Below are 72,089 nucleotides of genomic sequence, written 5' to 3'. Positions count from 1 at the left end.
TCCTTTATCTGAAAATTAGTGAAATCATAGGGGTTTTATTTGAAGTTTACCCAAAATAATAATAATAATAATACAGAAATTAAATTTTAAAAGATGCAACGATTACGGAAATAATTTTAGACCTAAAAAAAATCGCAACACACATCTAGATACAAAAAGGACCTTAAAATAATTTTTGTATTAAAAAAATTAACGAAATTAAAATCTCAAAAGATGTACCAACAATACCAATAATAATTATAAATCTCTAGGTGTAAACAATCACACCATAATTTTATGACTGTATTCTTATAATAATTAATTATAATTCCTAGATCTAATAATTTTCTTAATGTAATATTTTGAGATCATCAACTGTCAAACTGAAAAAGTGTTTGATAATCGTGATGATCTCAGTTCTTTTTTTGCAAAAAAAAAATTAAAATAAATAAATAAAATTACGCACACTCATCTAAAAATCGACAAAACCACATGATTATATTTGAAATCTGTAAATTTCAATATTTAGTCCCTTATTCTATATAGATAGTTGTTGATACATATAATATTGGTAAAATAGTATATTTGAGCCCTAATTAATTAAGCCCTTAATTTTTCAAATTGATACATTAAGCTCTAATCAATTATTTTAATGCGTTAAAAAATAATTTATCATGATTTAATGTATCCATTTAAAGAATCAAGGACTTAAATCAATAAAAATTAAATTGATTAGGAGCTTAAATATGTATTTTTACTATAATATTTACAGTGATGGATCCAACATTGATTGACACGCTACAAGAAAAACGCGTTTTACCCACCAATTTCCGTCGTAATGGTCATTTTTGACAGATTACTAAGGATTAGATTCCACTGGTAAAAGAGTCGTTGGTACCGCATACCGACCACATATTTCTTTCTGTCAGAGATTTATTCCCACCCAAATTGGGTCGAAGAATTCCGTGATAAATTACGAATACCTACCATTTATTTGCGACGATTTTTTATTGGTGAAAATATTTTCACGCCGCCTTCTAAAAAATTAAATTTCCATACACAACTTTAATAAAGTTTTCGACAACAAGTGAGTGCTCATGGGGTGTTTGGTTACCTACTTTTCACCTCTTGTTTGCCTTTTCATTTTAAAAGGCAGAGTTTTAGGTGTTTGGTTAGACATCTCCTGTTTGTCTTTTACACCCGAAAAGTAGCTTTTTACAAAAGCACAAAAACCCTACTTATTGGATAGACAGTTTTTTCCAAAGACAAACAGCAAACAGGAACAGCAAACAGCAAGTAGCCAAACGGGCTCCCTTTCCCGACCCCTGGATCCGACTCTAAAAAAGGGTATTTTTTACATTGTAGCATGTATTTAAGAGGTGGGAGAAAAAGAAATTACCTTGATTTCTTTGGTAGCATCAATATCAGAAGAAACAGAATCAGTTTCAAAATCTTTATTCTTGCTTGGATCTAATTCTTTTTCAACATCAGCAGCAGGAAATGCAGATGATTCTGTCTCTGTTGCCATTTCTACAAACTATATTAATTATATTCAAACACTTTTTTTTTTTCTAATTATTTATCTGTTTGTTTGTTTATTTAATCTAATAAGAAACCTCAAGAAAAACAAATTAAAGGAGCTCTCTTTTGTTTAAGTAAATAAGTTAGTTATTCTTTTAAGGTTCTCAGTTAATGTGGATTAACTGTTTTTTCGGTGTTTTTATGGCCTAAATAATGCTTCATTTTAATTTAAAAAAATTGATTTAAACTCAGATCTGGTGATAAATAATTTAACTATAATTTTTTATTTATTTTTAAATTCAAAATAGGTGATTTTTATATTAATCAATCTAATATTATGATCATCAGCAGTGTTTACATGGATCTTAATGGCCAAATAAATTTAGTCAATCACCGTTAAATTTAGACTTATTAAATCTTCACCATAAGATTATAATAAACCTAACTCTAATGGTGAATCAGTAAATATCTTGAATCTTCATTCTAGATATATTTAGAAAAAATAGATATGCGGGCCTTTATATTTTTTTTTATTATAAATTACATCAACAATCAAATTTAAATTTTATTTTACAATTAACTAATTCATCTATCAATATTTATCATCCTATCATAATTTCATAGTTTTATTTTTTATTTTGTCAAATTCAGTAACTTATTTTGCAAAAAAAATAAAAAAAAAATTCCATCGTTCTTGGCTAGACAATTTTCAACTGTAAACATTTGACATAACTAGAAATTTTCTTTTTAGTCACTCAAGTTATTTTGGAAGGGGATTCGAAGCAGCTAATCGATTCGCTCAACTACAGAATCAATGAAAAACCAAGCTCTATCTTAACTTTGGTCGAGGATATTGAGCGTTTATCTGCCGTTATTCCTAGCTGTACCTTTGTTCTAGTTAGGAGGAATTGTAACTGGGCAGCTCACTTAGTAGCTAAACAAGCCCTTGTTTTTGATTCAGTGTGTTTAGATGATTTTCTTTGTACCAATTGGCTTCGAGCCAAAGCAGTTTTGTAAGCAGAGATTTTCCCTCTGTCGGCTTTCTTTCGTTTAATGAATATCACTTTCTAGGAAAAAAAAGTACTTGAGACTTGTGTAAATATTTAATTCATACATGATTAAACTGTAACTAACTCTATTTTTTTTTTACTAGGAGCCTGTAACAACCGATTTTAACAAGCCCTTTGTCCACCTGCTTTGTCAAATCCCTACTTCCTTCCATCAATCTCTTACGGGGCAATGCACTTTTTTTCGGTTACTTGCAGGTTGGACGAGAAAGCGAAATGGATCTTCCCGGTGAGCCTTGAGCAGATGGTAAGGTTTTCCGCTATTTTCTTTAAGAAAGGCCGACACCATCAGCATGTTTGATGTTAAGAAGAGATTTTTGCAGGAAGGTTGACTAGAGATTTCTTGTAAAAACACTAGCACCGCTCAGTTCATAATGAGAATCTAGTGGTACTTTTATGGGGATTCTATCTATCGTCGTAGGATTCCTATTCAAGATCATTGCAGTTCCTTTTGTGGTCGTCTCAAAATAGAAAGAGGTGCAGACATTCCAACATGAGGTACATGAGGTGTTCAAACTCCGATAAGAACATAGTCTTGCTGCATCCCCTGAAGGAGGGGGATGCCGAAGGCAGGGTTAGTGAAGTTTGTATAAGCCTTATAGTTTCCCTCGGGTTCTTCTTCTGGTGTAAGAGATTTAGGCCGGTTACGGAGTTATCCTACTGTTCTAAGCCCTATAGTACCCCTCTGTCTGGTTACTACGCTATGGGTTCCAGAATTTCGATCAAATCACACATCGCAGTATACTAGGCCATGGGAACGAATCTATAGGGCTATGGTCATTAAGGTCCTCTCCCAATTAAAACTTTTTAGGTACGCTAGTATTCGAACTCAAAATCTAACTTAAACGACTCGAGGCCCTTAACAGATGAATATTACTGGTCTACATAAATATAAAAGCACATGTTCATTTCTTGGGAAAAAATATATTAATAATGAACAGAAAGCATATACATCATCTAAATTCATGCTATATCAATAGAGAAATCGAATACAAACTTCATGCTATATATTAGTAAAGTTTCAAAGCTAAATATTATCCAAAAGGGGATTTTATGGGGGGTCTCATTGGGGCATTCACCAAGTTTTATATAGCGAAGTATCTGGAGTTCTCAACTAATCATTAGAGAAGGAATCAGATGGAAAATTGGAAACGGTCAATCAATAAATGTGTGGAGTGAGAGATGGTTGCGTAATGAGGATGGTGGTGTTGGTCCCTGATAATTAGTTCCAAGGGGGGGGGGGGGGTTAGCAACTAGTATAACTTTTTCTTGTTTTAATTGACCTGACCAGAAGTTATTTTGAGAGTTTATTAACTCAGCCTTTGGTCAGCTTGGTGAGATATATCACAGGACAGCTTTAGTCAGATGTTGACCAAAGTTGTTTCCTTGAGAGTTAGGAATTGACACTCTTGGAGGTCAGCTTCTAACTCAGCACCACTTACTTACTCAGGATCAGCTTAGGCAATTTATATGCTGAGTAAATAAAGCAAACAACAAATGCAGTTATAAGAGAGAGTTTAGAGATTACTCAGTATCACTTATCCTGGTTCGGCCTCTCTGCATACGTCCAGTCCCTAGAGTCCTCCGGGCTTTTTGAATCCAATACTGAGCTCTTTAATGGTAGAGCACAAACCAATTACAAGGCAGTTGAATATGGAAGAGTACCTTCCTCTATTCGTCTACTCAACTCCTACTAAGTGCTACAACCCAGCACCTAGATTTCTCTACTGCTGAAATGCTTACAACCAAGCACTCAGCTTTACACTCTCAATATTCCTATTGATCACTGACTTGTTCTTTTTTTTGAACTAAAGAACACTTTAGATGATTACAACTCAATCTAGCTTTTACACATAGAATAGAAACGTCGGTGTAAGATTCCTTTTTGTATTTGAGTGCTTTTGAAACTTTCTCTCTTGTATTTTTCTTTTGATACCTCAGTGTTCTCTATATTTTTTGGTTCTTCGATTGTCCTTATATAGGCTAAATCCTGTGGATTTGATCGTTTAAAATGTCTTGACCGTTGCTACCAAAACGGCTCTTTTGGGGAACATTTTCTGGAAATCTTCAGACTGCACACCATTCCCTGCTTCTGTTTTACTTCAGGCGTCAGGTTGTCTTTTAGCCTCTGTTTTATTTGTTTGTGACAGTTGTCTGTTTCCAATAATCCAACGTCCCATGACTCTCGGAATCAGTCTTCTTAGGTATCTTCGAGGTACCAATTATTGGTGCAGATGATTGGCAGACTTTGTCTTTTAGTAGAACGGATCCTTCATGCTGTCCTGATGAATACTCAGCTTCGTTTGTTCATGGTTCATGCTGAGTTCCTCCAAGGTCAGCTCCGTTTTGTTTAAACGCTCCTGACGAGGTCTTTAGCTTTAGTCAGCTTTGTTTTGTTTCTGAACTTTAACTCCGCTCAGCTTCCATACTGTCATGCTGAGTTCTTATCTACTCAGCTTCGCTTGTGCTGACTTTTGTCCTGTCTTTTACCTTATATATTTTTGCACTCAAGATTCAACAAACATATTAGTACAATTAAATCAAAGCATCTAAATTTAATTGCCTCTTAATCATGGATGATTTTGTCAAATCAAAATCTTGTGGAAAGGTGTTTCAACAAACTCCCCCATTTTGATGTTGGCAAAATACATAATTACGGAACTCAGTTTTAAGTTGCCCCATGATTGATATTTCTGAATTGACTCCCCCGTAAGGGTTGCATTCATTTTGTCTTAAGCCCGCCAAGGTCTAATTTTATTAGGTTTGTTATATTTGTGTATACTGGCTTTACTTTTTGGAAAGATGTTGTCTCTTTTTGAATTGTTTGTTCAAACTTGACTGGAAGAGAAAAGAAACTGATATTGGATTTAAATAACAGTCAACAACAAAACAACACTGGACAACAAAACATATTATCCTAAGCAGTGGATAACGGAAATAAAAACAGACAACAGGATATGGTTTGATATGGTGCCAAATTTCTAGACACAAACTCTAGAGACAAAACTGGCTAGATTCACTTCTTCTTTCTTTGAGCTGAGGGGTCATCATGAGCAATGCCTTTTCCTTTGCTCCCAGAGGCAGACGCAGTTCCTAAGGTCAGAGGCTGAGTTCCTCTTTTACTAGTCTCCCCCGTTTTTCCATCATCGGGTTGATAAAGGAAGGTTTTATTCCTGGCGGCAGAGGAGAGGTAGTTGGAATAGCGCTGAAGCCGTTTTGTGCTTTCTCCCAAACTGTCAATGACAGGAACGCTATCGTCCTGGACATGCCTGGGGACTCAAAGGGAGCTGCTTATCATGCTAAGAAGACATTCATGGGCTTTGCTGAGACAGGCAATGGAGTTGGTGACCTGACCAAAAAATTGATGAAATAGTTTCAGCAGAGCAGAGTCATAGAACATGCGTTGTGCATTATTGATCCTCATGGCTTTCATGATGGCTTGCGAGAAGCTCATTAGCTCTGTGTTGGATACTGGATCAACGTCCATCTGGGCCCGATCAATGTTCAAGAGTCTTACTGCCTCACTCAGTTGATCAATCGTGCATTGAGAGGAAGAGGATACAAGGTCACGGGTACTTGTCAGCTCTGCTTGAATCTTAGTGAAGCATTATTGGAGTTCGGTGGAGGTGACAAACTCAGTATTGCTGGGTGGACTGGATTTAGTTAGCTCAGCATATAACTTGGTGAAGCAATCTTGCAACTCAGCAGATGTTGCAGACTCAGTATGGGCAGTTGCTCTAGAGGGGGTCAGTTCTGCTGCTAGCTTAACAAAACAGTTTTAAAGCTTAGTGGAAGTGACGTACCCTGGATTGGCTTCAGACAGTTGTTGAATTTTCCCTTCAAGAGAGTTCATATGAGTGGCCATTGTAAGCACTAGTTCAGTCAGTTTGGCCATTTGCTCTTGGGTTGGTTGCTTAGTTTGGACTGCAGTGATAATACTGACCAGATCTTTTAGACTACGTAGTTCATGCAGAAGCTGAGTGATACCTGTCAGGTGAGAGGACTCAGTTTGAGTGGATGGGCAACCTTCAGCTTGAGTAGGATGAAAATCTTGAAGCAATGATTGAGCAGAAGCAATGACCCGACGGCCAGACTCAGTTGCATTCAGGTATGCAAACTTAGCAGCATTGGACTCAGAGGATGGTGCAGGATTTTCTGATAGTGGAGGTGTTGGTTCCTTGCCAGACTGAGTACCTGGACTCTTATGAAGTTGTTAAGCTGAGTTATCAACATTTTGTGATGGAGGTGGAGTTGAGGTATGAGTTGGCTCAATTGGTGCAGCTTGACTTGGATTTGTAGGGTTCTTGACATGTTCCTCATGTTGAGTAATAGGGGCTTGCTTTTCCGCTAGATCTTCTGGTGGAGATTCAGTGGCAGTTGAGAAATACTTGAACTGAATTTTAGACAGGTCAGTTTCTGGCTCGTCAAGGGGAAAGTCGTTCATGAGATCAAGGTGTTTTTGCGCTTTCTTCTTTAATCTCCGCCGGGTCTCAGTTTTTGGTGGAGAATGGTTAATTTGAAGACCTTCACTTGACTCATCAGCAACAATTCCTTCCCTTACTGGTTGCTCAATATTACCTTCTTCCCTTGTTTGCTCAGCATCATCACGGGGGCATGCTTCCTCCTCAGTATTACCTTTTTGTTGCTCAACTTGTTCCACATCTTCCTTTTCTAGGTCAATCCCATGACCTTCAGGTTGAGGAGAGGATAGTGGTACGGCTTCCACTATCTTCAAAGAGTGACTTCTTTTCTTTTTCTTTAACGGTGTTTCAGGAGTTTCTTCGTTCTCGTCCTCAGGCACTTCTGTCCTCTTTCTTTTCCCAACGTGCTCATCAACCTTGTTAGTTTTGGCTTTCTGTCTTGATGAAAGCCTTATTTTCTTTGGAACAGAATGGATATCTTTGGAGCTAACTTCTGCAGCCTTCCTCTTCTTCCCTTTTTCAGGCTCAACTGTCGTAGGTGACTCAGTATGAGCCTCACCTTCTTGTGCAGGCTCAGCTTCAGGTTCCATTTCTGCTTGCTCTTCTTCCTCGTTCTCCTCGGCTTCTCCAGTTCCTTCATACCCCTTCAAGGGTTGATTATACAATAGTCCATCTAGTAGGACTGCATTGATTTCACTTCCCAACGAGCTTGTCTCGTCTACTGTCTCTATTTGCTTGTCTTGTATAATTTTCGTAATCAGTGACCCCAAACGTAGTTTCCTACCGCTTCGTTGAAAGGCTCCAACTAGAAACACATGGAGATTGAACGGAGTTGAAGTCAACATGTTCCATATAAAGCACTGTTCGAAGTTAGATGCGGAGGAGGCAGAGCTGAGTTTGGGAAAGATAAAGTTAGTCAGCATGAAATGAACCATCTTTTGATCCTTACCCATACAAGTACTGGGTATTTCCCCTTTATGATCTTTGGGTTTACAGAACCCCTTTAACTTCTCAGACGTGGCTTTAGGTATCTTCTCTTTTGTTGTTCGAAATTGGATTCCTTCGTTCGGTATCTCTAATAGTGTGGCTAAATAGGCAGGGGTACGATTTTCTGACCTTTCACGTTTGTCTCCAAGTAATCTGAGTCATCTGCATCAACCCGTAAATTTGAGTAGAACTCTCGAACTAACCTTGGGTAGGTTGTTCCTGGAAGGGAGAAGAGACCTGTTCAGTTGTTTTTCGCAATCCATTCACAGAATGGTGTTTCAGTCGACACGAAGCTCGGAGAGAACCACCGGCATTTTAATACCTCCATATTGTTAACCTTCGAGTGTACTTTCAGCATTATCCTCTCATTTTCTATTGAAGGACTAGCGTGATCAGTGAGTGTGTGTTGTGCTTCTGGGGTTTTCTTTTTGCTGGGAGACATTTTTGACGATTTTGAGATTTTTGGAACGGAAGAAGTTTGAGTTTTTAGGGATTGCAAGAATGAGGAAGGACGAGTGGGGATTCTACTATTTTATAAATTAATGAGGATCCTAAATCATTATCTTGCCGTCTTTTTCCTAGGGACGTTCAATCGTCAGATACTCTGTTAATTATGACATCTTCGGCGCATGAGTTTTTTCCATTAATGTGCGTCTTCCCAATATGTCAGAATTTACACGTGTAGATTTGCTTTATGTGAATGGGTTTTTACTGAAATTCGAAGCGTCAATGATATTGAGTGCCTATCGTTTGTTAAGACAATTTTTCCATCTCCTATTAACTCAGCATAAGTTACGTACTTAGCGTATGTTTTTACTCAGCATGGAGACTTGTTCATCTACTCAGCATGGGATGTTTACTTGACTTATATGCCTACTTAGTATCGTTGCTTGCTAAGTGTATGCAGGGAGGCTATTTTAACTTAAGCTTAGTAGGGAATAAATATTTCACTCAACATGGCATTTGTACAGTCATTCAACATTCTGCGCATAATTATTCAATACAGATTTAGTTAGAGTGGATTTGACATACCAATTGCTTCCCTTAGTATGTTGAATTGCTCTCGTGCCAAGGGCTTTGTGAAGATATCTGCAAGCTGATCGTTTGTTGGCACATAGGTCAGCTTGATCTCATCTTTTAGTACGTGATCTCTGATGAAGTGATGCCTTATGCTGACATGCTTCATCCTGCTATGTTGAACTGGATTTTTAGATAGATCAATGGCACTTCTGTTGTCGCATTTGATCTCTATTGTCTTTGTTTTGACTCCGTAATCCTCAAGTTGTTGCTTTATCCATAGGACTTGTGCAACACAGCTTCCTGCAGCCACGTACTCAGCTTCAGTTGTAGATAGAGCTACGGATGATTGCTTCTTGCTAAACCAAGATACTAGACAGCTTCCAAGGAAGTGACATCCCCCTGAAGTACTTTTTCGTTCTAGCTTATCTCGTCCGTAGTCAGCATCAGTATATCCAATGAGTGTGAAGTCATTTGAGGTTGGATACCATAGACCTGCATCAACTGAGCTTTGCAAGTATCTAAAAATTCTTTTTACAGCGGTTAGATGAGATTCTCTGGGGTCAGCTTGATATCTAGCACAATAGCATACTGAGTATTGAATATCTGGTCTACTAGCAGTGAGATAGAGCAATGAACCTATCATACCTCGATAGAGTTTACTATCAACTGACTTACTCTTTTCATCCTTGCATAGGACAGTATCAGTGCCCATGGGGGTTGATATTGGTTTGCAATCTTCCATGCTGAATTTCTTTAACATTTCCTTGGTGTACTTAGACTGACTTATAAATATGCCATCCTTACCTTGCTTGATTTGAAGTCCAAGGAAGAAGTTGAGTTCACCCATCATGGACATTTCGAACTCAGTTTGCATCTGTTGGCTAAATTCTTTGCACAAAGATTCGTCAGTAGCACCAAAGATTATATCATCAACATATATCTGTGCAAGTAGGGTATGTTTACCCTTTTTCTTAATGAACAAGGTTGTGTCAGCTTTTCCCCTAACATAGTTCCTGGTCAGCAGGAAGTTGGTCAACCTCTCATACCAAGCTCTTGGAGCTTGCTTTAGACCGTACAGGGCCTTTTTGAGTTTATAAACGTGATTTGGAAATTTTGGATCTTCAAACCCGGGAGGTTGATTAACGTATACCTCTTCGTTTATAAGGCCATTAAGAAACACACTTTTTACATCCATTTGGTACAGTTTAAAATTCATGTAACTGGCATAGGCACACAATATACGTATAGCTTCTAATCTAGCAACGGGAGCAAATGTTTCTCCATAGTCTATACCTTCTTGCTGACTATAGCCTTGGGCTACAAGTCGGGCTTTGTTTCTAATCACATTTCCATGTTCATCTAGCTTATTTCTAAAGACCCACTTAGTTCCTATGGGCTTTTGATTCCTAGGTTTAGGTACTAAATCTCATACCTCATTTCTGGTGAATTGGTCAAGCTCTTCTTGCATAGCATTGATCCAATACTCATCTTGCTCAGCATCAGCAAAGTTCTTTGGCTCGTGTATTGATACGAATGCAACATTGCTGAGGTATCTTCTAAGTTGATCCCTGGTCATTAGTTTGTTGTTGGCGGCATCAAGAATGGCCTGTTCTGTATGTCCTCTTGGGATCTTTATTTCCTTTGGCAATGTTGAGTTGTTTGGAAGAGGTGTTTCTACAATCTCTACAGGAATAGATTGGTCAGCAAATGATATTTCAATTTCTTGCTTACCTTGGGTCAGCTCCTGTATGTCTGACACTGTGGCTTGTGGTTGATCAGCGGAAGCTGAGCCTGGTTCATCTTCTTCAGGCTGAGCTGACTTACCTGTAGGGTTAGTTTCATCGAACTCAACATGTACAGACTCTTCTACAATCTGGGTTCTTTTATTAAATACTCTATATGCTTTACTGTTTGTTGAGTACCCTAAAAATATCGCCTCATCAGCTTTAGCATCAAATTTAGCAAGATTGTCTTTTGTATTGAGTATAAAACATTTACACCCAAAGGCACGAAAGTATCCAATGTTGGGCTTTCGACCTTTCCAAAGTTCATATGGGGTTTTCTTGAATATAGGTCTGACTAGAGCCCTATTCAGTATATAACATGCCGTGTGAACAGCTTCACCCCAGAAGTACTTTGGAAGCCTATTTTCACTCAGCATTGTCCTAGCTATTTCGACAATGGTTCTATTTTTCCTTTCAACAACCCCATTTTGTTGAGGTGTTCTAGGAGCAGAGAAGTTGTGGTCAATACCACAGGTTTCACAGAATTCATCAAACTGTTGGTTTTTGAATTCTCCACCATTGTCGCTTCTAATGTGAGCTACTTTTAGGTCTTTGTCATTTTCAAGCCTTTTGATCAATGTGGTGAACATCTCAAAGGTTTCATCCTTGCTACTCAGCAAGATAATCCAAGTGTACCGAGAGAAATCATCTACAATAACCAAAGAAAATTTCTTACCTCCCAAGCTGAGTGGCTGGATAGGTCCGAAAAGATCCAGGTGTAGTAATTCCAACGGCCTTTTGGTTGAAACGATATTTTTGCTATGAAATGACTTTTTAGTTTGTTTACCCTGCTGACAGGCTTTACATAGTTGACCTTTTTCAAACTTTAATTTGGGTAATCCCTCAACTAATTGCTTTCTAGCTAATTTGGCAAGAAGGTTCATGCTGACATGCCCAAGTCTTCTATGCCATAGCCAGGAGTTGTCCTCTTTAGACACTAAGCATATATTTTTAGAAAACTGTTTTTCCAAGTTTAACATATATACATTTTCTACACGAGGGGCAGTTAAAATTAATTCATTTGTATTTCCCTCGAGTATTTGACACTTAGTATCATCAAATACAGCCCTTCTGCCGCTCTTGCAAAGCTGAGCTACACTCAGCAGATTGTATTTGAGACCTTTAACTAAGGAGACAGACTCAATGGTTGGGTTACCTCCGATAGTACCTGAGCCGACTATCTTACCCTTCTTGTTGTCTCCAAAGCTTACACTTCCACCTCGTTTAAGCTCTAGTGTGATGAACTGAGTTTCATCACCTGTCATATGCCTTGAGCATGCGCTGTCTATATACCATAGTTTTGACTTCTCCACGCATGTCAAGCTGACCTGCAGTTTAAACTATTCATTTTTAGGTACCCAATTCTTTTTGGGTCCTTTCTTGTTAGTATAGACAGGTGCAAAGTCACATTTTAACTTGTGACGGCATACTTTTATGGTGTGGTCTGGTTTACCGCAGAAGTCACAAAAAGATACCCTTTGCGGGTTGAACTGAGTATAGTCAGCATTATTGTGTTGGGCATGCCAACATACTTTTGTGGTATGCCATTTTCTTCCGCAGAAGTCACATTGGACAGTCCGCTTGTTATGCCAACACACCTCCTTTGTGTGTCCCCTTTTTCCACAACATTCACATTGAGTGACTTGCTTATACTGACTATTATTTGCGTACTCAGCATGGGCTTTATTTCTGTTTGAGCCCTTCCCTTGACTCTGTAATGTTGTGATATCCTTTCTAAGTTTCTTTGACTCAGATTGAACCTCCGTGACAAACTTATGTAAGATTTGCATGTTGGTATGCAAGTCAGAGTTGTCCTGGAGAAGATATCGGAGGTCACTCAGTTTGACCTCTTCAATCTCATCACAGCGCCTGCTGAGTGCCTTAATCTTTTTGTTACACTTCTTAGTTAGTGTATATAAGTCACTCAGGGCATTTACCATTTCATTTCTAAGCAAAAGCAAAGATGTTACCTCATTGTTGTGATTCTCTTGGTCGGTTTCATCAGAAAGGTCAGCATGCTCAGATTGGGATTGGTCAACTCCATCATCTGCCATAAAACATATGTTAGCTGTTTCATTTTGCTCAGCCTCAGATGATGTTGACTCATCACTGTCACTCCATGTGGCTACCATAGCCTTTTTGCTTCCTTTCTTCTCTTTCTTGAGGTTGGGACAGCTTGACTTGATGTGTCCGGTTTGATGACACTCAAAACATGTGACAGATTTCGAGCTGTCCTTCTTGTACTTGTCACTTGACTCAGCTTTGTACTTATCATTTCTTCTAAATGATCTTTTGCCATTTCTATCATTTCTCCTGAACAGCTTTTTCATTTTTCTGGTGAACATGGCCAATTCCTCATCATCAGTTGACTCCGCTTCAGTTGAGTCAGCTTTCATGACAAGGGATTTTTGTTTCTTATCTTCTGATTTTTCTTTCTCTTTGGCTTCAAAGTTTTTCATAGAGATTTCATGGGTCAGCAGGGATCCGATCAACTCATCATATTTGTAGGTAGTCAAGTCTTGAGCTTCTTCTACGGCTGTTTTCTTTGCTTGCCAGCTCTTGGGCAGACTTCTCAGAATTTTCTTTACCTGTTCTTCTTCAGTGAAGTTCTTTCCAAGCCTTTTTAGCTCATTTATAATGTTTGTGAACCTTGCGTTCATTTCTGAGATGTCTTCATTCTCCTTCATCTCAAACAGTTCATAGAGTCTCATATGTTGATTGACTTTAGACTCCTTAACTTTGCTTGTGCCTTCATAGGTTACTTCAAGCTTTTTCCAAATCTCCTGTGCTGACTCACAACCTGAAATCTTATTGTATGCTGCAGCATCTAAAGCACAGTGAAGCATGTTTATAGCCGAAGCATTATTTTGTAATTTTCTGAGGTCATCCTCTGTCCACTCATCCTCACTCTTAACAATTTTGTCATTGTTAATAGTTTTGTATGGCACATGTGGACCTTGAACAATTGCAAGCCATGCACTCATGTTTGTGGCTTGAATAAAGTTCTTCATCCTATTCTTCCAGAATGTATAATTTGATCCAAAGAATAGGGGTGGTCTAGTGATTGATAATCCCTCAGGAAGTATCTGTGTTGTTTGGTTTCCAGGAAGGAAACGAGTGCTATTCTCACCCATTTTTAGGGATCACCTCAAGATTGTTAAATCTCTGGGTAGTGAGCTTTTAGGCTCTGATACCACTTGTTGGTCCCTGATAATTAGTTCCAAGGGGGGGGTTAGGAACTAGTATAACTTTTTCTTGTTTTGATTGACCTGACCAGAAGTTATTTTGAGAGTTTATTAACTCAGCCTTTGGTCAGCTTGGTGAGATATATCACAGGACAGCTTTAGTCAGATGTTGACCAAAGTTGTTTCCTTGAGAGTTAGGAATTGACACTCTTGGAGGTCAGCTTCTAACTCAGCACCACTTACTTACTCAGGATCAGCTTAGGCAATTTATATGCTGAGTAAATAAAGCAAACAACAAATGCAGTTATAAGAGAGAGTTTAGAGATTACTCAGTATTACTTATCCTGGTTCGGCCTCTCTGCCTACGTCCAGTCCCCAGAGTCCTCCGGGCTTTTTGAATCCAATACTGAGCTCTTTAATGGTAGAGCACAAACCAATTATAAGGCAGTTGAATATGCAAGAGTACCTTCCTCTATTCGTCTACTCAACTCCTACTAAGTGCTACAACCCAGCACCTAGATTTCTCTACTGCTGAAATGCTTACAACCAAGCACTCAGCTTTACACTCTCAATATTCCTATTGATCACTGACTTGTTCTTTTTTTTTGAACTAAAGAACACTTTAGATGATTACAACTCAATCTAGCTTTTACACATAGAATAGAAACGTCGGTGTAAGATTCCTTTTTGTATTTGAGTGCTTTTGAAACTTTCTCTCTTGTATTTTTCTTTTGATACCTCAGTGTTCTCTATATTTTTTGGTTCTTCGATTGTCCTTATATAGGCTAAATCATGTGGATTTGATCGTTTAAAATGGTTTGACCGTTGCTACCAAAACGGCTCTTTTGGGGAACATTTTCTGGAAATCTTCAGACTGCACACCATTCCCTGCTTCTGTTTTACTTCAGGCGTCAGGTTGTCTTTTAGCCTCTGTTTTGTTTGTTTGTGACAGTTGTCTGTTTCCAATAATCCAACGTCCCATGACTCTCGGAATCAGTCTTCTTAGGTATCTTCGAGGTACCAATTATTGGTGCAGATGATTGGCAGACTTTGTCTTTTAGTAGAACGGATCCTTCATGCTGTCCTGATGAATACTCAGCTTCGTTTGTTCATGGTTCATGCTGAGTTCCTCCAAGGTCAGCTCCGTTTTGTTTAAACGCTCCTGACGAGGTCTTTAGCTTTAGTCAGCTTTGTTTTGTTTCTGAACTTTAACTCCGCTCAGCTTCCATACTGTCATGCTGAGTTCTTGTCTACTCAGCTTCGCTTGTGCTGACTTTTGTCCTGTCTTTTACCTTATATATTTTTGCACTCAATATTCAACAAACATATTAGTACAATTAAATCAAAGCATCTAAATTTAATTGCCTCTTAATCATGGATGATTTTGTCAAATCAAAATCTTGTGGAAAGGTGTTTCAACAGATGGCTATATACGAACCTCTATAGTGGAAGGGTTGGAGTATTTGAAAGTTAATGATTTGTTTATCCATAATTCCAGGGATTGGGATGAAGAGCTGTTGGAGGAAATTTTCGAGCATAGAGATATTACAGAAATTCATAAACTGGCCGTTGGTACTTTGAGTAGTGAGGATCGATTAATATGGAAATTCCATTCTTCGGGACATTACAAAGTGAAAAATGCTCACCGATTGGCTACAACGTTGGAAGCAGGTAAAAGATTTCATGTTCAGGGAGCCTGGAAAAAATTATGGTATGCTGAAATTCCACAAAAGGTCCGACATTTTGGTTGGCAATTAGCACGCAATTGTCTCCCAACGCGTGTGAATCTTCAATTTCGTGGGTTACAGGTATGTAGTACTTGTGTGATATGTAACGAACCTTGGGAGGATGAATGTCATCTTTTTATTGAATGTGTAGGAGCTATAAGAGTGTGGCAGAAGGCGGGATTTCTGGAACGAATTAATGCAGAGGCGACGGTAGCTGAGAACCTAACATCATGGTTTCATAATATGATTAGAGCAGCACCGGAACAAATTGTAAAAACATTTTTGATGCACCTCTGGAGTTTATGGCAGGCTAGAAATACTCGTTTTTGGCAGTATGAGATTCGCACAACAGATCAAATAGTGGCTCAAACTTGCACAGTACTTAATGATTGGCCAGAAGCAAATGCCTTGAAGAATCGGACTGGTACGGGAGAACATCGGATCGGGAATACAGTAGCAGAAAATATTTCATCTGCTGGTTGCACGGCTTGGCACCCGCCATCGGAAGAATTTCTCTCGTGTTGTGTTGATGTCGCATGCTTTAACGATGATGGTCGTGCAGGGATGGGAGCAGCAGTATAAGATGCAAATAGACAGTTTGTAATGGTGAGATGTGCGGGTTTGTTATGTTGTCCGACAACACGAGAATGTGAGACCGAAGCTCTATTACATGATATGCAATAGCTAAAAACTGATGGAATAAGGAATATGGTTTTCGAATCTGATGCTAAACAAGTGATTGACGCAATAAATTTTAGTTTTGTTAATGTGAGACCGAAGCTCTATTACATGATATGCAATAGCTAAAAACTGATGGAATAAGGAATATGGTTTTCGAATCTGATGCTAAACAAGTGATTGACGCAATAAATTTTAGTTTTGTTGATGATTCTGAATTTAGGGACAGAATTATTCAAATACGATCGATTCTAACATCATATGACTCTTACCCAGTCAAATGGATACGGCGACAAACGAATGGGATGTCACATGTGTTAACACAGTCTTCTCGTTTATCCACTTGCCCTTCTTTTTTTAATTTATTACCGAGTTATGTTTCTGATTCATTGTTACAATTTTACCATGATTTGGCTCATTAATTTATTGTTTTTTTCATTAAAAAAAAAGGGAAATTGACTCAACTTAGTTATGTTACAATTGAATACAACCCGGAGCATCTATTTCTTTCACGATGAATATTCATCTGCCAAAATTCATAGTTATGTTTCCCGTCACATTAAGCTCCTAGTTTGACCCGAAACCACGAGGATGTGGCCTCGATGATGAAGCCGAGTCTGCAAATTGTCTTCTGGAATCTGCTCTTCTCTTCCTTCTTGCAGTACCAGGAGGAGCCTAAAAAAAAGGTCAAATGGATTAGATGACAATAAATGTTGACCAATTAATCGATGCGATTTGTACACATTTATTTCTTAACACCAATCATCTCCCACAATGTGGTCTTTTATCCCTCTTTTAATTGGTAGGGTATATATTACTCCAGGAGTACATTAGAAATTCTCCCTTAATCATAGGAATCAGAGTTAATGAGATTGATTCTTTCCTAGTTTATTCCTTGATGAAATTATAAAAAGAAAGAACAAATTTTCACCTAGCATAATAACTCTAAAAAGAATCATAAAAAGAAAATGTTAAACGTGAAATTAATCTGGGAATCCCCGTGGGGGCATATCGGGGACAGGTATGGGGATCCCCACGGGGCGGATCCCCAATGAGGATGGGGAATCCCCGACCTGTTTACATCCCTAATAGATATATATGTGTGTGTAACCTTTCTCAATTCAATATAAACAAGTATTCTTCATTCTCTGTGCGACATGGTATCAGAGCCTTATAATCAACGTCGGGTTACTCCTGTGTGTTGTATCTCACATTGCTTGCTTATGGAGCTGTAAGACTCTTTATATATGCGACCCAATCCTCATTTAAATTAACTTTTCGGGTGAGTTAGGCCTTTGTTTACAGTTCTCATTTCGTTAGTCATGTTGTTGTATCTCATGTTAAGCAAGGAAGATTTTAAGAATTACCTTTTGCTCAGCTTTAAGTGCATCTTCAAGATTGCTCAGAGCAGGAATAGATCCTCCCTCCATAACGCCCATTAGATTCTTCATACGGACACGCATTTGGAAGAGTTGAGCAACAAGTTGACTCACCTAATAGTCATAGCAAAAATTATATTGCATAGCTAAGAATGGAGTTAATGTTTGTAAATTCAGTACAAAAACTCATATCGAGTATCAACCAAGCATACCTGCTGCTCAGTTTTTCCAGATTCCTGCGCAATTCTCTTTCTTCTGGTAGGAGATTCTGCCAACAGTTCTGGCTTCTCTCTCTCCTCTGTTAATACACACAATTAGAACTCTTTCCAATGAACAGATCTTTTCAATTATTGGACTTACAGAACTCTCCGAGATACAATAAGAATCAAGTATAATGAAGCATTATACTTGTTTCAGATGGGACTTGATTGACATAAACCTTGTAAAGAACAGGCAAAAGATGATGATGATTTTTCGTAATGTCTCACTATTACTTTATGTATCATTAAGCATGTTTCTAACTTGTCTAAATTACGTTTTATATATCAAATCTGGTTTTCGTAAAGAGTAGAAAGAAGATACCAGGTGTCATTGCTTCGATCATTCCTTCCATCATCTTTAAACTCTTCTCTGCGTCTCGAATTTGGGCGGGAGTAACCTGTTTACATAAAAATAGGAAAGTTACATGAGCTCAAAACGAATTTATACTTTCGAGTCAACCAATTGAACCGGAAAAATATGCACTGTGCACGAACACAGTAATCACTTCCAAAAGTATAGTGTAGACTAGGGCTATAACCGAGCCGAGCCGAGCTTTGGTCTGCTCAAGCTCAGCTCGCTATGAAATTAACAAGCTTGAACCCGAGCCGAGCTTTGGCTTGCTCAAGCTCAGCTCAGCTCATTAGAAAATAAACGAGCTCGAGCCGAGCTTCGAACTTGTTTCGAGCCCAAAATCCTCTTTGAACTTAGTTCATTAAGAAAATTATCTAATCATGAATTGTTTGTGAGTAAATTGTTAATTAAATTTATGAAATTTGCTCGCAAATAGCTCTTTAATTATGTATATAAACAAGCTCATAAGCAAAGTTTTGGAATAAATAAACAAGATGGTTACAAATAGTTCGTCTATTACTCATTTATTATGAACGATTTATTATGAACGAACTCATCTAATAGCAAATGAAATAATATTAAGTTTAGATATTTATTAACTAACACAAAACTAAAATTTCTTCATAAATGTTCTAATCGAGCCTGCTCGCAAGCTTTCGAGCCGAGTTTTGGCCTGCTTAAGCTCGGCTCGTTTACAAACTGAGCCAGTAAATCGTGCTCACGAGTGCTCGTTTACAAATCGAGCTGAGTCGAGCCAAGCTTTTATCGAGCCAACCGCCGAGCCGCTCATGAGCGGCTCGGCTCATTTACAACACTGGATCTACCTGCCAGTCAATAAAGAACACTGAAAAGCAGTTTTTTTTTTTTAAATGTTACCTTTCCCATTCCCGGGATCATCCCGAGGACGCGAGTCATGGAACCCATACGTGCAACTGCACGAGTTTGCTTAAGGAAATCATTGAAGTCAAACTTGGCACTCATTATCTTCTTTTGCAAATCTTCAGCATCTTCTTGGCGCATCTATATAAACAAATGAACACATGATTGCATAAAGATCCATTTCAAGGAAATATAAAATGGACAGTACAAAAACTTACAGCTTCTTGTGCTTTCTCTACAAAAGAGAGAACATCTCCCATTCCTAGAATGCGCCCAGCCATACGATCGGGGTAGAAAGGTTCAAGATCCTCCATCCGCTCACCCCGCCCGACAAGTTTAATTGGCTTCCCTGATACCTGTCACATTTCAACTATTAAATATACAATAGAACATTAGATCTCATTATAATTAGACTTTGTACAATAACATAGGAAATCCTTCATCACATGTAAAGATTTACCATCAGTCATTATCAGAAAAAAGGAATCCATTTTGTATGATCACTGTCATGGAACCGTTTTAGCTAAAAGCTCGAGCTTTTAGTTCAAACGGTTCCATGACATGGTATCAGAGCCAGTGTGATCAAGTGGTCCAAGATTCGATTCCTGGCAGCCCCATTTGTTGAGTTATTTGCGGGACATGGTAATTTGGGTCTATGTTGTGCACGCTTCAAGCCTAGTGGGCATTCGCGTGTGGGGGTGTGTCAGATATTAATATGAAATGGACCTTTAACTATCAGCTCGAGCTTTTAGTTCAAATGGTTCCATGACATGGTATCAGAGCCAGTTTGACCAAGTGGTCCAGAGTTCGATTCCTAGCTGATAGTTAAAGGTCCACTTCATATTAATATCTGACAATCACTAATGCATTAGAGTAGATAAAATTATGTAGAATTTGCAGTACTATCTGAGAATAAGTTGTTTCTTTCGAAAAGAAGCTCTAGAGCAAAAACAAATCTAGGGAAACCATAAGGCAGACCTCTTTAACGCTCAGAGCCGCACCACCTCTAGAATCTCCATCTAGCTTGGTCAAAATGGCACCCGTAATTCCAATTTCTAGATTGAAGGTCGTAACCAAAGCTGTGAATTTTAAAAAAAAAAAAATCCCTAATTAGGTAATTTTATAAAGTAATCATAAGTATTATCAGTTTAACCCCTTACTGAGAATTGTAATATCAGTTTAACTACTAAAAAGCAAGGAAACAACCTGCAGCTTCTTGCCCAGTCATTGCATCCACGACAAGCAGTACTTCTGTGGGATTAAGGACCCGTTTCACTTCTTTTAGCTCATCCATCATTCCCCTGTCTATCTGTTAAGAGTTAAGATCAAGATATGAGAACTATAACATCAGTTAGATTGTTAAAAGGCAACTGGAGTAGTTATCGTAAAACATGTTTAAGACGTATAATTTACCTGCAGTCTTCCAGCAGTGTCTACTATTACCACATCCATGTTTTTCTTTTTAGCCTCCTCCAAGCCTCTTTTAGCTATTTCGGAAGGTTTAACCTCTGTCCCTTCTGTATACACAGGCACGCCCACCTGTCACAAGCTATAACTCAAGATCAGAATAGTAATGTAGCCCAATTAAAAGAAAAGGAACAAATGATCCCTTATGCAAAGATAGATAACCAAACAGAGATCATTTTAGCTTGCTGTGGTGATTTTCATATTGTATTCTAAAGAATGGCAGCTAATTCGCATTCAGTTGATAAGAAACACAGTCTAAGGTTGTAAAAAACGCTAGGCTCTAGTCGGACGGACAGGACCCTCAAGGATTAATCAGGGATTAATTGGATTTGAATTTTTGTAGTTTTTATTTGTTAATCAACAAACTGTTATATAAATTCAATTAAAATGTGTTATACTATCTAAAAATAATAATATATATTATTTAATATAGAAAAACACGTATATTTGTAACATATATCTTTAAAAATATGCAAGCATCAACATTTCAACAACAATATCATTGAAACAAACTCAAAAGTGAATTATAATAAAGCAAAAAATAAATTCACAATAAAAAAATGTTTTTGTTCATCGTCGCTTAGGCGGTCTAGGCATCGTCAAGGCGGCCTAGGTGGAGCCGAGGCGGCTAAAAATCGCCTAGGGGCAAAAAAAAATGTCTAGAGGGATTAATCGGAGAAAATCGGGGCGGATTCTCGATTTCGAGCGCCTAGGCGGTCCAAGCGCCTTGTTTTTGAATAGTGAACACAGGTAAGGATATTAATTTCTCATCTTCAAGCATGAAACAAGAAGATATATTGCATCTAGCCGACGAGATTAGCATTTGTAGCCGGAAGAGTACCCGTCTCCACTAATAAAGAATTATGTACATATTTTCTATTTGTTCCTAATTCGACATCTTATACAGAATAAAAGGGATTAGTGAGAAAAAGAAGCAGCACAAACACTTGAACCCATATACTAGCTGTCTGTATGGTGTGCAAAAGCATTTTCTTGAAAATGAAAATCCAATACCTGTTCCCCCAAAATAACAAGTTGATCAATAGCAGCAGGTCTGTACACATCCCCAGCCACAAGCATGCAAGACTTCCCCTGCAGAAAACATTGTGCAATTACGAAGTTAAACATTCTGAATTATATACCGGTACAATTCCGCACGTGCACAATGTGGCAACACAATAAAGTAAAAAGGTCTAAGCCTTTCAAAATCAACCTGTTTCTTAAGGTAATTAGCTAACTTTGCACAAACTGTTGTCTTTCCAACTCCTTGTAGACCTGCCAATAATATCACAGATGGGGGAGATTTTGCAAAAACCAGTTCAGCCACCTCTCCGCCCATCAACTTCACAAGCTCATCACGTACAATCTGCAATAACAAGGACCTCATAACAGGTTGAAAAAAATAATAATAAGAGAGAAGAAACAATAAAATGACACAATAGTCAACATTTCAATCAATTTAGTTTGATACATGGGTATGTAATTGCATCAAGATCAGATAATTGACAAATCATGAGTACCCAACTTAATTTCTGGGACTTCTAGCATTGATGGAATTGGAAGGTAAAGAAGTGAAGGAACATAACGAATTGCGATTGAAAGAAACGAAAAGCAATTTCATTTTGCCATATTGGGAGATGCTTTATCTTTCAATTTGAAGGATAAGACAAATTGATAATGAGTTAATGATTATAAAGACTTGATTTGCAGTAACCTCTATTTACATTAAAGACAAACCAACAAATGCAATTAGAAACCCAGGGATAAGAAGTAAAGTTCCATTTATATCTGACCCATCAAAACCTTCTCATTTTTTCCGGTTAAAACTCCAGAACTACATATTTTGCCTAATCCAGCTGAACCACATCCCATATCTTTAATTATCAACAAAAAAGACTAAGAATCACCAATAAGTTCCACAAAAGAACTCCAAAGTTGTCACTTTTTTACTACAATTAGTATATAGAAACCCTGACCTTGACCAGTTGCTGATCAGGTTTAACTCCTCGAATGACACCAACACCGACAGCTTGGTCACTAACTGATTGGACAAACCTTCTAACAACAGGAAGACTCACCTGAAACCAGAATAGCCTCATCAGTCCATTTTTTACCCTAATAACCTTAAGTACCTGATAGAAAAATTACTCACATCTGCTTCAAGTAGAGCTCTCCTAATATCCCTCATAGGCTCCGCAATATTTTCCTTCGTCAAAACCTCTGAGCCCAAAAACCAAAATTCAAATGTCAAAATAGACCTAAAGATGCAAAATATGAGTTTTTGAAAAGAACATTGTAATTTTGGGATCAAGAGCAGAGGTGTAAACGAGGCTTGGTAGTTCGCAAACTATTCAAGTTCGGGCTCGGTGAAAGCTCGATCGATAGGGTTTGACTCGAGTTCGGGACTAGCTCGAGCACTAACGAACTAGTCCGAGCTTCCTCAAGTTCGGCTCAAAGCTTACGAACATGTTCGATTATTTTTAATTACTATATATATTTCATTATATATATATTTAATATATATTTCATTATATATATATTTAATATATATTTCATTGGTTATTATTAGTTTTCATCACAATTTACAACTCGAATAAGATTTGACCCATAAAAAATGACAAAAAAAAAACTTAGACATTTGAGTCTTTACTAGACAATTAGATTTTGACAAGGAACAAAATACATTACAAAACTTAAATATATATTTCATTGTTTGAGTTGTGTTTTCTGACAATAAGTACCCTCTATTATTCTAGAATCTCGACATGATTGTTTTTCTTTCTAAATTATTCTATACATTGTACGGTTAAGCTCGATAAAGCACGGCTCGGTCAAAGCTTATCAAAGCTCTGTTCGAGAGGGCTCAGACTCGAGATATTAACTAGCCAATACCAAGCCTACCTAGGGTTCGGCTAGACTCGTCCACAACCCTAATCAAGAGCATATAAAAAAAAGCTGAAAACCTTCTCCTTTGAGCTTGCTCCAAGCCGTTTCAAGACTGGTGGTTAACTGCCCAAACATTTCCGCCTTTACCACGCCGCGAAAATCCTTTCTGAAAGAAATTTTACTCTTGCAATTCACCCAGCCCCATATCTCCCTCTGTTTACAACAAGCAAAAGCATCAAATTACTTTCTAGGTAAGACATTTAAGTTTATTGATCGATGAGGATGGACTTACAGCGAACGAATTTCTGGAAGAAAGTGAAGTGACTTTAGTTGAACCAGTCCACGAAGAACGAAATTTGGAGGAATTTCTGGCGCATTTCGGGAGATTTAAGTTTCTGGTGTTGTTTATGGAGAGAGAAGCGGAAGAGAAATGGCGGGAGGCAACGGTCGAGAAGTTTATGGCCTCCATCTCCAAGCTTTTTTTAATATCGTCACTTCACTGCTCTTTATCCTCTGAGAAATCGTTTCTTTTTTTATTCTAATCTTTTCTGCTCTCTCACTCTATCTAGTTGGTGAGAGAGAGTATAAGATACTACGCGGGCTCAGAAAGTTCTTTTTGATTTGGTTAAATCATAGCCGTTGAAGTTTATCATCTATCAAATAGAAATAATAAAATTATTTTAATTTGAGCTATTTTATATCCAAATAATGAAAATGGATGTTGAGAAATTTTCAAAAGGGTGGTGCTAAAGCATACATGTTGGATAGGTTATGTGAGTAAAAGGTTTTTTATGGAATGAATTTTAAGAAGTTAGAGAAATTTTAATATGACTATGCTACCGAAATAGGGATGTCGATTTATCATACATTCGAATTTATTTGTATCTCGTATTTTTAAGGTAAAGTATTTCCGGGACATGGAGTAGGAGTTCGAATGAAAGTTTTGCTTGGAGTAGGATTTGGGAGATAAATTCAGTGTTGTTGAGGGGGTGTAGGAGGAGGATAGGTTTCGGTCAAAACCTTATAATTGATAGAGACCCTTGGCTGGGAGAACAGTGTATGTGCTTTCAGAAGCTGTGAAGCAGACGCCTGTGGATATGCTATTTTATGAAAATCAAAGGCGTTGTGATGAAGCTCTTATACGTGCAACTTTTAATAGTAAGGATTGCAATAATATTTTAGTTATTCCTCTATCTGTCATTGAAGAAACAGAGTCTTGGTTTTGGTTTTAATAAAAGTATGATAATATCATATTGGATTTGTGTATTATGTTTAGACATGTTCACGGGCTGGGTTTGGACCAGGCCATACCGGGGTTTACAATAAAAAAAACGCATGTCCAAGCCCAAATCTGCCTGTGGTAAATATGTCTTGGGTTCGGACCGGACAGGGCTGAATTAGAAAACTTTAATCACATGCATAACCCAAACTCGCTTATATTTTGTTTTTCATAAATATGGAATTTTATTTTCACTAATAATAAATTTAAATTAACAAGTTTTATTATAAACTTATGAACTGTGAAATAGTTAAATTTTAAAATACAAACTTAAAAGAATTATTTTCACAGCAGGTAGATAATGTTTCTATTAAATAAACTAAATTTGAATAGGTTGTTCTTGTAGTACCTTTATATTCATATAAAATAATAGTATATATAAATAAGTTGCGGGCCGGGTCGAACTGATATGGACTTTAATAATAAATTCCAAGCTCAATCCAATAACTCAACGGGTATCTTCGGGATTGGACCGGGCTAGGTTAATTCTAAGTTTACACTGACCACGTTCGTCACATTGTCTACGGATCTGGACGGGCTGGACGGGCCATTGGTCCCTAAACATGTCTAATTATATTTACAAGTATTATTTAAGGAACAAGTAAAAGTGTAGGAGTTGTGTTTCAAAAAAAAGTGTAGGAGTTGAAATTGAATTTGCAGGTAATAATTATACTTTAATGAACTTTTATTATCTAATATGAGATGCAATAAATTTAAATATTTATATTATTTTATGTTATTTTTAAATTAATAACTAAACTTAATACATATCGGTTTCGGGACGTGTTAGTTTTAATCGTAAGCTAACAAAGATATTTCTTCTCTAGCTAAACTAGAAGGAGTTAATCTCGGTTTTACGGACTAAATCTATAGGAATAATGAAATCCTCATTATTAAAGGTGAAAACCTTAACAAACTTCACAAGGAAGAAGATATAATATTGATTGATAAAAAGTTAACTATTACAAAGAGAAAGAGTTGTATTTATACAATCTCAAACCTAATTGACAAATTACATAAAAGGGCTAACCTAACATAATTAATTAAAGAGTAAGGTTAGGGGTAAAATGGGGTAATAATAAAGGAGGTGGCATAGGTGTAAATATAGGAGTGGTAGAGTTGTAACTAGGGAGTGGCAAAACAGTAAATAGAGGGTGGCAGAACTTGTTCCTAACAGCCAAAACTTGGAGGAGAAGTATTCTTCGGGTTGGGCACGCTCCGCGTAGACTTTCTTACACTCCACGTGAGTGAACTTCTGGACTGGAAGACTCTCGCTGGTGGCCTTCACGCTCCTCGCCCCTGAGAGTACGCCCCGCGTATATGACCTCTTGGAACTAGTTCTCTCCGAAGGCTCGATCCACGCCCCGCGCACTGGACACCACGCTCCGCGTGGAATGCTTTAGTGATCTCCCTTCCGCGTAGTTTTCTTCCTTTCTTCTTGGCTCCGGATTTACGCTCCGCGTGTTCTATCTCACGCTCCGCGTATGAGTGCAAGATGTCCTCATCAAAACTCTAACTCAATCTAAAAATTTATATATCAATTTCGTGTTAATCTAAAAATAATTCATCACTTAAATTCAAACATTAAAATTATATGTCGATTTGGTGGCATATAATTAGGTCGGTTGTAATTTTAATACCTTTATTTATTTATTTATTTTATGTAATTGAGATACATAAGAACAGATAAAAAGAGAGGAATCTTTGTTTAGTATATAAGAAAGTGTAGATATATTGAATTCAACGTGTCGAACCATGAAGAAATTATTAGAAGCATCCGGTTCTTCATGTCGAGTGGAGGATATTCCATATATATTTTGTCATGTGTAATATGGATCCACATAGAGCTGTATAAAATATACACAATCCATAAATCCAACCCAACGTATATATTATTATCTAATTTATTTATTGGGTTGGGTTGGTTTGGATTGGATTTAATTAGATTAGATTAAGAAATATTAAATGCAATTTAAATTATTCATCAACTAAATCAAAATTAATCCGTTATTCTAAAATGTAATATAATACTAGAATTATTCTTTCATGTCGTTTTCCATTCATTGTATATAGTTTCTTTAAAAAAATATTTATTTATTTATTTATGAAATGTAAGAATGTAGCCACAACTCAATTAATAATTGGCAAAAAGCATCATGAGACCCTTGATCTTTCATTGTTTGGTGCATTAAGCCCTTAATCTTTTATTTAGACACATTGAGTCTCTGATCTTTCATTGTTTGGTGCATTAAGCCCTCGATTTTTCATTTAGACACATTGAGTCATTGATCTTTCATATATGGGTGTATTAGACCATTCCGTAAATCAATTCATATATGGATGTATTAAGGGCATGTTTGGTTAGATTTATATAACCGCAGCGTTTAACATTTTCTCTGGACACTGCAACATTTTTGAGCTTCTCACAAAAAGCTCTTTTTTAGAACTTTTCATGAACAGTTGTTTGTAGTTACTTGTTATTGACAAAATTATCCTTCTTATTTCCACAAAATGTGTTTCCTTTTTAACATAATTTTTATTTTTAGAACATAATTATCGAACGTTCAATAAATTTTTTATTTTTTATTTAACTTATTATTATTAATTTATATAATACATTTTATTATTTTGTAATTTATTTTTTGATTAATTTAAAACATGTCCATATTAGACATTTTAAATACTAACAGCAACAGTTCAGTATAATTTTACCAACCACTAATAATTAAACAGCTAATAACAAACAACCAACAACAACAACAAACATCTTACTACAGTCACAAACAACTAACATCAAAAGCAACATTTATTAGCTAACAGTTGAATCAAACAAACCCTTAATACACCTATATATGAATTGATTTACGGAAGGGCCTAATACACCCATATATGAAAGATCAAGGGTTTAATGTGTCTAAACGAAAGATCGAGGGCTTAATGGACCAAACAATGAAAGATCAGAGGTTGAATGTGTCTAAATGAAAGCTCGAGAGCTTAATGTACTAAACAATAAAAGATCAGGGGCCTCATGATGCTTTTTGCCTAAATAATTTCGTCAAACATTCATTTATTTAATAGTTAATAAATATATATTTTTATTTCCCATGTAAAACATCTAAAATACAAAATAATATTCTCTAATTCAACGAAAAATTAAATTATATATCATAAAAAAAACTTACAAAATTAAAAGTTAATTTTTTCATGTTTTCATAGATCGGTATCTCTAATATTTTTTGCCCTAAAAAAAACCCAGTGGTTTGTGTCGTTAGTAAAATTTAAAAAAATGACTTGAAATCGTTAGATAGCTAATGTGGCAGATGTTATTTTTAGAAAAACAAAATTTTGACTTTGAAAATTAAAAAAACATACTTTGGTATTATTTTTTTCTTTTTTATTTTCTGGAGTTTCTGATTTCTGAAATTTCAAATTTCTAAAATTCTTGATTTCTTAAATTTGAGAATTTTCTAGAATTTCAGATTTTGGAATTTCAGAAACTCTGGAATTTTAAAAATTCTAGATTCTGGAATCTCAGATTTCAAAAAATTCAGTTTCTAGAATTTCAGATTTCTAGAATTTCAGAAATTTTAGAAATTATGAAATTTTGGAATTCAAATTTCAGAAATTATGGAATTTTGAACATTCTGGAATTCTAAAAATTTCTAGAATTCCAGATTTCTAAAAAGAATATAGAATTCAAAATTTTTAGAATTCCAGAAATTCTGGAAATTCGTAAATTTTAAAATTTCAAAAATTTTAGAAATTCTGAAATTTCAAAAAAATTAAATTTTAAATTTTTTTCAGGAATCTGAAATTTCAGAAAATTCTAGTTCTAGAAATCTGGAAGTCCAGAGAAAAAGAAGCGGGTCAAAAATTCACTGAAAAGGTAAAAAAAGTGACTTAAAAATTCTCTAAAATACTGCTCTATTTTAAAGGTGTCAATTCATTTGTTTTGGAGTAAAAAAACTCACATGTATCGATATACGAAAACGTGAAAGCACATGAGTTTTTTTTTTTAAAAAATTAACTCAAAAATTAATATCATTTAGGTTCTATTTGGTACAAATATTTGTAGATTCATTAATTTAGTCTAATGTTTAGTAGCTATAAATTTATATTTGAAGTTAATTAAGGGATAAAGTGCAAAAATACCCCTAACATTTACAGCTAATAGCAATTTTACCCCTAACATCTAAAATAATGTAATTTTACCCATAAAGTTGACAGGCAAGAGCAATTTTATCTCTAACATTATCAAATGGGGCCAATTTGAGAAATAATTCATCAAACTGTCTTCTCGGTCATGAATGTTGTCATCTACACTTCACATGTGAGTCATTTTATCACTCATTAGTAACATATCATAAACATATAATTAGACGTGAATTTTTTCTTTTTAAAAAAAACTTAAAAATATACTGTCTATTGTACGAGTTGGATAAAAAAAAATGCAAAATATTACCGAATTTATAAATATTAATCTCCAATTCTATTATTAAATCACAGAAAATATGAAATCTTTTTTTTAAAACAAACTGATATGCAATTGGTGCAGAATAAGGAACAAAATATTTGTGTTTTATAATAATGTCTAAAATTGATCCAACTTGACAATGTTGGGGTAAAATTGCTCTTGACTGCCAACGTTAGAAGTAAAATTGTACCATTTTAAACATTAGGTGTATTTTTTGCACCTTATCCCTTGAATTAATAACCAATCCAACTCAACACAACCCAACTTATTCAAATTCAATATTTAATGGACCGGATTGGTTTTAACAACCAAGCCATGAATTATTTCTTTTAATAGACTGGGTTAGATTGTAAGCCATGTCCCCTAGGCTTTGTTGTTTCTAGTTTTGATTCTGATCATCAAATACAAGAAATTAATTCATTGTACATCCACACATATTATAAGAGGTCTTACTATTTTATTTATTATGTAGAGATGATAATATACATGTCCAAATATGAATTGGAGATCCTAAGTGATAGAATATCACATGCTTAATATAAAAACTCTCAACTATGAGTAATGCTAGATTCATGTAACAAAATTTATAAAAGGGTAAAGTTAAAAAGAAAACTCTTATGCTTTCTCTTTTCGTTACATCCTGTTTAGGGTGAGACTACTGTCACGTCCGTGTCTAAGATTCTAGAATTTATATTTTGATATTAATATATCTTATAATTATTGGGTGTGTGATTTTTATTTAGAGCTATGGGAGAAGTTTGGAGTTAATTTGATGGTTTTAGGTGTCAGTTAAAAGTTTAAGGTAATTTTTAAAAGATTATAGAAAGATGGAGGATCAAACCTGATATTTTTCATATTTGAGATATATATCTCAAATGGTTAGACGGTGATCACATCCTTTTCTTTTTATTTTTCGTTTCTTTTCTTTTTCAATTCATTTCAAATTCATCAGTTTTCTCTTAACCATTTCTCCACCGTTTCTTTGATTTACGAAGATTCGATCGTCCGAATCACTCGAAATTAAAACCATAGCATCCTTATGTATAGATCTAAGTCCTAACTGAAAAGTTTTTGAGTTTCGACAATGTTTGGAGCGAAACGTCTAAGATAGGATTTAGAAGAGAATTGAACGGGTGTATTTTAGCCAAAGTAAGTAACTATCAACTATATTTTGAGTTTTATGTATATAGATATATATATATAATCAAAGAATTTTCAGAAATTGATATTTTAGGGTTATGCAGGAATTTTGTAAAATTGGGGTTTTTTATGATTTTGCTTTTCATTGTAAAATTACGGTTCAAATGAAGCTATTGATTATGCTTATATGTGAATTTCAGATTTTACTTGATTATGTTGATTTTAAGGCTTAATTTGGTTGATTCAAAATGAATTTGATGATTTCTTACGAATTGTTTTTTGATTGAGAAATCTGTTGCGGTTATTGTTGTTATTATTTTGGGTTGAAGTCCAAATATGATTTTTATGATACAAGAGGGCTAATTGAAACCAAATAATTTTTGGTTATGAAATAGTTTGGAATTTGATTGTGAAAGTATATTTGAGCACGTTATGATTTTATATTCATCGAGAGTTATCCGGATCGGTGGTTTTATATTTGAAGACCATGTTCAGTGAGGGACATGACCTGTGTACACAGTCTGAAGACCTATTGGGTATGGCAAAGAAGTGTCGGGTAAGACCATATGGGATAGGCAATGTTAAGAGACGTCTCGACTATATATGTGGTTATGGATTGATACTTAAGGGGAGAAACTCGAGGATGGATACAATGTTTTAAGTTCATTTGGATTATGTTTTCGGTTATGATTGATTTTGATATAAGGTTTTACGTTTGATTGATTACGAGTTGGTTTGATAAAACATTTATTTGATTACAACTGGGTTTGATAAAACATTTATTTGTTTTGATAAAATGCATTATAAATATAAAGTTATATGAACTTAAGTTTTGAGTATAAGGTTTTGATTAAATCCTTTATAAATGTATATATACAGCTATGTTAAGTAAAGTTGGTTTTTATAGCTGATAGTTTCTTACTGAGATTTTTGTCTCACGTTTTTAAATGTTTTAATGTTTTTAGGTGAGAAAGTACAGGATATAGAGAAGGTTACCGACTGATTAGACGATGTTTGGAAGTTGGCTGCTTATTGTTAGAATTATGGTTCTTTGGTATTTCAGGTGTAATATCATGGAGTTGGTAAATATATATTGAGGTCCTCGAATGACTAATGTAGTTGGTATGGATTATGATCTTTCTATTTCACGCTCGATGTCGATTGAGGTTGTCTAAGATCGGGTGTGACAACTACTCTTCCCGAAGATCTATGAATTAGTCCATACTTTTGTCAAACTGATATCTAATTTTTTTTTTCCAAACGAGGATTTTCGTTTTGCTAAAAACAATGATCATTTAATTTGACATTATAAAAATGACCATTAAAGACTTCAAAATGAAAAATTTTAAGAGTTAAAATTGTTTAGTACCATATTTAACATGGAACCAATTTTTTTATTTTTCAAAATCATCATTTTCGGAGCTTTCTCTCTATAGACATTCACCTTCCCTCTCCTCATTAAATGGACTCACAGTTAAAAAGTTGAAGAATTAAATTTTTTTATAATATCATCAAATTTTTTAATTTTGCTGCCAACGCTCAAAATAGGTATGAGGTGTATTTGTATTTTAAAAATGTTGGGGCAAATTTGTACATTACCTCAACGAAACCCAATCAATAAAACGCGAAGCTTCATGTCGTTTTCTCCCAACCTCTCCATCACATGGCCGTTAAGGCTAAACTATATCACCAACTCCAGTCAACCACAGCCGGAATCTCCATTGCCGTCAATTCATCGCAGTGGAATACTCGATTAAGAGAATTAGCAATTAAATCTCTCTTCAACGATGCGCTTTTTGTCTACCTCCAAATGCTCCGTTCTGGCTCTTCCCCTAATGCCTTCACATTCCCATTTGCCCTCAAATCCTGCGCCGCCCTCTCTCTTCCGATTACCGGAAAACAACTCCATTGTCATGTCATCAGGACCGGGTGTTTACTGGAACCCTTTGTTCAGACCTCCATGATTTCAATGTACAGTAAATGTTCTTTTATTGATGATGCACGCCAAGTGTTTGATGAAAATCCTCAATCAAATAAGCTTACAGTTTGTTACAATGCGTTGATAGCTGCGTATGCTTTGCACAATAGAGTAAGAGATGCAGTGTTTTTGTTTAGGGAGATGAGAGAATTGGGTTTGGAGATTAATGGTGTTACTATGTTAGGGTTAGTTCCTGTATGTGGGATTCCGGGGAATTTGGAATTGGGAACTTCAATTCATTGTTTCTCTGTGAAATCTGGATTGAATTTAGATTTATCTGTTGGAAATTGTTTGATTACAATGTATGCGAAATTTGGGGAAATTGAAATTGCTAGGAAGTTGTTCACTCAGATGCCACAAAAAAAGTTAATTACTTGGAATGCTATGATAAATGGGTACTCCCAAAATGGCTTAGCTACTGAAGTTCTGGAGCTTTATAAGGAGATGAAATCAAGAGGGGTTTACCCTGATCCGGTAACTTTTTCTGGGGTTCTTTCGTCGTGTGCTCATCTCGGTGCACATGATGTCGGTAAGGAGATAGAAGAGCAGATGAAAGTTTCTGGCTTAACATCAAACCCTTTCCTGAACAATGCTCTGATCAATATGTATGCTAGGTGTGGTAATTTGGTAAGTGCTAGGGATATTTTTGATGGTATGCCAGTGAAAAGTGTGGTCTCGTGGACTGCAATGGTAGGCGGATACGGAATGCACGGAGAAGGAGAGGTTGCGGTCAACCTCTTTGATGACATGATCAGGGCAGGAATTCGGCCTGATGGAACAGCATTTGTGAGTGTTTTATATGCCTGTAGTCATGCCGGATTGACTGATAAAGGGTTGGAGTATTTCGGCGTAATGCAGAGTAAGTACATGTTGCAACCTGGTCCGGAGCATTACTCTTGTGTGGTGGATCTTTTAGGCAGGGCCGGTCGGTTGAATGAGGCTCGAGAGCTGATTCAGTCTATGAAAGTAAAACCTGATGGTGCAGTTTGGGGAGCACTTTTAGGTGCTTGCAGGATCCATAAAAATGTAGAGTTAGCAGAGTTGGCTTTTGAGAAGGTTGTTGAGCTTGAACCTACGAACATCGGTTACTACGTATTGTTGTCTAATATATACACTGAGGCAAGGAATTTGGATGGGTTGTTAAGAGTTAGAGTGATGATGAGGGAGAGGAAGCTCAAAAAGGACCCGGGTTGTAGCTACGTTGAATTTAATGGGAGTGTTAACCTCTTCTTTGCTGGAGATAGAAATCATCCTCGACACGAGGAAATATACCGGAAGTTGGATGAGTTAGAAAAGCTGGTAAAGGAAGTTGATGAGTACGGCAAGGATTTTGAAGGAAGAAGAGACGAAGAACTTCGAAATACTACGAGTGTGCACAGTGAAAAATTGGCAATTACATTTGGGATTCTGAACACCATGGAAGGATCAGAGATTGTTGTGATAAAGAATCTTAGAATATGTGGAGATTGTCACTTGTTTATAAAGTTAGTTAGCAAAGTTGTGAATCATAAATTTGTAGTTAGAGATGCAACTCGATTCCATCATTTCTGGAATGGAATGTGTTCTTGCAAAGGTTACTGGTGAAACTCGAGCGAAGTCATTTCTCGCAGCTTACATTAACGGGAAAGCCGTACACATTTGTGGCATATGGAGTGATTTGGAGCTCATTCTGCTTAAGTAAGGTCCTAAGTTCGGGTATTGTGTAGGACGAAAAACGTTGTTAAAAGAGTTTTTTCGAATCCGGTAAACATGAAAACGAGCAGAATGCTGAGGTTAGGACATCGTTGCCTTTCTTTTGGTGCCTCTGTGAACACATAATATATTGCAATCGTTTTCAACAGGTTTGTTCGAATTAACTGCGTAAAGACGTATTTGAAATATTTTGTGCAATGAAATTTGATTGCACATGTAGTCCTTCCTTGCTATGTCACAAATTGAGTATGAAATCAAAGTTAGATTCCGATGTAGTCATAAACTTACTGTTGATTCATTTATTGAATATAGTCAATCCTGGCTATTGTCAAAGCATTGTGAATCTCTCCGTCCAAGCTTGATGTCACGGCCCGCCTAAATTCGTCTAAGAGAAGGCCCAAGTCATACGCCCATTGGGTTAAGAGAAACGTTTCAGGGGCAATTTCGTTATTATATTGTTTATCGAGACGTTGCAGGACAAGCTGATGGACATTGGGCTAAGTTTGTGTGCAATGATGCACAGTGCAGCCGGGCAATGGGCCCGTGCCTGCAATTCCTGTTGGGGCCAGATGAGCAAAGAGAGTGCTCTCCCAATAGTGTTTTATACCAACCTGAAACCTAGGGGAAAAGACATTGCTGTGTTCCATTGAACGCTCGCCTTCGACAATGATACTTGGAGGATTCTAAATGCGTTCATATTTGATATGTGGATCCTTGGGGTCATATTGAACCTATGATGTTTGGGAAGTGCGGAAAAATATTAAAAGTAGGAAGAATTGGCGTGGGAAAAGTCCACAGGCCCATATGAGTCTGCCAATGGGCCCGCATGCAAGCCAGACTGGACAGCAGGCCCAACGAGCCTCAGATTAAGCGAGAGGTAACCCCGGGATGGTGGAGCGCACAAGCAGTGCACCCAGAAGCTGCCAGAACCTACGGGAGACTCCTGGAAGCTTCACCTATGGAACCTTTGTTCAGTGAGCCACAGACCCAGAGTCTGCTACAACGCCCCAGAACTGCCTACAACCTTCGAGGGGAGCGCCCATAACCGCCCCTACACTTTGCCAAATGAGTCTAGAGATATTTTTAGGGTTTTTATGTGAACCATTAAATCAAAATGATCCTGGTTGTATGCCTATAAATTGAGCATCAGGGCTCATTTGTAAGCGTGCCACTTGCATGAGAGAAAATAGTTGGCAAGTTGAGTGCCTTGGAGTGTATAATTGTATTCCTAACCTTTGTAAGCATTCTTTATTCTCAATAAAAAAAAAAAAAGCATTCCTCACTTTACTTTTGCAAGATCCTGTTTTTCCTCTCCGTTGCATTACTTTGCACTAGCAAGATTGGAGTAAGGCTGACTAGCAATTGGGACAGGATTACTAGTGTCACACGGTCGACAGATAGTGAAAAGCCGCGCGTGACAATCAGCATAGGATAAAAGAGATAGCAATAATGCCGGAAGCATAAGTGATCTTAATAGCTTAAAATGGATTAATGTAAATTAAATTCAGTATTTTTTGAAAGACAAAGAAGAGTCAAGTAAAAGAGTCAAGTAAAGCTTAGGCAAAAAAAAAAATCAGAATTCAACACTGTTGAGAGTATGATGTAGTTACTTTCATACAGTTTCACATAGTTTCAGATAGGAGAAGAATAGTGTATAGCTCGTGTGCTGATGTGGCATTTGATATAACGAACGGTATAAATAGGCTTGTAATTCATTTTTCAGATAATAAGATTGAATAATTTTTATCTAGTTTTTCACCTTCTACAAGAAACAGTAATGAAAATTTTGCATCATATAATTAGAATTGTCTGAGTAGGCCTATGGGTAGTACCGTGTCAGTTCCAGAAACACACTCATCTTCAGCGAAAGGAATGGTTTTCCAAGCAGTTAGTTTTATTGGAGCTTCCATCCCAGCTTCGCTGGTTTTATCCTTCTCCATGCAAATAGCAGCATAATGTGAACCCGCTAATTCCACGAGAGCGAACTGCCAAATGTCTGAGAGGTTGAGGGGATCATCACTTGATTCAACAGTTATCTCAGATGCCTGATTGCACATTTAAGAATGAAAAAGGAAAGGTCAATGAAACTTGAAGATCAGACTGAAGCATCTGATGTTCAGAATGCAGACTCTATTTTACTTAAGGCGGATTAAGGTGGAATACGCATGTACACTCATTATCCAAAAGCACGAGAAATATACTTAAGAATCTAGCAGTACTTTCTTAGCTTGCACTCAGATCTTGCTTGGAGTTTAATAGCATACCTCATTATCCAAAGACTGAGGAAGAACAATGCCTCTCTTAGTGGCCGCCTTTACACGAATGCTAAAAGTCTTGAAAGGTGCGGCAGAGAAGCCTTTTCCCAAAGCTTTCACATATGCCTCCTACAAAAGCTTACATCAATCAGAGACATGACAGAAAACACCTTGGAAGCTAGATGAAGTCATGAATTTTGAAAATTACAATGGAAAATTAATCGCCTTTAACAGATGAGATCAATCAGAAAGGAAATAAAACAAGTGAAAAGACAACCGTTTACTCAAAAGAATTAAGAAAATATTAGATGTAGACTGCATATTCCTATCCTAATGAGCACGCTCTAACAATGTTATAGAGAACTGTAACTAAATGTAAAGTGGTAATCCATATAGCTGAACCACCTAGTTCGAATTAACCATTAGTTGCTGTTTTTAGGTACGGTTTAAACACCATGCAGCATGCTAACCTTGAGTGTCCATAATTTAATGAACTCCTGACGCTGCACTTCAGAATCAGAAATAGAGCTTAAAAATTTCACTTCGTGGCATGAGAAATAACGTCGTGCAAAAGCTAATATGTTATTTTTGATCTTCCGTTGCTTCTCTTCCACATCAATACCAATCTACCATCACAAATTAAATAAGTTCCAATTCAATATCTTTTCAAGAACAATTTAAGCAACATAAAGATAGAAAAAGTGCACATACTTGTGAACCAGTAGTTACTCCGCAAGCTATCAAAGACGAAGTGTGTGAGATATTGAAATGTAATGGTGGTGGGCTGCAACCATGATCAGTTTGCCACTCCACCTATTCTATGGAAAAATCAAGTTGGCCAAGAAACAAAGATGAGCTTCAAGCAGATGGATGGAAAGTAGATAAGTCTAGAAAGTAATTATTTACTACTAGTCAATCAAAGAGATAATACACTAACCTCAGGCTTCCCATGGATGTTCCTCCGGAATTTAATAGATCTTGGATCAACATGGTCACGTATCTGATCTAATGATAAAAAGATATAGTTCAAAGACCTATATAAGCAGTGTATCGCATATCAAAAAATAACAAACAAGTTAAATTGATCTGGAGAGCTCTACAGTCTAAGCACAAATAAAAGTTCTAAGTACCTGATAATATGATATCTAAATTAAAACCCATATCCCAAACTTTATTTTCAACCACCATATTTGTTAAAAAATGGGCTTGAGCTGTATAAGCCTACACTATTACATATGCAAGAGTCAAAGAATTTACTTTGTCTACTCTTATCAAAGTATTGCTTTCAAAGAAGATGAAGTTCCATAAGCAACATTGCACATTTTATGATAGCATGCTTGCTGGTTACAAATGATTAACCATTAAATACCAAACTTTGCACTTCAAAAAGACTATAGATGAGTAAAAAATGACAATTGGTAATCTGTAAATTATTAAATTGATTAGATCTTTGAACTATATGCAAAAACAGCAAAAAGACTAGCATACAAAAGTGATTAAGAAAGAAAGGATTAACCAGACCAGACCAGACAGCAGAATGCGAAAGAAAGGGAAAAATTAATAACAAGGACCTACATCTGGCGATTGTAGTGCGAACCAAGGTACGAGCTAAGAGTGCTCTTTTCTGAAGCTGGTCTCCAGGCATGCATAAAACATTTTCCTTCTCAATTGGAGACAGAATTTCCATGTATCGACTCAGAATTGACCCACTATTGACTTCATCAGGCACAACATACCACAAATGAGTTTCCCTACCAAAAAAGAAAATCAATAAAAAAAGCTACCAGATTCCAATTAAGCACTAGCAATTTAAGTCTTGAAAAACCGTATTTGGACATCAAAATAGAGCTCTAGTGAAACTAACTAAATCGTTTCTTAAGCTACATAATGATAGATACTAGAACAACAGCAGAAGACATGTCACGTACATTGGAGATGGAAGCTGCACGGGACCCAAAGGGGGCGAAGAAGCACAGAAATTCCTTGGGAAACAGCAGCGCATTTTCATCAGGTAATCTTCTCTAACCAAAATTAAGAACTTGTAACCTGATGAAATAGTTATTCATATATGAATATGATCATTTGCTCTAAAGTATCACAATTAATAAAAGTTCCTATCTGATATTCAATTTCAAAAAGTACCAAAAAATATGCAACCAAATACAGAATTCTTTTACACATTGAGAAATTAAAATCAGATTAGATGATTAAAGAAGAAAAATCAAAACCCCAAATATAGGAGACGATAGATTCCATTGATGGAACTGAAGAAAGAAGAGTAGTAGTTCCCTTTTGACGGTGAAAACAATAACAGAACCAAAAATTCTAACACTGAACCTTGTATTTTTATTCTGCATCAACATTCAACACCAATTTGTATCACTAGACCCATTTGTTCTAAACATACCGAAAACAAAATTAATTCATCAAATGCAAGCCATAAATCACAAGTAACAGATGCCCAATTTCAAAACCCCCAAATTATTGTCTGAATACAATAATTCAAGTTGATTAACCTAGCTCAAATTGGAATTAAAAGAACCATATATGTGAAAAAATAGGACTAAGATGTTGATTATTAAAAGAAATCGAGAGAGGGGAGAGTACTTTAACTCAAGCTGTCAAGCATACTAATAGCAGTGTCGGAGCTGGACTGCTGCGGGAAGGAGGAGGTGAGGATAGCCGAGTCATTGACAACGGAGGAAGTGAAGAGAGGCGAGACGCCAAGAGCAGGCAGCAGGGAGAGATGAGAAGAGACGATACGAATATTTGAATACGCAAAACGCAGAGTTTGGCTTGCTCGGTTTTTCGTCGCTTTTGCCTACAAAACATTTAGACCTGTCCACGGCTATCCGCCTCGCCGGTCTAAGTTTGCACAATCAAAATTGATTATAAGTTCAGTCCGGTTTAGGTCTGTAAAAACCCATCTATTTTTTTTTTTAACGGTTTCAGATTGATAAAAATAGTTTGCCCCGTCTATTAATATTAATTATTAATTTATATATATATATATATTTAATTTTAAGTATAAATTTATTTTTATAATTAAAAATTATGTATATATTTTTAAGTGAGTTATATAGATTGAGCTTGGGATTTGATTTTTAAACCCGAGTCCAGCCCGATATGAGTCCGTTTAAATTAATAGTGGGTTGAGTTGGGCTTGGATTGAGCATTTTTACATGAAAGCTCGGTAGGTCCGGCCCAACTGACCTATGGACAGGTCTATACAAAACTTAATTACTGAACTAATAATGAAAGTTCGGATACTCGTCTAGTCCATTTAGACTCGTATCCAATAAGTTAGATTTGGATAGAAAAATTATGATTGTCCGGTTTAAATCCGTTAAACCCCTCTATTTAGAGATTTATAAAAATAAAATGATTTGATCAAGTCTGCTCCATTTTATTAATATTAATTATTATTTTTAAAGAAATTTTAATTTTTATTATTAAAAAAATATTTTTTTTATCATAGGTGGACTTTTTTTTACCAATACGTAGATAAAAAATGGAGGTGAACATTCCCACACTCCACGAACAGACACAGAAACTACCGCATTAGCTAAGCAATGGGCTGCATAATTTGCTGAACGTTTGGTATAAGAGATTGATATGTTATCTAACTCTTTAACAAAATTGACACATTTCTAAATCACATCAGCTAAATATGATAAATAATGAGCTGATTTATTAATGGTTTGAACAAAGCAATCTGATTCACATTACTTGTACCTGATAATTTAATCCACGATAGTACTTTCTGAATTACTATTATCTCTACCATAATTGGCTAAAATAAAAGAATGATGAGCATATAACCATTGTCCATTCAAATCTCGAAGGAGAAAGTCAATCGAACTATAAACGGACTTATTTATGTTCGATTTGAAATTTAATTTTTAATCATGAATCCACTTAAATAATAACAAGTTAGACTAGACTTGAATTGATTTTTTTTAGATAAAGCCCATGGGCTCTAGCCTAGCCCGATCCATAAATATATCTAATTCAATGTGATATTGTCTTAATTTAGTCTATTAATTTAGGAAGTGTTTATTATTAAAATTTTATAATAAATTAATTGATTAAGTGTTTCCATTTTTTTAATTTGTTTGATAATGTTAGTTTTTTTGAAAGAGAAAATATCATTAATCAAGAGGAAAGTAATACATCAGACAGGATTAAGTTCCGACAGAATATCGGAGCCTCATCCTAAGTAGCAAGACTAGCGTTTAAACGAGCAGTCCGTGCTAGGCTATGAGCGACTCGATTAGCTTGTTTAGAAATAAAATTGAGCTCGACACCTCCAATTTGGGCCGATAGATATTTACAATCAACAATATCCCCTCCCAGATCGCTCAAATCGTCCCTGGAGGAGTTGAAGAACAGAGCGACAACTTCACCATCGGTTTCACAGCAGCAATAATGTTAGTTAAAATTTTAAATTCAACAATATCAATTATAATTATCTAGCTTTCTACATAAACACTATTTATAAATTCTTCAAATATATTATCTCACACTTTTTGTGTTTTAAAAATATTTATATCCTTAGATTGAGTAATTTATTTCTGGGTGAAATACACGAATATCATAATTAAGTACAAAATTATAATTAAGTCATATCACCAAACTTAATTTTTAATATGTCATTATTTTCCTGTATATTATGATTTTACATCATAATTTAAAAACTCTAGACTCCAATTCATAAACCATAAACCCTAAAAATTATATTCTAGACTTCTAATTTATAAATTCCAATCCTTAAAATATATTAAAATTGCTGATTTTACTAGTTTGATATAATCCAAAATTATGACTTAACATAGTTGTAAATAGTTTTTGAAACATGAATTTCTGTGTAATTTTCCCTTTATTTTTGTTATGTAATTTTAACATTTATAATATTTAACACTTAAAATTTTTCTTATCACTTTATTTTAAATTTATCAAATAATCACTTATTATTTGTAATAATCAATCTAAAAATAAGACGTATCAACATTTGAAATGTATAAAAAGATTTCAGTTGATCAGACACGGAAACAATTTATTTATCACATAAAAAACCTATGAAGACAATTTTTGTATTTTTAGCCTTAGTTAAATATTATTTAAAATATTAAGCGTTGGTTAGTTAGTTATGTTTTACAATTGACAATTGGACAAGTTTAAGAGGTAAGTTGTTACAATTGAAAATTGGAGAAGACAGTTGCAACATTTGAACAAATTCAGAAGTTATTTGTGTATTAGGCTTTTTAAGACTATTTAGAAAAATGTTGATAAGCCGCTCTCCTTTTTCCCACTAAGAAAAACTCTAGCCGCTCTTGGTTTGACTCCTCCTATCTATTTGTCACCCCACAATTCTAGTATCTTTTTCTTTGTACTGATTTTATTTTGGTTGGAAATTCATATATCTCATCGGATTCTTTTTCGTTTGATTTGTATATCTTTTATGGGTTTAGCACAAGCGGAAACATTTTATCTTATATCTAGATCACTAAATCTACGTGGTTGTGGTAGGAAGAACTCATATCTAAAAGGACTTAAATAATGAAGATTGAATTGTATTTTTTTTTTTTTTTTTGCGGATTTAGATTTATGAGAAGTGTGTAAGTAATAGTGTTTTTTTCCCAAGTGTTCCATTTATGGTTTTTATTGACCTTTATGGTCTTTCTTTCCCTCCGTGAATCTTCAGTGACCGATCTAGAATTCACTATTAGAGGATGCTTGTGGTGGTATCTCGTGATTTTTTGATGCTAAATTGATATTTTTTTGTGTTTTTATCTAAAAAAAAATCTCATACACAGTTATATAGAATTTTCAATATTTTTCGGCGATCAAACACCCCTATAGATTCATCCCTATGAATCTTGTACTAACCCTAATCTAGATTCGTATGAGATTTTATTTCTCTATGTTTTCTTTGATTTTAAATGTTAGTTTTTTTTTTTTCTATCAAAAGAAAAATATTAAACGTTAGTTTTTTTTTTTGTTTTTAACTCCAAACTAGTTAGTATTGAAAATCAATTTTAACATCTACCAACTACTAGTAACACGTTATTTCCATTCAACATAATAGAATTTGAACAACAACATTTAAACCAAACACGCCAGAATATCATATTATATGTTAAAGAATATCAAACAAACAAATATCAACTGATTAGAAGTTTTACTATGAAGATAAATTTGTTAGCAACTGTTGAAAAGATTAAACATAAAACATCAAAATATGTTAATCAACCACCACAAAAAAAAAAAAAAAAAAACCACACCCAAAACCATACACAATATTTCCAAACAAAAACACACACAATGTCCCAATCTATTGGCAAATCCTCACACCGTGCCTTCCTTCACCGCCACGCCTCCGATAGCTCCGTCCGAGAATTTATACACCCAACTATGTTACTTCCCTTGTTCTTATCTACACCCCCCGCACCTCGAACCATTGCCTGTTCCGTCGCCTTTTTCGATCCACTTCTAAAATTCGAATCACTTCTTGTTTGGATCCCTCCAATCTTGCTTGTGAAGCCTCCCTCGAGGTTTTCGGTGCTTACTTGTGATACAACTTCACAAGGGCAGTTATTGACCGGTGACCAATTTCCTCCGGGAATGTTCTCAATAGAAGCTAGGAATGTTGAGTCATCGTCGGTAGAAGGTTCTTCGGTGACAAACACTTTCTGCTCTTGATTCAGCTCGTTTGTGTCCTCGTTATCTTCTGTGAGAGATGGCTCCCAAGAGCTTTGGTTCCCGTTCTCATCGGAAGGCTCGAGGTGAGAAATGGGAGCGGGTTCTATCACGGATTCTTCTCTCTCCCGAAGTGTTCGGACAATAAGAGTCTTCAGAAAGTTCATCACTTGAACAGCATACATTAATGCAGTTAAGGGATCCGACATCTGTAAACAAAAACAGAAACGATAACACTCCGACAAATAGTTCTAATTATCCGTAATGAGATTAATCCAAAACCAATAAAGGGCGGCCCGGTCCACTACGCGTCCCCGCTTAAGCGAGGGTCCGGGGAGGGGTCCCACCACAAGGGTGTACTGGGGCAAGCCTTCCCCTGCCAATTTTTTGGCAAGAGGCCGCTCCTAAGACTCGAACCCGTGACCTCTCAGTCACACGACAACAACGTTTACCGTTGCGCCAAGGCTCACGCTCATTAATCCAAAACCAATATTGCACGAAAAACGGCCAATGTACATGTTATGTGTGAAATGTTTACTCACTTGAGTCATGTTCGGGGCAAAAACAACCGCAACATTACGAGCATTCATCTTGTTTAGATTCTCCAATTGTGCAACATCAGCCATTAGATTTACTGCCCAGTCGAGCAGAGCAGCTTCTGTTGGGGGAAGGAGCCTTGCGAGCTGAACGCATTCGTCCTCCGACTGAGCTTCCATTACCTGCTCTTGCGATAGAGAGTCCAACACGCCGGTTGGGAGTTCTCTAAACCAAGCCTAGAAAAAAAAATAAGGAGCACGAATAATCAGTACTCAACGAGGCGGACTTTAAAGCCGAAAACCATTATCTTCAGTCACTCGAGCCATACCTTTATAAGACCTGCCAAACAGTGCACATCGATGTCGTCCGGGATAAGTCCTCTATTTAATTGATCTCTAACATACTCCTCCTGGCTGTTTTCTGCATTGATTCTGAAAACTCCTTCTGCCTGCACAAATTAAATCCGAAACTTCAGTTTCTGTTCGTTCCAAGATCTGAGATAATTGAATCTCTCATCATCCAAAACAAAGCGACTACTTAATTATTATCAAACTACGTTATTCGATTCAGCTGAGATGCGAGACACAAAGAAAAGGCGAATATACCTGCAAACCTCCTCGAGCATAGAGTTGTCTTTGCATCATCAAGAGTATCACAGGCACGCTATTACCTCTCGAATCATACGAGAGCTGCATCGACTCGGTTGATACACCGAAAACAGTAGCACTGCAAATGGAGCACAATTTGTCAATACAATTCACAACATTAGATGATGCAATGCAAGTATTTTGAATTACAATTGTAAACGGATTTTGAAATATAAGAACCGCTCGGAATATTCATGCTCCATATGTAACAGTAACTCCGTAACGACCCGTTGCTGAAAGAGAATGACACCGGACAAGTCTCAGCAAGGAATAGACTAAAGGATGGCAATAGAGGTGAACTGAATCCCTTATCGGAAACGAAGTTACTGTTATACTAGTAACTTGCATTTCCAATACATAGTAGTTCCGTTTTATATGAATGAGACTTAGACCAAAACGAACAATAACAGTAACTCTGTAACGACCCCGGTACTGAGAGGGTGGCGCCAGTAGAAGCTCTAAGCAAGGAACGACCTAAATGATGGCTATAGAGGCGAACTGAATCCCACATCGAATGACTATAGAGGCGAACTGAATCCCACATCGAAAATCAAGTTACTATTATACTAGTAACTTGTGTTCCCAATACATAGTAGATACATTTTGTAGCTGTTGTGACTCGAGCAACGAGACTTAGACCAAAACGGACAATATGTTATTAAACTAAACTTGGCAGAGCTCAGAATCATGATTCATATGAACAAAAGAGAAAAAACATTAACAAAAGCAATCTACTTTGCACAGAAACTCTTCTGTTTCGTGTCCGTTTCCATACAACATAGAAAGCAAGTAAGATTCCACCCAAATGGATGATTCATGCTGGAAAACAAGCAGAATTCTGAAGTAAAACACAAAGTTGGGGAAATACCCAATTCAATAAATTAGGTAAAATAGGCAAAAACAGAAGTGAATTTGAGAATTCAATACTCAAAAGGAAGAAGAACCCTAACTGACCTAGAAACCTAAACCCCCAAAATTGACACCAAAATCCACAAATTGACACAAAAGGAAGAACCCTAACTGACCTACAAACCTAAAACCACAAAATTGACACCAAAATCCACAAATTAACACAAAAGGGAAAACAAAAGTGAGATTCTTTTGAAACAAACCTGGCACTAGGAGCTCTTCTAGGAACCTCAGGTTCAAACTCAACAGGCAAGCCAAGAAACCCATTAAACCTATCAAAAGTAACATGAGCAACATGTCTAACATTAGTAGGAACCCCAATCTCCATATTACAAAACTCCTGAGTCCCAAAATCAGTAATGCTACACCCAATCATAGACCTCCTAAACACATCAACCAAAATTTCAACAATTGAAACTTGATCCCCTTCCCTCTCCTTCTCTTTCCTCTCAACACATATATCCTCTTCTTGGGGGCCTATTTCATGGTGTGAAATGTCATTATTGGTGGCACATGGTGTTGCAGAAGAAGAAGAAGAGGGGCTTGAAGGACAAGGGAAGTGAGAAGAAGGGGAAGATTGAAGTACTTCAGTCATTGAAATGGTCCTTTTTTTTTCAATTGGGGATTTTTTTTATATTTTATTTGGTGTTTTGTTTCTGAAAGAAAGGTCAAGAATTTCTATGTGGGCATGTAGAGTTGGATTGAAGGAAGGATTTTGTATGGTAAGACGTGACTATCATCACTCTTTTCCCCCAATTTATCTGTCTTTGCTGGCTTTATTTAGATTAGATTGATTTTGAGGGTTCAAGAAGCAAACAAGAAAGATGTTTAGAGAGAGAAAGTGGAAGAACAGGTAGAGAGAGAGAAATTACCCAATTCTTTAATCCCTAATTCTTCCTCGTCTTATAAGCAAGCTGAGAAATAAAAAAGCTTTCTTTTTGCTCTGAAATTGACACATCAGCTTAAACATTGGCAGCCATGGCTGCAGGAAATGGAGATAAAATACTTTTAAGTATAAATATATTTATATAGATATGATTGTTCAGGTAATCTGCAACAGAACTTGGGTGTGTTTGGTTGTCGAACTTTATTATCTGCTTTGATTATGAAACTAACAATGATTGTATTTTGTGAATTAAAATTAGATTCATTTAGGGTTTTTTTTATTTGATTCTTTGAAGGATTGGTAACCGTTAGCACTAGCAAACTTTTGAATTCTTTATCCTCAAAAAAGTTATTATTTATAAAATTAGAAAATTTCTTTTCCTTAAAGAAAGTTGCAAGTTTGCAATGTATATTTTTTGGAGGATAAGATAGCAAAATAGACGGTAGTATCAATTTAGACTTCACGTACAAAATAGTATCAATATGAGTTTAACGTTTAAAAAGTGTATCAAATTAGGTTTTGATAACGGAACATGACACGTCATTCATATTACCCCGTTCATATGAATGACGTGTCACGTTTCGTTATTAAGATCTAAATTGGTACCTTTTTTTTTAACGTTATGTCCATATTAGTATTATTTTTAGGGGAGTAGGAGAATGGTGTACAAGTAGCTCTCCCGCACAGGACCCCAAATTTAAGAGGGTCTAAATTTTTTTATTATACAAATCTAAATAAATTACTGTTATTAATTATTATGTGAAAAAATAAGTGAATGTTAACTTATTTAGAAAATTAACGCTCTAAAAGTCTTATGGGGCCCGATTTTTTTTATTATTATACAATATTTAATTTAATTATTTTTATCATATTTATTATGTTAAAAATCAAGTTAAAAGTATTTTCGTGTTTTATTTTGTAGAAACATTATATGAAAGAATTAATTTTTTTAATGAATAGGGTCAAAATTTTCATTTAGAACAGGGCCTCAAAAATGTTTAAGATGACCCTAGTTATTTTATACGTGAAACCTAAATTGATACTTTCTTAAATATCATGTGGTTGTTTTGGTTTATTTTGTTTGAAAAGAAGTTTGCAATGTAGATATTATTATCATATCAATTGAATTGAATAGAATAATAATAATAATAATAATAATAAAAGATATATGCTTATTAAATGGAAGTGATAAAATATAAATTTAGTGTTATTGAGGGAGATACAAAATAATATAATTTTAAGTTAAATGTTTATAAAACATGCAATTTCAAGTTAGATTAACGAAAAATAAGTTTTCTTCAATACATAATTTTATATTATGGTCACCTCTAACGTCATGGTTACTCAATAAAGTTTAAAATTGCATATTTTCTATTAATAACAAATAAAAAAACTCATCTTTCATTAGTAATGCTTCAAATTGCATCGTTTCTTAAACGTTAAACTTAAAATTGCATTGTTTTGAATAATGAGAATAAATCCGCATTTCCCAATAACCAAATAAATATGAATGGATAAATTTGGAAAACTCAATTTTTCTTATTGAATTCAAAGCTCGGATGAAAGCTACATATTTACATAAGACTAATGTATGAAAGTTAAGAAAGAGAAAATAATCAAAACTGTAAATGCTTTTAGCTCCTAAAAAAAAGAGAAAAGAATCTAATTGATTATGTGACTCTAGTAATTAACTTGGATGGTATGATGATTATTTTGACATTGGATGATGTGTCTTTGGAATGGATTGATGACGTGGTGAGAGATCTTCTAGAAGGATAACCGCCTGATTTAAAGGTGCAAGTCGTTAAAGACAACTACTTGCTTTCAGCTCGTTTCAATTGGTTTCACGTGCTGCCTTCTTTTACTTTTAGCTCATTTCAACTGATTTCACCTACACAGTTGTGTCAATAATCTTATTACCCTCCCTCTCCTTCAAACTTGGCTAGGTATGGATTAAACACGTAAAGTTTAGAAAGAAGAAACTTCAACTCTAAATAATGTTGTGCCTTTGTGAAGAGATCAGCTAGTTTGTAAGGAAAAGGGGATTGACATCATGCGAATTAAACTAGATTGAACTTGTTCTCTAATTACATGACAATCGATGTCAATGTGTTTAGTTCTCTCATGAAATATATGGTTCTAAGCAATATGGAGAGCTGAAATATTATCACACAAAAAAAAAAACAAAGCTGGAATATGTTAATGTAAGCTTAGATGCCTTAAAAGTTTTAGGATCCAATAAAGCTCGCATGAAGTGGATGTCTCATTGTCTGCTCTGTCTGTCTCGTATTCGATTGCCTCTCTCTCTTTGTTAGGATTGAAAATTCTATTGTACAGTTTGGGAAGAGGTTTTGATTGATCAAAAAGAAGAATCTACCCCGTAGGCTGAGGAGTAAAAGGAGGAATCCTCCCGAGGAGGGGCTCGCGTCCTTTCTAGGAAAAAGGCGGAGCGAGATCCGCTTTTCCACTCACTAATTATAGCATTAGATGCAGTCGACTCCTTATTACTCTTTTCGTTCACTTTTTCTAACATTTCTAGTACCAACTAATTCATTCGGGCGAGACATCGTAAGATGTCATGATGAGCCCATTCCTATGGCCATTCCTTTAATACTTCTGGCTCTCGAGAGTCTCTTTGTAGGATACTTGGCCAAAGTGTGACCCGTTAGCCTATAAGTAAGTACTATGACGAAGCGGTTGTTGCTCACCCGACACGAGCGTACGAGGTCACAATTCACCCAAGACGATCATACGGGGTGAAAAAGTCCCAATAATTTATTTCAGTAGCAGTCCTGGGTGCTTACGAGCCAGTGGAAATTGGGCTTTCGTTGATTTCTTTCTTTGAATCAGTCCCTCTTTCCCTTGTACCCGCCTTCGTATCTGTTGTGATATCTATAATCAACTTTCGTAGGAGTGCCCTTCAATTTCATATGTGGCAGTAAACAGTCGCCCGAGCCTGGTCACTGCGACCCCCTTTGTGAGGAGGCACCCCTTCTCCCGAAGTTACGAGGCTATTTTGTCAAGTTCCTTAGAGAGAGTTGTCTCGCGCCCCTAGGTATGTGCGATTCTCACCTTTTATTCTTAACAAACCGACCTTAGGCCGGGAACTGCCTCTCCGCCACTGTCCTCATCAGCAGCATACTATCGATAGGGGAAGTTTTAAAAAAAAGATCTCGGAAGCACTCCTGGACGGAATGGGCCCAACCATTTTTTTTCATACTTTTCCCGGAGGTCTGGAGAAAGCTGCAATCAATAGGATTTTCCTAAACCTCCCTTCGTGAAAGGAAGGAGGTGGCTGGGTCCATTCCGTTCAGGAGTGCTTCCGAGATCTTTTTTTCAAAAACTTCCCCTATCGATAGTATGCTGCTGGTGAGGACAGTGGCGGAGAGGCAGTTCCTGACCTAAGGTCAGTTTGTTAAGAATAGAAGGTGAGAATCGCACATACGATAAGGGTTCGCTTTGACTGCCATAACTGAAAGACTGGCCAAAGGGCCCTGGCAAAAGAGGTTCACTAGCCCTGGGTTCTACTTTACTGACACAATTGAAGAGGTGAGGTCGAATGAAGAAGGGTAGACCGAGAATCCGAACTCATGTGCCTAAGAGGTCCGTCCCATTGAAAAGTGTTGTGTATTGAAGGAAGGTAATTTGGTGATCCAATCAGCCTGAATCGGAAAGAAGAAACTCTAATTCGCCGGATGGGATCTAACCTTTCTCGAAAGCTTGCTAAAAGTGATTCCCTCGAGAGAGCTTGCAAGTCCAAGATCTGGTCTTCTCTTTCTCTATCGGCGACTACGCTGCTAGCTTGACTTCCTTTTATCGCATCAAAGCTTAACTTGCAGCTACGGGAAATCGAACTCATTGGATTGGCATCCGGATTTGATTCGGAAATGTTGTGGGTTCCATTCAAGCTAGAATAATTTTTGGCAATAAAGCCCGGAAGAGGGAGGGAAAGCCATTCAGTCAGTAGGGTTTGGCATTGAATAAGCTGCTTGCGTTGCAGCGAATCAGACGAGGAACAAGACAATATGATTTATTTCTTTGAAATTAGGAAATAAAAGTTCTATGGAAAATATCATAACATGTGATGGATTTGCGAGACTTAGTATAAGATGCCCAATCAAAAAAGGTTTGAAGTTGTAGTTTGTTGGTGACATGGAAATAAAGTCATAGGCCAAGTATTACTTTAAGATACTAAAAGACTCTCTATGCTCAAAATAGATCATATGTTGTATGACTGCAAAGATGATGAGAAAGAGAATTGACAATTTAAGATAACTATGGCCTTGTGTAGGTGATGTACAATATTCTGCTAATGAGCCTTCAACATTATATCAACCTGGTCTAGAGTGGGTGGTACCGAAGTAAAAAGTCTAAATAAGTAACAGCCTTAAGAAATTGTGATAGGGGCGGGAATCAATTGAATCCCACGTTGAAAATGATGAGAGTATGACTATGGCTTATTAGTATAGTGTGTCTCCAATATATGTAGACGCGTTTTAAAGTGATCAGACCCAAGGTCTTAGATTTGGCTAAAGTGGATAGTATCTACATATGATTGAGCTATATTGTTACAATTGGTATCAGAGCCAACTCTGTTGGCCCCTTGTAAGGTTGCAAGTATAGTTCCAAGGGGGGGTTAGGAACTATTTACACTTTTTCGCAATTAGGGCAGACTTCTTTTTCTAAGGAAAAAATGTTTTAACAGCGGCGCTAAGTAAACAGCAAGATACTGGCTTAGTCAACTGGTGACTAGGTCAGTTTCTTAGCTTGAGTCAGAAGATAGCACTTTGAGTCTATTCCTGAGCTCAGACGTTCAACGCGCACAACTCAATCTTGACCTCTTTACTTGGTCAATTTTTGGTTATGTTAAGCAAGCAATGTAAATAAGGAGTTAAAGGTAAGAAATACTTTACTCAGCAGATTTATCCAGGTTCGGCTTCTTCTAAGCCTACGTCCTGTCCCCGGAACACGTTCCGAGATTTCGAATCCTCTACTGAGCTCTTTAAAGGTAGAGCCTCAAACCTTTTACAATCTTAGCAACTGAGTATGACAAGAGTACCTTCCTCTATACCTCTACTCAATCCTAATCTGTCGCTGAGTACTAAAACCGAGTACTCAGCCTCTCCCTTCTATCTCTAGAAATGATAAGTGTTTTTGTCCTATACAAAGATTTGCTAAGACACTTTAGACGATTGAAACAATCACTCTAGACTTTTACACAGATATAAGAATTGTAGTGTAAGATTTTGCTTTGCTTCTTGCTTGTAGAACTTGTGTAGAAATTTGATCAGCGTAATGGCTTGATCAAGTTCTGTGTTGAGTGAAGCTTCTGATGGCACTATTTATAGAGACGTCTGGGCATCGGTTATTTCGAATTTCGAAATAACCGTTGGAGGGAAACGGCTACATGTCGTTGTCATCCTAACTTGCTCAGAGCTCTCGGCCAATCAGAATTGTGTATCTTCTGTCCTCGGTCAGCTCAGCAGACTGTCTCTCCTTTTATGGTAAAGTCAACTAGACAGCATACTGTGTCGTCTGAACTTTACCCAAAGTAGAAATACTTTGTCTGGAAGTTTTCAATTGCCAGCTGCTGTCTTGTACGCTTTGTCGAGACTACTCAGCAGCTTCATCTCTAAGTTGTTCCCGAAGGTCTTCTAGATCCTTCCTTTTACTGAGTTGCGTTTTGTTCAAAACGGCAACGTCTTAACACACGCGGGCCGAGTTGTACTGAGTTGTTTGACTTAGGCCTTGGCTTCCGTATTGGGCTTGGGCCTTTTAATTCTTATGTCTTATAACAGTTTTAACTCAACATTGAACAAACACATTAGTAGAATAAATCAAAGCATTTAAACTTAGTGTGTTTAGAATATGTATTTTAAATTATACTTAAACAATTTTGTCAAATCAAAATTATGTGGAAAGGTGTTTCAACAAACTCCCCCATTTTGATGTTGGCAAAACTATTCAGCGAGGAACTCAGTATGAGCTCCCCCATGATAGTTGACCTAGTATAATTTAGCAAACTCCCCCGTAAGGGTTGAGCTACTGACTTAGTTTTACTCAAAACATTTAAAGGTTTAAATGAGTAAGTCTAAGGTCAGTTTTCAGATATAGGTCAGCTTTTTAAACATATTCTATTTACTCAGTATAAAGCGGAAGGTTTAATCATATAGAGTGCCCTGAGTAATTTGTTGTTCAATGGATTCTTAACAAGCAATGTTTTATAAGCACATAGGACAATGTCAAACATGTTATCAGCATTTGATTTAGTCAATAAAATTTATAAGTACAAAACATAGCTGATTTAATTGAAGATACGTAATGACTCCGTACACAGTAACATGTATTAACATATATCATAACTCAATAATAGGAATAAAAGATGCAGATATGATATATTAATGGAAGTCAGTGTTTACACAGCAAAACTTATAGATAAGGCATAAAGATTACATCTGACTTAGTCTATACTGAGCTAGCCTATCTATTTCTTTTTCTTGTGTTGCGACTGACTTCGCTCATGCTGAGCTCTAGATGCTTGTTCTTTCTCCCCCGTTTTGTCAGCATCAGGAGGAGGAAGTCTGAAAGCATCAGTTAAGACAGCTCGAGTTAGTTCTTGGGACAATTCTTTAAGTTTCTCAGCGCTTTCATTTACGCCATCAAAAATCACAACTCCATCAGCTGATACCTCTTCGGGTATGTTGAGATCAGCAGCACTGAGCATATTTACACTGAACGCTTGAGCTTTGCCTTGCCAGATAAGAGCTTCAGTAAGTCCAGCAAAGATTTGGTGAAAGGTTTTTAAGAGAGCTGTGTCGTAATACCGACGTTGGATGTTGTTATGACGAATGTGATTGAAAGTCTGTTGTGCGAGAGTCATCATCTTGTTCTGCTTCATTGCGTCAGTATCCATCTCTTGCTTATTCAGATTAAGCAACCTTATAACCTCGCCAATTTGCTCTACTGAGCACTGACTGTACGACACCATTTGCTCGTTGCTCTTAAGTTGCTCAGTATGAAGCTGAGCAAAGAGCATTTTGATTTCAGATGAAGTGGCATAGTCAGTGTTCACAGCTGACAATTTCTGGACTTGTTGATGGAGAGAGTTCAGGTGTTGCACTGTTGTTAGCTGGATCTCAGCCAACTTGGCAATTGAATCCTGCTTAGCTTGCTAGGCTTGGTAGGATAAGACGGCGTTCAGCAGATCCTTGAGTCCCTTAACTTCGTTGAGAAGCTGAGTGACCTGGGAAAGCTGGGTGGTCTCAAGAAGTGAAGATCCAGCAGCAGGAGGAGTGGAATGTTGAAGGTCTCTGATTAATGCTTGCACTGAGTCAATGATCTTTTTTTCGGACTCAGTGGCATTTAGATGGCTTTGTGAACCTTCAAGGACATCAGTATGACCGAAAGGAAGAGGAGTGAAAGGAGTAACATGGTCAGTGACTGGAATAGTATGCTCAATCTGCACTTGAGTTGTAGGAATAGTTGATTGATCGACAGAGAGTTAAGTTGGAGAAGTTGTAATGCGAATACTGGCTGTGCTGACGGCAGAGGTGTGTGGAGTCAGCACCATGCTTGAGGAAATAGCATGAACAGTAGACGGCTCAACCTGACTGGTTGATGTTGCAGAAGCATTGGGGTCGGCATGTTCCTGTTGAGAAGAAACAGAGGCTTGTTTTTCTAATGCCGCCGATGAAGTGGAAGTGGATTGGCGTTTGAAAAACTTGAGTTTGACGGTAGAAGGGTCCTTAGTTGTCTTTGAGACGACAAAGTCAGGAAGAGTTGGTAGTTGCACAGGAGGTTCACTAACTAGCTTCTCACTAGCCTTGACCAACTTTCGCCTTCTATGAGGTGGAGTGACAGTATGATCAGGTTCTCCTGAGGGAGAAGGGGAAGATTCTTGTTGCTCAGTATGAGGCTGGTCAGCTTGCTCTTCAGCTGGATCAACAGTGTGTTGGTCGAGTACTTGCTCAACTCCAGCAGCCAACTCAGTATCGGCATGCTCAACGTCAATCTCACTAGTTATTTTCTCAGAGTCCTCAGCGTCATCCTGACCGCTGGCTTCTTCCTCTTCTTCTTCGGTACTGTCACCGTCAAGTTATTCCTCAACTTGAGAGATAAAGTGATCATCTAGTTGAACCTCACGTTCATCATGCTCAGCTTCTGTACCTTGACACTAGGTGAAGTGAGAGTCACCCGGTACAACGAAGTCCGTAGGTATGGCGTTCAGTGGAGTCAGTGTTGAAGACTTCTGCTTCTTCTGAGGTTGCTCCACAACTTCCTCAGTTCCAGGCTCACCTTGCCTGCTTCTTTTCTCAGCTGACTTACCAGCTGACTTCTGCCTCTTTGCTGGAGACTCAACATTTTTAGAAGGAGTCTTAGCAGTTTTCCTCTTGCGGGAAGATGGGGCCTTAGTCCTTCTTCCTTTCTTAGGCTCAGCAGTGTCTTCAGCTTGGCCAGTAGCAGTAGCAACTTTGCCTTTCTTCAAGGGCTGTCCAAACTTCAATGCCCTCAGCGAGGCAGCTGTTATCTCAGATCCTCGAGTATATTCCTCACCTTCGAGGTCAACCTTATGGTCAATAAGGATTCTTGTGATGAGTGATCCAAGCCGCATCGTGCCAGTGCTTCGAAGGAAACCAGCAACGAGAAAGACCGGCATGTTGATGGGAGTATACGTCAGCATGTGCCATATAAAGCACTGCTCGAAATTTGTTGCTGATGTAGTGCAGTTGATCTACGGGTAGATGAAATAGGTCAGCAAGTAATGAGCCATCTTCTGGTGCTGACCCATGGATGAAGCTGAGACTTCTCCTGAGTGACCCTCAGGTTTGCAAAAGTTGTGTGCATAGTCAGTTTTATCCTGATCTCCCGATCTTCTCAGCCTTGCTCCCTCAGGTTTTAGCTTGAGAAGATTTCCTATGTAGAGAGGGTTGACGAAAATGGTTTTGCCTTTCACCTCAGTGCACAGGTAGTCAGTGTTGTCATTTGCAACTTTGAGGTTGTGGTAAAACTCCCTCACTAGGTCAGGATAGGTTTCATCCCTAACCGAAAACAGCTCCGTCCAGCCGTTTTGTGAAATCCATTCGCAGAAAGGTTGTTCGTTATGTACGAAGTGTTCTGAGACCCATCTGGAGGGCTCAACTTTCCATTCTCGTACGTTCTCAAAAACTTTGGAGTAGGTTCGGGCTTTCACAGCCTTTCTTTGACCAGAGGTTTGGCCAGTTTTTCCTTTGCTCGGCGTAGGAGGATTTCTAGTAGGTTCATCGGAGTTAGTCTTTTGGTGGCCGGCACGGGAGACGTTGTAGGATATCTCAGTCATTTTCAAGGATGGGGAAGGTTTAGAAGGATCTTGAGAGAGAAAGAGTTTCTTTGCCTTAGGATTTGATTAAGCGTAAAGAATAAAAGATGGGAAATTACCCATTATTTATAGATGGAATGAGCGGTGTGGATTTAATCAAATCCATGTGTCAGTTTTGCCTTGGGATTGTGTACCGGCAAAGATCCTGGCATTTATGACACATACGGCGAATACGTCATCCTAGGGCTATACGCGTGCTATTGCATTTATGCTAACGGATCTAACACTCAGCATTTAGAATGTCAAGCGTTTGATATTCTGAGTGGTCAGTATTGCATTTACGGATGATTTTAAAGTTTAAGTTTAAACTAATTTACTCAGTGTGCAAGTTTACTCAGTATTTGATGTTCAGTCAGTTTCGATGAGTTACTCAGCAAATAATCAATCATTCAGCATAGTAATTCACTCAGCATTTAAATTCATATAGCACAGGAATTTACTGAAGAGGATTAAACATACCAATTGCTTCTCTCAATATGCTGAACTGCTCACGGGCCAGTGGCTTCGTGAAGATATCCGCAAGTTGTTCGTCCGTTGGGACAAAGGTCAGCTTGATCTCACCCTTGAGTACATGGTCTCTAATGAAGTGATGTCTGATACTGACATGCTTCATTCTGCTGTGTTGAATTGGGTTCTTTGAGAGATCAATTGCACTTTTGTTGTCATATTTGACTTCAATTGTCTTCGTTTGAACACCATAGTCTTCAAGTTGTTGCTTAATCCATAGGACTTGAGCAACACAATGACCAGCAACAATGTACTCAGCTTCAGTGGTAGACAAGGCTACTGACGCCTGCTTTTTGCTGAACCAGGATATAAGATAGCTTCCTAAGAAGTGACATCCTCCAGAGGTGCTTTTACGTTCCAGCTTATCCCGTCCATAGTCAGCGTCAGTGTATCCGATGAGTGTAAAATCATGAGTATTTGGATACCATAGACCTGCGTTCACTGAGCTTTGCAAATATCTAAGGATTCTTTTTACAGCAATGTAATGAGATTCCTTAGGGTTAGATTGATATCTAGCACAGTAGCATACTGAAAACTGAATGTCCGATCTACTGGCTGTTAAGTAAAGTAGAGAGCCTATCATACCTCGATACAATTTGCTGTCTACTGACTTACCATTCTCGTCAGTGCAGAGGACAGTGTCAGTGCCCATAGGAGTGGATATTGGCTTGCAATTTTCCAAATCATATTTCTTTAGTATCTCCTTGGCATATTTGGCTTGACTGATGAAGATGCCATTCTTTCCTTGTTTAATTTGAAGACCGAGGAAGAAGTTGAGTTCTCCCATCATGGAAATTTCAAACTCAGTCTGCATTTGTTTGCTAAACTCCTTGCACATTGATTCGTTAGTTGCACCAAATATTATATCATCAACATAAATTTGGGCCAGCAGGGTATCTTTACCCTTTCTCTTAATGAATAAGGTTGTATCAGCTTTGCCCCTGACGCAATTTCTAGTCAGCAGGAAACTGGTCAGCCTCTCATACCAAGCACGTGGTGCTTGCTTGAGGCCGTACATAGCCTTTTTGAGTTTGTAAACATGGTTTGGGAACTTAGGGTCCTCAAAACCTGGAGGTTGATTTACATAAACCTCCTCGTTTATAACTCCATTAAGAAATGCACTTTTGACATCCATTTCGAATAATTTAAAGTTCATGTAAGATGCATATGCACATAGAATTCTAATTGCCTCTAGCCTTGCCACTGGGGCAAAGGTCTCACCGTAGTCAATACCTTCTTGCTGACTGTAGCCCTGAGCTACAAGCCTTGCTTTGTTCCTGACTACATTCCCTTGTTCGTCCATCTTGTTCCTGAAGACCCATCTTGTTCCAATGGTGTTTTGACTCTTTGGATGAGGCACTAGCTCCCATACATCGTTTCTTCTGAATTGATCGAGCTCCTCTTGCATTGCGTTCATCCAGAATTCATCGTACTCAGCTTCAGCGAAATTCTTCGGTTCTTGTACTGAGACGAAAGCAACATTGCTGAGGTACTTCCTGAGTTGATTCCTCGTCATCAGGGTATTCCCAGCAGAATCAAGGATTGCACTTTCTAAGTGCCCTCTTGGAATCCTTATCTCTTTAGGTAGATTTATGTCTTGTGCTGTTTCTGTTTCAACAATCTCTGTAGAAGTAGATGGGTCAGTAAAAGTAATCTTAGGTTCACTCTTACTCTTGGTCAGCCTTTTCGTGAATGACTCAGTAGCTGGTTCTTGGTCAGCGGTGGTTACTGAGTGTGGATCATCTTCGGTCAGCGGCTGGTATCTACCTGCAGGGTCAGTTTCATCGAACTCTACATGTACTGACTCTTCTAAAACTTGAGTTCGCTTATTAAAAACTCTGTATGCTTTGCTGTTTGTTGAGTAGCCCAAAAAGATAGCCTCATCAGCTTTTGAATCAAACTTTGCTAAGCTATCTTTGGTATTTAAAATAAAACATCTACAGCCAAAGGCACGAAAGTATCCAATATTGGGCTTTCGTCCTTTCCAAAGTTCATAGGGGGTTTTCTTTAATATAGGTCTAACTAGAGCCCTATTAAGAATATAGCATGCTGTGTTAACAGCCTCTCCCCAAAAATACTTTGGAAGCCTATGCTCATCCAGCATTGTCCTGGCTATTTCAACCAGAGTTCTGTTCTTCCTTTCTACAACCCCATTTTGCTGAGGTGTTCTAGGAGCAGAAAAATTATGGTCAATGCCGCTGGCTTCACAGAATTCAACAAACTTTTGGTTTTTGAATTTTCCACCGTTATCACTACGGATGTGAGCTAATTTTAGGTCTTTTTCATTTTCAATTTTTCTAACCAAATTTGAAAATGTCTCAAAGGTCTCATCCTTGCTGGTCAGCAAGATAACCCACGTATACCGAGAGAAGTCATCTACAATGACCAAGGAAAATCTTCTTCCACCCAGACTCAGCGGCTGGACTGGACCAAAGAGATCCAAGTGTAGCAACTCTAACGGACGTTTAGTTGAGACAATATTTTTGCTGTGAAAAGATTGTTTGGTTTGTTTTCCAGCTTGGCAAGCGTGGCATAATTGATCTTTTTGAAATTTAAGTTCAGGCAGTCCCTCAACCAATTGCTTTCTTGCTAGTTTGGCCAGGAGGTCCATGCTTACATGACCAAGTCTCCTGTGCCATAGCCAGAAATTTTCTTCCTTTGATACTAACCACACAGTTTTTGAAAACTTTTTCTCTAAATCTAGCATAAAGACATTATCTATTCGAGGGGCAGTTAATATTAACTCATTTGTTTTACCCTCGTATATTTTACATCCAGTAGCATCAAATATAACTTTTTTCCCATTGTCACATAACTGAGCTACGCTGAGTAAGTTATATTTGAGTCCGCTGACTAGGGAGACAAATTCAATAGTAGGATTACCTCCAATGGTTCCTGACCCTACTATCTTTCCCTTCTTGTTGTCTCCAAAACTTACGCTCCCTCCTCGTTTACGCTCAAACGTGATGAACTGAGTTTCATCACCCGTCATATGCCTTGAGCATGCGCTGTCAATATACCACATCTTTGACTTCTCAGCACACCTCAGGCTTACCTGCATTGTAACTAGTTACTCTTAGGTACCCAATTCTTTTTGGGTCCTTGCTTGTTAGGTGCAACAGGTAAAGCATCATATTTTATTTTATGGCGACATACATGGACAGTATGGCCATTCTTTCCACAGAAGTCACAGCTGACCTTCTGTTTAGGATGTTTCACTGACTTGTCAGCACCCCAGTGCTGAGCGTGCCAGCACACCTTAGTGGTGTGTCCTAACTTCCCACAAAAGTCACACTGGACTTTTCGCTGGGGATTCCATCTCTGCTGAGTACCTTGCTACTGAGTTCTCAGAGGAATGTTTCTTTTAATTGGAACCTTTAATTGGTTCTGGATAGTTGTGACTTCCTTTCTCAGTTTCTTTGAAACTGATTGGACTTCAGAGATAGACTCATGTATGATTTTCATGTTATCATGCAACGTTGAGTTGTCCTGAAGAAGGTATCTGAGGTCACTTAGTTTGACCTCTTCAACCCCATCACAGCGCCTGCTGAGTGCTCTAATTTTCTTAATACACTTTTTGATAAGTGTATAGAGATCACTCAGGGCATTACCCATTTCGTTTCTGAGCAGAGAAAGTGATATTACCTCATTTGATTGCTCCTCATCGTCAGTTTCAACGGAGGGGTCAGCATGATCAGAGACGCATGGCTCAGTAAGTTAGTCAGCCATGAAGCATATCTTTGCTGACTCGGTGGCCTCAACTTCTGTTGATGAAGACTCATCACTGTCGCTCCAAGTAGCCACCATTGCCTTCTTGCCGCTCTTCTTGTCTTTCCTCAGTGTGGGGCAGCTTGACTTAATATGGCCGGTTTGATGGCACTCAAAGCATGTAATGGGCTTTGAGCTGTCCTTTTTGTATTTGCTATCGCTTGAGTCAGCTTTATACTTATCAAACTTTCTGTAAGGCTTCTTGGAGTATTTATCATTTTTCCTGAATAGCCTTTTCATCTTCCTTGTGAACATGGCCATCTCCTCATCGTCAGTTGAACTCCCGTCAGTGGAGTCAGCTTTCATGACAAGGGATTTCTGCTTCTTGTCTTCAGATTTTTCCTTCACCTCAAAGTTTTTCATGGATATCTCATGGGTCAGCAATGAACCGATGAGCTCGTCATATTTGTAGGTGGTTAAATCCTGAGCTTTCTCAATTGCTGTCTTCTTTGCTTGCCAGTCTTTAGGCAGACTCCTGAGTATCTTTTTGACTTGTTCTTCCTCAGTGAAGATTTTCCCAAGTCTCTTGAGCTCATTAATGATGTTGGTAAACCTTGCATTCATGTCTGAAATGCCCTCATCATTGTTCATCTCGAACAGCTCGTACAGTCTCCTATGCTGATTCACCTTGGACTCCTTTACTTTATTGGTTCCCTCGTAGGTGACTTCCAGCTTTTTCCAGATCTCTTGTGCCGACTCACAACCTGAGATTTTATTATATTCTGCAGCATCGAGCGCACAGTGAAGCATATTGATAGCCGAAGCGTGATTTTGAAGCTTCTTAAGATCATCCTCTGTCCATTTGGCCTCAGCTTTTACAACTGTTTGGCCAGCCACAACCTCGACAGGTACAAATGGGCCTTGGACTATAGATAGCCAGGCATTCATGTTTGTAGCCTGAATGAAGTTTTTCATCCTATTCTTCCAGAAGGTATAGTTTGACCCGAAGAATAGGGGAGGCCTAGTAATGGACATCCCCTCAGGCAGTATTTGAGTTGTTTGGTTTCCAGGGAGAAACCGAGTGCTGTTTTCACCCATGATAGGGATCAGTTCAAGGTTTGTTAGACCTTTTAAAGTGAGCTTTTAGGCTCTGATACCACTTGTTGGTCCATTGTAAGGTTGCAAGTATAGTTCCAAGAGGGGGGGTTAGGAACTATTTACACTTTTTCGCAATTAGGGCAGACTTCTTTTTCTAAGGAAAAAAGGTTTTAAGAGCGGCGCTGAGTAAACAACAAGATACTGGCTTAGTCAACTGGTGACTAGGTCAGTTTTTTAGCTTGAGTCAGGAGATAGCACTTTGAGTCTATTCCTGAGCTCAGACGTTCAATGCGCACAACTCAATCTTGACCTCTTTACTTGGTCAGTTTTTGGTTATGTTAAGCAAGCAATGTAAATAAGGAGTTAAAGGTAAGAAATACTTTACTCAGCAGATTTATCCAGGTTCGGCTTCTTCTAAGCCTACGTCCTGTCCCCGGAACACGTTCCGAGATTTCGAATCCTCTACTGAGCTCTTTAAAGGTAGAGCCTCAAACCTTTTACAATCTTAGCAACTGAGTATGACAAGAGTACCTTCCTCTATACCTCTACTCAATCCTAATCTCTCTTTGAGTACTAAAACCGAGTACTCAGCCTCTCATTTCTATCTCTAGAAATGATAAGTGTTTTTGTCCTATACAAAGATTTGCTAAGACACTTTAGACGATTGAAACAATCACTCTAGACTTTTACACAGATATAAGAATTGTAGTGTAAGATTTTGCTTTGCTTCTTGCTTGCAGAACTTGTGTAGAAATTTGAGAACGTTTACTTCCTACCCATATCTATGCCGATCTTTGCTTGATCAAGTTCTGTGTTGAGTGAAGCTTCTGATGGCACTATTTATAGAGACGTCTGGGCATCGATCATTTCGAATTTCGAAATAACCGTTGGAGGGAAACGGCTACATGTCGTAGTCATCCTGACTTGCTCAGAGCTCTCGGCCAATCAGAATTGTGTATCTTCTGTCCTCGGTCAGCTCAGCAGACTGTCTCTCCTTTTATGGTAAAGTCAACTAGACAGCATACTGTGTCGTCTGAACTTTACCCAAAGTAGAAATACTTTGTCTGGAAGTTTTCAATTGCCAGCTGCTGTCTTGTACGCTTTGTCGAGACTACTCAGCAGCTTCATCTCTAAGTTGTTCCCGAAGGTCTTCTAGATCCTTCCTTTTGCTGAGTTGCGTTTTGTTCAAAACGGCAACGTCTTGACACACGCGGGCCGAGTTGTACTGAGTTGTTTGACTTGGGCCTTGGCTTCCGTATTGGGCTTGGGCCTTTTAATTCTTATGTCTTATAACAGTTTTAACTCAACATTGAACAAATACATTAGTAGAATAAATCAAAGCATTTAAACTTAGTGTGTTTAGAATATGTATTTTAAATTATACTTAAACAATTTTGTCAAATCAAAATTATGTGGAAAGGTGTTTCAACAAACTCTTCATGTATGATGTGTTATTTGGGGATGAACCAGACATAAGTTGGTGGGTCTGTAACAACTTGTTCCTAAATGGGTAGCGTTAGGGTATAAATCATGAGCAAGTAGCGTTAAGGGATAGTGATGTGAGAGGGAATAAATTGAATCGCACATCGGAACGAGAGAGTGACTAGGGCTTAGTAGGATATGTATCCATATATATATATAGACGTGGTTTAAAGTGGTGAGGTTCAAGGTGTTAGATATGGGGCAAGGCAAGTAATATCTACATGGTATTAGGTCATACTGTCCAAATATGTTGTGTGATCTATCAGTGGTTTAATATTAGGACTGGGTTTGAAATCTGATATGGTTGGTGTGGAAACAACTTTGTTCTATTTGGAATTTTATACCTAGTTGTGCAGAGTGAACATATAATATTGAAATTAAAATATAAAAAATTAAGGTCACGTTTGTTTGTGAAAAATATTGGGTAAGGAAAATTATTTTGTTGGAAAATGAAATATTTTTCGGTGTTTGGCTACAACATCGGAAAACGCAAAGAAGTAGTGGGTAATTATTATTTATAAAAAGGTAAGAAGAAATGGAGTATGTTTCTAAAAGGATAAGGAAACAATTTTACTATTTTCAAAATGGTAAAATATTTTCGTCACTTTCTTTATATATTTCTTTGTTGACTAACCTAAAAGTTTAAGTTAACTTATTTTCCTAAGCAAACAAACACCAAAAATTCAGGTAAATAATATTTTTTTCCGTCAAACAAATGGGACATAAACCTAAGATAAACTTCAAACCATCTTCAAACCATCTCTTATGTCACACCCGACCCTATATGACCTCAATCGGCATCGAACGTGAAATAGAAAGATCATAATCAATACTTAGGAGTCTCCAATTTATCCATTATAATTGAAATACCAAAGTTCTAACCATAATTCTAACAATAAGCAGTCAACTTCCAAACCTCGCCTAATCGGTCGATAACCTTCTCTATATCCTGTACTTTCTCACCTAAAAATATTAAAACATTTAAAAACGTGAGACAAAAATCTCAATAAGAAACTATCAGCTATAAAAACCAACTTTACTTAACATAGCTACATATATACCTTTATAAAGGATTTAATCAAAACCTTATAAAATATACTCAAAACTTAAGTTCATATAATTTTATATATATATATATAGAAAATGCATCTTATCAAAACGAATCAAAACAATAAACGTTTCATCAAACCAATTCATAGTCAAATAAACGTTTTATCAAACCAACTTGTAGTCAATCAAACGTAAAACCTTATATCAAAATCAATCATAACCGAAAACATAATCCAAATAAACTTAAAACAGTGTATCCATCCTCGAGTTTCTCCCCTTAAGTATCAATCCATAACCACATATATAGTCGAGACGTCTCTTAACATTGCATATCCCATATGGTCTTGGCTCTTCGCTACCATACCCAATAGGTCTTCATACTGTGTACACAGGCCATGTCCCTCACTGAACATGGTCTTCAAATATAAAACCACCGATCCGGATAACTCTCGATGGATATGAAATCATAAAATCATAACGTACTTAAATTTCCTTTCACAATCAAATTCCAAACTATTTCATAACCATAAATCATTTGGCTTCACTTAGCCCTTTTGTATCATAAAAATCATATTTGGACTTCAATCCAAAATAAGAACAACAATAACCGTAATAGATTTCTCAATCCAAAAACAATTCGTAAGAAATCATCAAATTCATTTTGTTCAATATAGATATATATTGAAACCAAAAACATATATGTATATATGTAAATCAACCAAATTAAACCTTAAATCAACATAATCAAGTAAAATCTGAAATTCATATAGAAACATAGTCAATAGCTTCATTTGAACCATAATTTCACATTAAAAAGCAAACTCATGAAAACCCCAAATTTTACAAAATTCCTGCATAACCTTGATTATATCAATTTCTGAAAATTCTTTGATTATATATATCTATATACATAAAACTCAAAATATAGTTGATAGTTACTTACCTTGGCTATTAATTGAAGAAAACACACTCGTTCAATTCTCCTCTAAATTCTGTCTAAGACGTTTCCCTCCAAACACTGCCGAAACTCAAAAATTCTTCGGTTATGACTTAGATCTATGCATAAAGATGCTATGGTTTCAATTTCGAGTGATTCGGATGGTCGAATCTCCGTAAATCAAAGAAAATGTGGAGAAACGGTTCAGGAACGATAAAAATGACGAAGAAAACGAAAAATGAAAGAAACAGAGAGAAAAGAAAAAGAAAAAACAAAAAAAAAAATGATCCTCATCTTCTCCACCTCTTCGCATATACATATATCCAAATCTGGTGAATATCCAGTTTGGTCCTCTATCTTTATATAATTGTTTAAAAATTACTCTAAACTTTTAATTTACACCTAAAACCATCAAATTAACTCCAAACTTTTCCTATAGTACCGAATTAACTTCAAACATCCAATAATTATCATATATACTAATATCAAAATATAAATTTTAGAAATTTAGACACGGACGTGACAATTCTCCCCACCTTAAAAAAATTTCGTCCTCGAAATTCACATTCTCTAATCTAAATTTTCTTCCCCAAATAATCTCCAAGATCACAAAATTATTTCACATTATTAAGATTCCTCATAATCATCATAAAACCACAAATTCTAATGTTTCCTTCCATTAACTTCATTATTTATCCATATCCACATCACTGTAACAATTATTTATACATAACTCTTAGTAACTCTAAATTTCAACCTAGTTAATTCCATCGCCATAATCCACAATAAAACTTCAAATATCATTCATATCTTCCTAACATACACCAAATCTCACTTTAATAAATTTAAATCACAATTGATTCCATCAATTGCATATATATCAGATATATTTCACATATCTCCAAGTTCTACAGACTTCAAAACAAAATCACGTTTGAACCACTAATATGTACGATATTATATTTTTCTTAAACTTCAAATAATTCGAATCAATAATTTTTCACTCCAATCATGATTTATATTATAATCTTCAATCATTAGCATCAACATCACCATCACTCTTATACGAGTCATTTCATAAACATCAACATCAACATCACCAATATAAACCTCATTATTATGATACAATTTCCTATCAATAAGAGTCATTTCATAAACTCTTAATATCAACATCACTCCTATAATTCTCTATTTAACTTCTCAAAATCAATTAAGCTAACATGCTATTTTTTTTTGTCAAAGTACGAAAAAAATGCTCGTGGTTTACCTTGTTTGCAAATAGAGGTATGTGGTTTAAAAGTTTACAAATAGAGGTATGTGGTATACTTTTTTTACAAAACAAAGTATTTAAAATTAAACTTTTAAATAATTGATAACAATAAGAGCAATTTTTTTTCAATTACATTTATATATTGACAAAATATAGATCACAAAATCAAATTGCAACCGTGTAAAATGAACTTAAATATCAATTTAGTTCATAAACTGTCAGATTTGTAAAAAACGTAAAATTTCACCATATTATTTATTGTTTCGATTTAAAAAGTTGTTTTTTTCGGGGATTGTGTTTTGTTGATATGTACGAATAATTTTTTTTAGATAAAAACGTCTTTGGTTGTAATCAGAACTTAAATATGTAATTGTAATACTTTGTTTTGTAAATAAAACACACTACAGACCTTTATTTGTAAACTTTTAAACCACATACCTCTGTTTGCAAATTGGACAAACCACAAGCATTTTTTTCGTACTTTTCCCTTTTTTTTCTTCTTATAATCACCACTATATATACCATCAATCCAACCAAATAAACTTCAACCATCTCTCCAAACTATATAGTCAAGGAATATATGGTACCTAAATTACGAATATCTTTACACCCATAAAAGTCAATAATTCTATAATATTATTCGATTTTCTTATTTGACCTATAAACACTCAATTTGATCCTTATATAAACTTAAACCATAATCACACAAACTTCAACTAAAAATAACTCATATTAACAATATATGTACTACAAAATTTCAATTATCAGCATATGTATCCTATTATATTATATTTATCTCTTAATTTCCTACCTCAAACTGTGCTTAAGATCAGCAAAATTTATCCTCAAAATTCATATCTTAATTATTTCCTCAAACACTATTTAAGCTTACCAAATTTTCATATTTAATCATCAAATCATGAACTCTAATATATTCTCCCACTTTACTTCTCATTGATCACTAACATCGGTATCTCTCTAAACATCATTTATATAACTCTCAATAATTCTAAACCTCAACCCAATAAAGTTCGACAATAGATCTGTACTTTGAATTCGAATATCATTTATTCAAATTAAGATTTCATAACTTGTTAAACTCCTATCATAATCTCCAATTTATAATCAACCTCCAAAACAATTAATTGAAATCTCCACAACTAATATCTACTGTTTATTAGCAACAGCTGACAGCAAACATGAACAGCTGAAACAAACGAGTTCTACATAATATGAAATCGATATTAATCCGAACAGGTTAACACGACTGTGACACGAACGTTTTTTGAATTGGATTTTGAATTTACTTTTTTTTATCACGAATCCAAAAATGACACGACGCGGACATGACTCACCAGATCTAGATGATAGAAAGATTAAAGAAAATGAAGAAATAGAGAGGATAAAAACATGGAAAGACAGGTCATAAAATAAATAAATAAAAGCCATGTATTACGCAAAGCCAAGTTGTTGAGATGAGTTCATAATTCTGACAGTTGTGTTGTGTGGTGAAAGAGAGGACCACTTTCTTTTTAAACTATATATTGTACGGTAATTATCTATTTCTGCTCTTTTGGTCCTATCTCTTCACCTACCAAACCGTAATATCCAATTTGGGAGCAGCAAAGGAGCAGTGATTTTAAAAAACAGTGGGAATCCGAATCGATAAAGATAGAAAATCATCGAAATATTAAAAAATAAAGTGTAATAGTAATTTTAATATTTATAATTACGAGTAATTTTACTCTTAACGTTTAAAATAGTGTAATTTTATCTCTAACATTGTTAAGTTAGATCAATTTGATAATCTTATCATCTCCATGTGAGTCATTATATCACTTATTAGTAACAAACTATACAATTAGATGTGATTTTTTTTTAAATTAAAAATATTTATTGTCTTTTATATGAGTTGGACAAAAGAATTTCAAAATATTTTGCCGAATTTACCCATAATGTTGATAATTTGGGTCAATTTCAGACACTATTATAAAATACAGATATTTTTGTTCATTATTTTGCACCAATTGCATATCAATTCATTCTAACAAATGGATTTCATGTTTTTTTGTTATTTAATAATAGAATTGAAGATTAATATTTATAAATTCGGTGATATTTTTGAATTTTTTTTGTCTAATTCGTACAAAAGACAGTATTTTTTTATTTTTTTCACATCCCAACATATATTTATGATTTGGTACTGATAAAATGATGCACATGTGAAGTGTAGATGATAAGATTCATGACCGAGAAGACAGTTTGATGAATTATTTCTGAAATTGACCCAAGTTATCAATGTTAGGGGTAAAATTGCTCTTGGCTACAAACGTTAGGGGTAAAATTACACCATTATAGACGTTAGGGGTAAAATTGCTTTTGATCCAAAACGTTAGAGGTATTTTTGCACCTTAACCCATTAAAGTTATACTAGAGTCACGCGTAGTCTTGAACTCTATCTCTGATCACGTTGAATATTTTCAGAGTGTAGTTTTAGGAGCGCGTACATTTATGGTCATGCACATCTATCCTGGTGTAGTGAATGCTCTAGATTTTTCCCTAAACTCATAAGAAGCGATCCCACTTCCACATTCACATAGGCGAGTATATCAGAAGTACTCATGTAGCTGTGTACTTCACTCCAAATGGAGTATATATTTCATTAATAATTTCTATTTCAACCTAATGTCGCTTTCAGAAAATGCATGATCTAACTGTAAACAAGACCTAACTAACCTCAAAAGGTATCTTAGAGGGTTAGGATTGCCTCACATATTTAAGGAGTCATATGGCTTCCTAATTTAGCAACGTAGGATGTTTAACACTAACTCCTATTACATCATAACTTGATGTTACCCATTGAACCAATTTGTTGGGATCTCGAGTATATAGGTTGAGTTACCATTATATGTAACTCATCACTGTAGGGGCACAAGTCTCATACTTTTCGAATTACTTTGGACTTTCTCTCTAGCTAATCCTTTCGTCAAATGATCGGCTAAATTCTCTTCAGATCGTACATGATCAACTCTAACTGCTCCTTTAGAGAGTAACTCTCTAATAGTGTGGCGCTTATGACATATTTGTCGTTTCATATCATTATAGTAACAGTTCTGAATCTCGTTGATTTGATTCCAGCAAAATAACAATGAAAGAATGGAAATCACGATCTTCATATTATCGGTCACAAATCAACTACATCGAGATTAATTGAGAGAAAACATGATGAATCTACGAATTAAAAGCACGATTAGGAGAAAAGAGAGGGAGACTACAACTCTCTCTCTTAATTTATGCATTAGGTTAAATTATAAGATATGATTATCTATTTATAGCCATCAACTGGCCTAACCCTTAATAACACATTTAATTTATATACCTAACCCTTAATAACACATTTAATTTATATACGTTCCACTGTGAACGAATTATATTTGATCCAAGTCAAATATTTCCAATAAAAAAATGTAATAAAATATAATTAAGAATATATATATTAAAAATTTATTATTTGCTAAATATAATAAGTTAATAACCTTAATAATGCTATTATATCATTATTATATTCATCCACCAAACAATTCCTACTACTTCCAACAACATAAAGCACAAAGTATTCCCTATTCAACTTGATGTGTGGCAATTGAATAATAAAGTATATAGGTCTAATACATAAATAACCCTGAACTTGTCCAAATATTACAACTGTCTCCCGAACTTCCTCAAACTTATCCAATTGTAAAATGTAACCCCTCAAACTTGTCCAATTATAAAACATAACCACAAATTGCTGACATGGACTGCAATTGAAGAAGCATGTGAAATACAAAAGTTGCAACACTCGTAGAGTGTGATAATCAGATCTTTGGCGTGATATGAATCCTTAGAAACATTTTTATGATTGCTTTAAGTACGGTGTAAAAAATTCCCAATTTGGGATTATGTTTTACAGTTGGACAAGTTTAAGGGGTAAATTGTTACAATTGAAATTTTGAAGGGCAGTTGCAATATTTAGACAAGTTTATGGGTTATTTGTGTATTAGGCCAAGTATATATATATCCATTCCTTGGAAAATAAAATAAGTAAATAATTAGGTTGAATCATGCGGTTTAAACTTTTAATTATTTATCTCTAGCTTTTGCAAAAATATTGATCAGAATATAAGTTGATGAGTTATCTGAGATGGTTAACCGTCCGGTTTGTCTGAGTCGAGTTGGGGTTGATCTTCTGAGTCTGATGGTTATTTTTCCAGTTATCCGAGTCGAGTTGGGGTTGATCTTCCGTATACAATCTGATGTTAAAATTAGTAAAACATATAACGTATAAAGATAAAGTAGAGAAATAATAAGAGAATAAAAGAGAAGAAGATACGGTAGCAACTATCCGAGAAAGCCTGCAAGGGACTTGGGATTATAGGAAATTACAAGAGTTATTTTCCGCAAGGGACAGAATGCTAATCACAAAAATACAACTGAGCCGGAGGGAAACTCGTGACAGGTGGACATGGAAATTGGAAAGAAATGGAATCTATTCGGTTAGAAGTGGCTACAGACACCTTCAATTTCAACCATCAGAAACTGAGGAGGATGCTCTTGGTGAAGTCTGGGGTAAAATATGGAAGATCCACGTCCCGCCTAAGGTTCGTCATCTGGTTTGGAGAGCAACAGCTCGTTGCTTACCATCTCGATCTGAATTGGCGAAAAAACGGGTTGATACCACTACTCTGTGTCCGCGCTGTAGCCAAGAGAACGAAACCATCTTTCATGCTTTGATATCATGTTCAGAAGCACGACAGGTATGGATTTTAACACATATTGGTGATCTGAGCAGGAGAGTAAACAACTTGGCTGAATTCTGGATTTATATTAAAAACAATCTTGACAATAGTTCACTTGAATTGGGCTATATGGAACGACCGCAACATTGTTCTCTGGGAAGGCAAACGACAACCGCCGGCCATCATAATGTGCAGCGCCAAACCTTTCTTAGCCATGTGGCAAGAAGTCCAAAAAGTGACGGATACAAGAGAGTCATCTTCGCTGCGTTCAACTTGGGCCTACCCGGTAAAAGGTTGTTTAAAACTGAATATCGACGCAACTTTGTTTACGGAAACAGGGAGGGTGGGTTTTGGTTTTATACTTCGAAACCATAGAGCTGAATTCATAGCAGCCGAAAATGGTATATTAGGCTTCTGTCAAGACCCCCTATTAGCAGAAAGTATGAGCTGTCGGGAAGCTCTTAGCTGGTTAAAAAAGGAAAATATGGTCGGTGTTCACATGGAGACGGATTCTCATCTCCTGGCTTTGGCAATAAACGGAACCACCGAGTTAGTTTCCCATTTGGCATCATAGTTGACGACTGTAAAGCCATGATTAAAGGGCTTAATGTGTTATCTTTTTCATTTATTAGGAGGTCAGTGAATACGATAGCTCACTTGTTAGCAAGAGCTTCGGATTCTGTGACTGACAACAGGGTATGGAAACATACTCCTCCGGATTTTATTTGTAGTGCGTTATTATCTGATATGGAATAAGATTTCTTCTTTGCTGTAAAAAAAAGCCATATTGTTTACAAGTATAAAGTTATTTAATAATGATTAAATAGGAGTATCAAGAAGGAAAATTTCTATAATGGCCGGATCAGTACTGGTCATGTCCACTCAGATGATGCCACATCAACCTAACTACTAATATAGTGTTATCTAAGTTGACAGATCAATACTGTTCTCAGTAGATATTCTCAATAAGAGATTAAGAGCCCATTTGTTTTAACTACTGTTTGTTGTTAGAAAAAACTGCTTTTCTAAAAAAACATGGATTATATGCGTTTGTAAAAAGCTACTTTTCAGGGTTAAAAGGCAAACACGAGGTCACTAACCCAACACCTAAAACTCTTCATTTTGAAGTGAAAATGCAAATAAGACTATGAAAATGAACTACCAAACATACAGTTTAGTAGGTTAATTGGTTGAATTTCGATAATAATAGCAATCTTGAACTCGAATAATAATTTATTTATCAATTAAATATTAATTTTTATTTTTCACGTATATATATTTTTAATTATGCACGATATTTAATAATAATTTATTATGTTGATTATTTTATTTAAAAAGTTTAAAGTCTTTTTTTTTGGTGAGCGAAGAAGGCGCTAGGCCCAAGGGAAAACAAAAACAGAAACTAAAAACGAGAAACTCTGCTAGTCATTACTCCTCTGCTGTCGTTATCAAGGATATCCTGGAGGCCTACAGGGGGAACATCAAACTCATGATGGCCCAGGGGGCAAGAACCTGCGAAGTTCGCCAGCCAGTCAGCAGCACGGTTACCTTCTCTAAAGGTGTGAACAAATTGAACGGACCACTCTCTGTCTCTAATTTCCTGACATCTTATAATGAGCCAAGCATACGGGTGATGGAGTTCTGGAGTAGTTGTGAGTAGTTGAAGGGCAGCCTTCGAGTCTGATTCCAGGATGACGTTTCTAAAACCCTTATTCCGGGCAAGGCAAAGCCCAAGAAAAATACCCCAGATTTCAGCAAGGGTGACGGTGCAATAGCCTATATTGGCTCCAAACCCTCCTAGCCAGTGACCCCTCCA

General features: G+C 36.5%; 5 protein-coding genes across 5 annotated transcripts in view; 1 reads left to right on the top strand and 4 right to left on the bottom strand.

The window, feature by feature from the left end:
- LOC136208771 (uncharacterized) overlaps positions 1 to 1,507 on the bottom strand; it is a 2,180-nt gene extending 673 nt beyond the window's left edge. The window contains exon 1 of the mRNA XM_065999963.1: positions 1,379 to 1,507. Coding sequence (XP_065856035.1) covers positions 1,379 to 1,507 — 129 coding nt within the window. The remainder of the gene's footprint in view (positions 1 to 1,378) is intronic.
- A 15,271-nt stretch (positions 1,508 to 16,778) lies between these two features.
- On the bottom strand, positions 16,779 to 24,139 carry LOC136209500 (signal recognition particle subunit SRP54, chloroplastic). The gene is made up of 15 exons (XM_066000972.1): positions 23,885 to 24,139; positions 23,670 to 23,805; positions 22,859 to 22,926; positions 22,683 to 22,784; positions 21,920 to 22,072; positions 21,721 to 21,798; positions 20,653 to 20,778; positions 20,446 to 20,548; positions 20,218 to 20,318; positions 19,458 to 19,595; positions 19,237 to 19,380; positions 18,331 to 18,406; positions 17,961 to 18,046; positions 17,737 to 17,862; positions 16,779 to 17,044 (listed from the first exon to the last, which is right to left on the bottom strand). The coding sequence occupies exons 1-15, from the start codon at positions 24,059 to 24,061 to the stop codon at positions 16,937 to 16,939; spliced, it is 1,722 nt and encodes a 573-aa protein (XP_065857044.1). The 5' UTR covers positions 24,062 to 24,139; the 3' UTR covers positions 16,779 to 16,936.
- A 7,960-nt stretch (positions 24,140 to 32,099) lies between these two features.
- LOC136209917 (putative pentatricopeptide repeat-containing protein At3g11460, mitochondrial) lies at positions 32,100 to 35,414 on the top strand. Its single transcript, XM_066001550.1, has one exon. The coding sequence runs from the start codon at positions 32,149 to 32,151 to the stop codon at positions 34,045 to 34,047; it is 1,899 nt and encodes a 632-aa protein (XP_065857622.1). The 5' UTR covers positions 32,100 to 32,148; the 3' UTR covers positions 34,048 to 35,414.
- A 418-nt stretch (positions 35,415 to 35,832) lies between these two features.
- On the bottom strand, positions 35,833 to 39,259 carry LOC136208353 (uncharacterized). The gene is made up of 8 exons (XM_065999193.1): positions 39,018 to 39,259; positions 38,339 to 38,456; positions 37,986 to 38,161; positions 37,348 to 37,415; positions 37,122 to 37,223; positions 36,881 to 37,036; positions 36,420 to 36,539; positions 35,833 to 36,200 (listed from the first exon to the last, which is right to left on the bottom strand). Exons 2-8 carry the CDS (start codon positions 38,416 to 38,418, stop codon positions 35,955 to 35,957), a joined length of 948 nt encoding a protein of 315 aa, XP_065855265.1. The 5' UTR covers positions 38,419 to 38,456; positions 39,018 to 39,259; the 3' UTR covers positions 35,833 to 35,954.
- A 3,315-nt stretch (positions 39,260 to 42,574) lies between these two features.
- On the bottom strand, positions 42,575 to 46,226 carry LOC136209211 (rho GTPase-activating protein 4-like). The gene is made up of 5 exons (XM_066000620.1): positions 45,406 to 46,226; positions 44,252 to 44,372; positions 43,975 to 44,094; positions 43,652 to 43,882; positions 42,575 to 43,318 (listed from the first exon to the last, which is right to left on the bottom strand). Exons 1-5 carry the CDS (start codon positions 45,795 to 45,797, stop codon positions 42,776 to 42,778), a joined length of 1,407 nt encoding a protein of 468 aa, XP_065856692.1. The 5' UTR covers positions 45,798 to 46,226; the 3' UTR covers positions 42,575 to 42,775.
- Positions 46,227 to 72,089: the final 25,863 nt, after the last annotated feature.

This window comes from Euphorbia lathyris, chromosome 10 (genome assembly GCF_963576675.1).
Source record: "Euphorbia lathyris chromosome 10, ddEupLath1.1, whole genome shotgun sequence".
NCBI classification, from domain to species: Eukaryota; Viridiplantae; Streptophyta; class Magnoliopsida; order Malpighiales; family Euphorbiaceae; genus Euphorbia; species Euphorbia lathyris.
This window is presented reverse-complemented; position numbering and strand designations above follow the sequence as displayed.

Coding starts and splice junctions, on each gene's coding strand:
- LOC136209500 (XM_066000972.1), bottom strand. CDS start 24,061: ATGGAGGCCATAAACTTCTCGACCGTTGCCTCCCGCCATTTCTCTTCC. Junction 22,073..22,682: donor CTGATCAGCAACTGGTCAAG/GTCAGGGTTTCT, acceptor TTGTTATTGCAG/ATTGTACGTGATGAGCTTGT. Junction 19,381..19,457: donor TAGAGAAAGCACAAGAAGCT/GTAAGTTTTTGT, acceptor TTGTTTATATAG/ATGCGCCAAGAAGATGCTGA.
- LOC136209917 (XM_066001550.1), top strand. CDS start 32,149: ATGGCCGTTAAGGCTAAACTATATCACCAACTCCAGTCAACCACAGCC.
- LOC136208353 (XM_065999193.1), bottom strand. CDS start 38,418: ATGAAAATGCGCTGCTGTTTCCCAAGGAATTTCTGTGCTTCTTCGCCC. Junction 38,162..38,338: donor GTGCAGCTTCCATCTCCAAT/GTACGTGACATG, acceptor CTTTTTTGGTAG/GGAAACTCATTTGTGGTATG. Junction 36,540..36,880: donor TTAAATTATGGACACTCAAG/GTTAGCATGCTG, acceptor AAGCTTTTGTAG/GAGGCATATGTGAAAGCTTT.
- LOC136209211 (XM_066000620.1), bottom strand. CDS start 45,797: ATGACTGAAGTACTTCAATCTTCCCCTTCTTCTCACTTCCCTTGTCCT. Junction 43,883..43,974: donor GTTTGGCAGGTCTTATAAAG/GTATGGCTCGAG, acceptor TTTTTTTTCTAG/GCTTGGTTTAGAGAACTCCC. Junction 43,319..43,651: donor TTGCCCCGAACATGACTCAA/GTGAGTAAACAT, acceptor TTTTGTTTACAG/ATGTCGGATCCCTTAACTGC.